Source organism: Macrotis lagotis, chromosome 1, assembly GCF_037893015.1.
Source record: "Macrotis lagotis isolate mMagLag1 chromosome 1, bilby.v1.9.chrom.fasta, whole genome shotgun sequence".
NCBI classification, from domain to species: domain Eukaryota; kingdom Metazoa; phylum Chordata; class Mammalia; order Peramelemorphia; family Peramelidae; genus Macrotis; species Macrotis lagotis.
The window spans coordinates 484,511,897-484,583,985 of NC_133658.1; the positions used below are offsets into that span (position 1 = coordinate 484,511,897).

Here is a 72,089-nt window from a genome sequence, read left to right on the forward strand (position 1 = left end):
TGTTTCCATATTGTACCTCGATCCAAATTGGGTGTGATGAGAGAGAAATGATATCCTTAAAGAGAACAGAATTCTCAGAGGTAACCAGATCAAACCATAAGACATCTGGGGTTTTTTTTTCCCCGAATTAAAGGGAATAGTCCTTGTACTTTGTTCAAACTCCACAGCTCCTTATCTGGATACAGATGGTACTCTCCTTTGCAGACAGCCAAAAATAGTTCCCAATTGTTGCGCTGATGGAATGAGCAAGTCCTTCAAGGTTGTACATCACTCCCATGTTGCTGTTAGGGTGTACAGTGTTTTTCTGGTTCTGCTCATCTCACTCAGCATCAGTTCATGCAAATCCCTCCAGGTTTCCCTGAAATCCCATCCCTCTTGGTTTCTAATAGAACAATAGTGTTCCATGACATACATATACCACAGTTTGCTAAACCATTCCCCAATTGAAGGACATTTACTGGATTTCTAATTCTTTGCCACCACAAACAGGGCTGCTATAAATATTTTTGTACAAGTAATGTTTTTACCCTTTTTCCTCATCTCTTCAGGGTATAGACCCAGTAATGGTATTGCTGGGTCAAAGGGTATACACATTTTTGTTGCCCTTTGGGCATAGTTCCAAATAGCTTTCCAGAAGGGTTAGATGAGTTCACAGCTCCACCAACAGTGTAATAGTGTCCCAGATTTCCCACATCCCTTCCAACAATGATCATTATCCTTCCTGGTCATACTGGCCAATCTGAGAGGTGTGAGGTGGTACCTCAGCTAAGCTTTAATTTGCATTTCTCTAATAATTAATGATTTAGAGCATTTTTTCATATGGCTATGGATTGCTTTGATCTCCTCATCTGTAAATTGCCTTTGCATATCCTTTGACCATTTGTCAATTGGGGAATGGCTTTTTGTTTTAAAAATATGACTCAGTTCTCTGTATATTTTAGACATGAGTCCTTTGTCAGAATCATTAGTTGTAAAGATTGTTTCCCAATTTACTACTTTTCTTTTGATTTTAATTACATTGGTTTTACCTGTGCAAAAACTTTTTAATTTAATGTAATAGAAATCATCTAATTGGTTTTTAGTGATGTTCTCCAACTCTTCCTTAGTCATAAACTGCTCCCCTTTCCATAGATCTGACAGGTAAACTAGTCCTTGATCTTCTAATTTGCTTATAGTATTGTTTTTTATGTCTAAGTCCTGTAACCATTTGGATCTTATCTTGGTAAAGGGTGTGAGGTGTTGGTCTAATCTAAGTTTCTTCCATACTAACTTCCAATTATCCCAGCAGTTTTTATCAAAGAGGGAGTTTTTATCCTGGTGGTTCCCTTAGGCTTTTGCAAGGCAGTTAAGTAACTTGCCCAAGGTCACACAGCTAGGGTAATTATTAGATGTCTGAGGTCAAATTTGAACTCAGGTCCTCCTGACTCCAGAGAAGGTGTTCTATCCACTATACCACCTAACTGCCTGTTGTTGTTCTTAATATTTTCTCCTTAACCTGGGGGTTTGGGAATTTAGCTTTGATATTTCTGTCAGTATTCCTTCTAGGAATTTTTTTTCTATTTCTACTTTCCCCTTTTGTTTTAACTTAAGGGAAATTTTCTTTATTTCTTGTATAATTGTATCAAGATTCTTTTTCTTGATTGTAGCTTTCAGATAGTCCATTTATTCTTGTTATATCTTTTTGAACTCTTCTCCAAATCTGTAATTTTTCTTTTGATGTTTCACTTTCTTTTCTATTTTTTCATTCTTTATATTTTGTTTTATTATTTCTTGATTTCTTATACTTCACTGGATTCTCCTGGCCTAATTCTAATTAGGTTTTTGCAAGGTGATGTGGTTAAGTGGCTTGCCTAAGGCCACACAGCTAGGTAATTATTAAGTGTCTGAGGATGGATTTGAACTGTGCCACCTAGCAGCCCCCTAATTTTAATTTTCTTTTTTTTTTTAGGTTTTTTGCAAGGCAAATGGGGTTAAGTGGCTTGCCCAAGGCCACACAGCTAGGTAATTATTAAGTGTCTGAGGATGGATTTGAACCCAGGTACTCCTGACTACAGGGCTGGTGCTTTATCCAGTGCGCCACCTAGCCAACCGACCCATTCTAATTTTCAAAGAGTCATTTTCTTCCTTAAGATTCTCAATCTCCTTTTCCAGTTGGTTTACTTTCTTTTCATAATTTTGTTGCTTTTCTTGGATTGTTATTTTCTTTTTTAGTTTTTCCTCAATCTCTCTTATTTGATTTTTTAAACTCTAATTTTAGTTCTTCTGTGAATTCTTTTCAAGTAGATAGTCATTTGATGGTATTCTTTGGGGGTAAAAGAGGTTTTATTTTTCTTACTTCAGTATCTTCCTCTGAAGAGTAACCCATTGTCTCTGTTCCCAAAGTTTTTTCTCCTTTGCCTACTCATTAAAAAAAATTAGCAGCTTTTTCTTATATTCACCTCTAATCCTGTGGTGTGGGGATAATGTCTCTGACCTCAGGGGTTTTGTCTTGAACTCCAACATCTGAACTCCTTTCCCTCCCCAAGCCACAGCTCTGGTGCCCCAGTATAGTGTGCTGGAAATGATCTTACTCCCTGAGAACCTTCCTGTACTATAACCTTCAACTCTCACCTCTGACCTGGAAACAAGGCTGAGAATTCAATTCTTCTATGAGTGTTGACAGCCAGTGGTGTCCCTGTACTGCTGCTTCTGTACTCACCAGGCAAATACTGGCTCCTCCTTGCCCAGGACCACATCTCACCTGCACTGCTGGGTCTGGCATCCCATATCAGTAGAGCTTCCCCCTCTTCCCTAGCTCAATCACTTGACTTCCCACACTGTCTGAGGTGAAAATTTCTGTGGCTGAGTCTGAAGCTACATCCAAATCTGACTGTCCCTAAGGCTTGCCACATACTTTTTCAGGGAGCCAGCTGTCCCAGAGGCATTTATATTTCACTCAGCTGAATCTCCATCCTGGGATTTTTCTTTGGATCTTCTCTGGTTGCCCCAGAAGAAACTTTGTTCTGTTGCAGCTTTTGTTTGTTTCTACCATTCTACTTTCACCCTAATGCTTTTTTTTATTTATTAAATGGAGGAAATCTGGAGAGCTTGGAATTTACTGACCTCCTCCATCATCTTCCCTGAATTCCTTATGCACTACTTTATTGTTTTTACTTTGATCTAAAGCTAACTTAGCAAAGTAGGTATAGCAAAAATAATTCCACTTTACACCTTCCCAAAACATATACCTATCTTACAGGTGAGGAAAGAGAAGTTCAAAGAAAAATCATCTTTCAAATATCATTTTTTAAAAAAGGATTTCAGAACCTGAGGGCAAAGTTCTTTCTACTACAACATACTATGCTATTTCATTAGAAGAGATACTTCAGGGTTGAATATAAAAGTTCAAGAACCTATTTGTAGCTGCAATAAATCACAACAACTCTCTATATGAGGGATATTCTGAATTCCTAAATTTGGTTTTATTAGGCTTTTGGTTTGCTATTTTAAAGAGAAATAGTTTGTTGCCATCACAATTCTTCTCCACCCTGCAGAATTATTTCTCTGGCTGTCCTTCAGATTTCTTTTGGCTTTCCCTCCATTTCACTGGCATTGAACTTCATTTCCCATTTATATTTGCCATTAAATTGTTAGTAAGTCTGGAACTATTTCTAGGTTGTCTTGTGTTAAATGTAATAATTTTATTCTTCTAGGTCAGGGGTGGGGAACCTTTTTTCTGCCAAGGACCATTAGGATATTTATAACATGATTTGGTCAAACATTTAATTAAGTCACCCATAAAATCTCCTAGATTTATTGAATTTCAAGTTCTGCTTTTGGTTGTCATTGTAATACTAGACAAAATGATTTCACAGGCTGCTGGCTGAATATTCCCTGCCCCTATTCTATATGATGCTGTTAATCGTGGATTAAGTAAGGTAAAATTTAGGTAGTATTATAATTCCCTATATAATTGTTTCATCTTATTACAAGTGGAAAAATCACTGACTCTGGAGTCAGAATTGGAATAAAATCCCATTTCTACTTCTGAGTGACCTTGGGCTAATCATTCAATGCTTTAATGATGAAGTTGGATAAGATGATTTCTAAGGTGCCTTCCATATATATTTCTATATAGACAGGCAGTCAATAAGCATTTATTGGGAATCTACTATATGATATGCACTGCACTACAATCAGGGATACAAAAAAGGCAAGAAGTTTACAATCTAATGGAATAGACAACATGTAAATAAATATATACAGACAAGTGATACACAGTTTATTTTCAATTAATTAATTAATTTTGAATTTTATAATTTTTCTTCTAATCTCACTTCCCTTCCCCCCACCACCACCCACAGAAGACATCTGTTAGTCTTTACATTGTTTCCATAGTATCCATTGGTGATACATAGTTTAAATAAGAAATAATTAATAGAGGGATGTCACTGGAATTAAAAGCTGGAAAAGGCTTCCAATAGAAGATGGGATTTTAGCTTGAATTTAAAGGAGCCAGGAAAGCCATAGCAAAAGATGAGTAGGGGAAAGCATTGCAGGAATGAGAAATAGAAATACTATCCAGAGCCAGGAAAAAGGCTGTATATTGATATGGATCAGCATGAAGGTCAGTGTTACTATATTGATGAATACCTTGCAGACAACAAGGAATAAGATTAGAAAAGTAGGAGGGGAAGACTGGGTGATAAAGGACTTTGAACTTCAAACAGGTAATTTTGTATTTGATTCTAGAAATGATAGGTAATTGCTGAAGTTTACTGAATATGAGGAGGTAAGGAGTGATGCAGTCAGGTCAGTATTTTAGGAAAATAATTTTGAAGGCTAAATGGAGGATGAATTGGAGTGGCAGATATTTGTATCAGTTAGACCCACCAGCAGATTCTTTCAATAGTTCATGTATGAGGTGATAAGGACCTGTATCACACTGGTGTCAGTACCAGAGAAGAGAAGGCAACATATGAAAAGATTAAATCATATTGCAAAGAGTAAATTGATGGGATCTGGCAACAACTGGATATGGGGAGTGAGAATGAGACCCAAGTTGTGAGTCTGAGGGACTGAGAGGATCATGGTATCTTTCATAGAAACAAGGAAATTGATATGGGGTTGGTGGTGGGTGGTAGGGTTATGAAAAAGGTAATCCAGATAGTTTTTGATATATTGAGTTTAAGATGTCTCCTGGAAACCCAGTTCTAGATGTCCTAGGATAATGTTAGCATCTCTATTCATAGTACAGATAGTATCATGCATATTAACTTCAAAAAGTATTTACTAAGCATCTTGTGTATGCAGAACATTGTAATAGGCTTTGGGAGAGAGGCAATATTCATGTAAAACATGCTTCCTGCCCCCATGAAATTTATAGATGGGCTGGGAAATATAATATTTACAAATAACTCTACACAAAAGGGTGCATATCCAGTGCTTAACATGGTAGCTGGCACTTAGTAGGTGTTTAATGAATGTTTATTTATTAATTGCTACATTTATTACATCTTACATTGATATACCCCTTTAGGGTTCACAAAGCCTTATAACAAGCTTGTGAAGTCAGTAGCACAAATTAAAGTATACCCACTTCACAAATGGGGAGATTGAGGCTCAAAGAGCCTTAAAAATACCATGGTAATGCAAGTCTTCAAATTCTCAATGCTGGACCTTTAGCAGTTCTAAGAAACATGCCTCATTTGAAGGAGTCATAGAAATTTTTATGGAAGATTTCAATTCAATCTTAAAAAGAGAATAGGATTTTACTAAGTAGAAAAGATATCACTAATGTGGAGAAGAAAAGCATTCCAATAATAGGAAATGATAATAGCAATGATAAGGAGGTGGGAGATCTTTTTTTCTGCATCATCCAATTGCCAGACCTTTTATTAGCCTAGGTCATTTATTTTTTACTAATGCCACATAAATATATACCCATCAATATTTTAAAAATAGAACAATAGTTTTCTAGTTACAAATATGAAATTTCTTTGCTTTCTCCAACAAACTAGAATCTGCATCCCCAGTACTCTCCCTATATACTTCTAGCAGGCAGTCTCTCCAAAATTTTTATATTCTGTTATTCTCCAAGATGAGCTGTTTCATCAAAATTAATCCCCTCTTTACCTACAGATTTGATTTTTGGTATGTATGTATGTCTAAGATACAAACACATACATATATGTGTATAAAGTATAAAGTTAGAGGTAGAAATTCTAGAACCTAGAGCAAATTTAGGTGAACCTGACCATCCCATGCATTGTTGACATATTGAACACAAAGGGATTATTAGCTGAGATTAAAATCTAAGACTACAGATTCTACTTTGGGAAGCTAAGATGGCAGAATAAGCAGTAAGACATTGTAACCCTTTCATATTCACCTCCAAACAACTATAAAATAGAACCTAAAAGAAATCCCGGAACAGCAGAACCATCAAAAAGACAGATTGAAACTTGGAAGAACTATGGGAAAGGTCCACCTCACTCTAGTAGAAGAGGAACAGGGAAATTCAGTCCAGGACTGGAAGCCTCCCAGCAAGCCAACAGTAAACCCCACCTGGGCAAACCAGTGGAAGAGCCTAAGTCCCAGTATAGAGATGCAGGCAAATTCCAACACCAAGGGACCTCCTGCACGCCTTCACATAGCCAGGGAAACCAGTAGACTCTAGCTCTAAGAACCACCGTATGCTTTGCCACAGTCCCAGGCAATTAGGCATTCTCCTGTTTGTGTAGCTTCAGGAAAATGCAAAAACACCTATGTCTCAGCACACAGCAGACACCACTGCTCAGCACAAGATAAATTGCCAGATCCCCATAGCCTCCAGCAGTGCCAGCCATCCCCCACAGGTTCCCTGTGGATCTCAGGACAACATTAGCACAGCAGTAGGCAAAACATCCAAAGCTTGTAGCAACTAGCACAAGAAGCCTGAGACAGTACCCCTTTCTTCCTGGGAGCAGAGTTCAAATTTAAAAGAAAGAAAAAAAGGCAAAAAATATCAGTTAAAAACAACCAAAAATAATTAATTTGACCATTGAAAATTATTATGATGACAGGGAAGACCAAGATACAAACTCAGAAGAGGAAAACAATGTTGAAACATTTATAGGGGAGGGGCAGCTAGGAGACACAGTGGATAGAGCACCAACCCTGGAGTCAGGAGGACCAGAGTTTAAATCCAGCCTCAGAGAGTTAATAATTTCCTAGCTGTGTGACTTTGGGCAAGTCACTTCACTCCATTGTCTTAAAGAAATAAAATTTTAAAAATACTGATGGGTAAAACCCCAAGAAAAAAGGGAAGTATCTGAAGTCTAGAAAGAACTTGTGAAAGAGCTCAAAAAAAGTTTTAAAATTGTATGAGAGGTAGAAGAAAAATTGGGAAAAGAAATCAACTACTTAGAAAGTAGAATTGGACAAGTAGAAAAGGATATACAAAAATCCATTGAGGAAAACAAACTTCTTAAAGAGTATAATTGGCAAATGGGGGGGGGGGGAGTACAGAGAATAATTGAAGTAAACAACTCCTTTAAAAAGTGGAACCTAACAACTCTATGAGATATCAAGGATCCATCAAACAAACTCAAAGAGAATGAAAAAAATGGAAGAAAACATTAAATACCTCATGGGAAAAGCAACTGACCTGGAAAGTAGATGCAAGAGCCATAATGTCTGAATCACTAGACTACTCGAAAGACATAATAAAAAGCTGGACAGCATCTTTCAACTTTTGTTTCTGTTTTCTTATTGATATTTTATTTTATATCTTCTATTACATGTTACAAGTTTTTCAACATTCATCCACATGCATATTAATAAGTTACATAATTTTCTTCCAACCTCCCTTCTCATTCCCCTCCCCTTAGTGGCAAACAGTCTAGCAAAAACTGTACATGTACATCTGTACTTAATAGGTTTACATTTTAGTCATTTTCTGTATGAGGAATTAGAACTAAGAAAAAAGAAAATAAAACCATGGGATAGGAAGGAAAAACATAAGAGAATTTTTTTAAAATTAAATATAATTTTCATTCAGATTCTGTAGTTTGTGTTTTTTTGGCTTGTTATCATCTAGATGTGGATGGCATTGAACATGACAGGTCTCCCAGATTTGACCTAACTCTCTGAACTGCTGAGGTGAGCTGCATCCATTCAACTCAAAATGTTATTGTTAATGTGTACAACATTCTGTTGGTTCTGTTACCTTCACTCAATATCATTTTGGGTAATTCTTTCTGTGCTTCTCTAAATGGACAGTATCTTTCAAGAAATTTTAAAGGAAAACTACCCTGATGTCCTGGAATCAGTGGACAAAATAGGAATTGAAAGAATTCACTGATCATCTCAGGAATGAGATGCCAAATTAAAAACTCCTAGGAACATTATAGTCTGAATTCAGAACTATGAGGTCAAGGAAAAAAAACTATTAAGTGGCTAGAAAGAAATAAGTCAAATATCTGGGAATCATAATCAAGACAACATAAGACTTGACAGTTGCAACATTAAAGGACTGAAGGTCAGGGAACATGATGTTCCAGAGGGCATAGGAGTTAGATCTATAGCCAAGAAGCATTCACCTGGCAAAATTTAGCATAAAACATCATGAGGAAAAAATAGTCATTTAATGAAGTGGAAAGATTTCAAGCTTTCATAAAGAGAAGATCAGAATTAAACCTAAAGTTTGATCTCTGATATCAAGACCTAAGAGAAACATAAATAGATAAAAAATGGAAAAGAAAATATAAGGAATTCAATAGAGATAAACTGTACAGTAGTGGGATTTAAATAAATGAATAACTTGTTCTCTGCCCTAAAAACCATTTTAAGTATACAACAAGATATACTGAAAGATAGTTTAATATTTCATTCATTTAATACTCAAATAAGAACAATAAAAGAAGTACACAAAACTAGATTTATGTTATATTACTCATGGTAAGTAAATGTATCCTTATGGAGAGAAAGCAGTCACATGACCACAGCAGTCAATGTTGGAACACATGTAAAATCAAAACTCATTCTGCCTATTCTAACTCTTTTGTTCTTCTACTTTCATGATTTCCAAAATGTGTGATTAGATAATTCTTGAAATCTATATTTTTATTGGTTCATTGTGTCCCAGCTTCCTATTGGTTTCACCATTTAGGAAACTTCAGCTTACTCATAATATCTTGGGGATATTCTGGGAGTAACACAAAGTGGAAATGAATGTCAGCCTGTCACACCCTCTGGCTGTTCGGCAATTTATCTCTTTACATTCTATGTTTGTTTACTGAAGTAACAAAAATGAAGGAATTAAAATGTAGTATTTCATCAAAGGTATAATGAGTTCTAAGAAATGAATAAATAAATATTACAAGCATAGTTCTGTCCATTTTTTTCACTTATGGACAGAATAAACATTACTTTAAAAATGCTGTTGTGCAGATGAGCATTAAAAAAGAATAAGGAATATAAATTTGTGATTTTCACATTGGGTGGCTGCCCAGGAACTCAACTTAGAAGGAACCCCTAGTTACAAGTGCCATTTTAACAATTGGTCCACCAAATTCAACATGAGAATAGGTACTGGTTCTTTCAAACCAGTGAAAACTAGCTGAATCCCACCACAGACTGCTTACATCCCTACACAGGAAGTTGAAACTTTTAGTCCTTAAAAATTATACACTAATAGTACAACTAGAAGGAATATACATAGACAGAGGATATGATTATAAGGTGAATTTTATGGAATGACAAAAAATGAGGGATGAGACAAAGGAGTACAATGGGTGCAGAAGGAAGGGAGAGATAGAATGGAGTAAATTGTTTCACATGAAGAGGCAAGAAAGACCTATTACCATAGAAGGAAGATGGGAGGGTGGGTGATGAACTTTACTTGAACTTTACTCTCATCAGTATTGGCTCAAAGAGGGAATAATATTTATAATAGTTGAATATAGAAATCTATCTTATCCAACAGGGAAGTAAGTAGCAGGGGAGGTGATAGAAGAAAAATACTAGTGAGGAAGGAAAAGGGAGGAAGAATAAGATGGAGGGAAATACACAGGTAGTAATCATAACTGTAAATATGAATTGGATGAATCTCCCATTAAATAGAAGCAGAGAACAGAGTGGATCAAAAAAACAGAATCCAACAATGTGCTGTTTACAAGAAACACACTTGAAGAAGAGAGACATACACAGAATAAAGGTTAAGGAACTGAAGCAGAATCTATTATATTTCTATTGATGTTAAAAAAAAAACAAAAAAAATCAACAATTCTGATCTCAGCCTAAGTAAAAACAAAAATAGATCTAATTGAAAGAGACAAGGAAACTACATCTTGCTTAAAAACACATAGACAATGAAGTAATATCAATACTAAATATAGATGTATCAAGTGGTATAGCATCTAAATTCTTAAAGGAGAAATTAAGTGAATTACAGGAAGAAATAGACAAAAATTATATTAGTGGGGGACCTCTTCTTCTTACACTATTCTAACACTTTTTTTCCTTCTACTTCCATGGTTTCCAAATCAAAGAAAAAATGTTCAGTAACCACAATCAGAAATGAAAGAGACAAGAAGAGATCTAGGTTGAAAAGGAATTTTTTTTTAACAATAGTGGAGATTTCCAGAAGGAAAAAAAGGACATGCTTGGGAGGGGATAAAAGGGAGGAGTTTATGCTGACTTTATGGTTACAGAATAATAATCAGTATATACCACTTTTGTCACTGATTCCCAGATGATGTTAGACATTCTACTGAGTATGAGTATTCTGGTCAAGCATTCAGTCTAGGAGCAATCCTTCTCAACTTGGAAAATGGACCCTGGGATCTTGGGAGGGACCATCTGTTGGGGCAAAGTGAGAGATACATGCTCTCAAATATCTGTACCTGGGTCAAAGCCCTGATTTTCTCCTTGCTATGCTAGCTCAATATAAATAGATTAAAATGTGTGGTAATGAGTCCTCCCTAACTCACAATCCTAGCCCTCAATCTCAATTCACACATCCCTACAAAAGTCCTTCCATCTTCTCATTTCTGACTTGGGAGGGGGTGGATGGAAGTGAAGGAAAAAGGAAAAGAAATTTATATGATAATTTTATATTTCAAGAGAATAGCAAGTTGTACATGGTAGATTTGCATTACATATGTAATCTCATTTCTATTGAACTGTGATATGGAAATGTTTGATTTGTTATGTGAATTGAAAATAAAATATATTTTTTAAAAGTAAAGTGACTAGCAAGTCACTTCACATCCCTGGTCCCTCACTTCTTTTATCTGTCAAATTTGAAGCTTGAATTCAATTGAATTGAACCTCCTTACATTCTCCCCTTTAGTTCTGAAGTTGGAGCTAGGTACCTAAGTCTCTAGTAAGGACAGTGAATAAAATAAGCACTAGAATCTAAAGAAGACTTTAAGAACTAGTGTAGCTACCCTAATAGTTGTCATATAGATCAAGCCTGTGATTAGGTTAAAAAAATAGGAAATTAGGTAAAGAACTTGGGGTAAAAAAAATAAGCTACAATATCAGGTTAGTACCATATTTATTGGAGAAAATTTTTTTTCAACTATTGATTCCCTTTAACTGCTGTTCATCTCCAATGCCATTTAGCTGATGAAAAAGTTACTGCAATAGTTCAGACATGAGGTACTGAGAACCTGAATCAAGGTTGGTGACTGTGTGAGTAAATAGAAGAGGAAATATGAGAGTTTTCACAAATATAATAATAATAATAATAATAAGATCTGGCAATAGATTGAATATATGAGGGTAGGGGGAATGCAAGTGAGGGGTTATGGTGACTAAGGCACAGGCTTAGGTGACTGGAAGGATTGTGGTGTCCTCTACAATAAAGAGGAATCTAGGAATAGGGAAAATCTGAAGATGGGAAGAAAATAATTAATTCATTTTAGACTTACTAAGTTTGACCTGTCTACAGGACTTTTTTTAGCTTGAGAACCTAAGTAAGTCATTGACTCTGCTAACAATTTGTTTATGTATTGTCTCCTTCATTAAAATATAACTCTGAGGGCAGAAATAATTCCTGCCCTTTTTACCTAAGGACTGCAGGAGAAGACTCTTCCCTATAGTCTATTACTGTTTGTTAGATGCACTATTTATCCCATTATGTTTCAACCAACCATTTGAGATAAGTCTTCCATAAACATAAAGTGCCCAAAAACCAGGTCTCTCACCAACAAGACACTGTCTTAAGCCAGTGGATTTTTGCCACCTGTACTTGATCCAGGTAGATCATCAGACCTCAAGTCCCAACCCAGAATGTAGTTATTTCCTAAGCAGGATATCTTCCACTAACCTTTTATCATTTTGCAATGAGATAAAGGAACAGGTACTGAATGTGGTTTCAATTAAGTCTGTGAAGTCCAACACTCAAAAGTCTAACCTAATTTTCTCTTTTACTTGCTGTTTAGGAAAGAACAGACTAATGCTACTCTCTATTAATACATAACCTATGAGAGTAGGAGCTCAATTCCACTAATTCTTTTTTCCCCCTTTGGCTAAAAAAATCCCCCTTCATTTAACCTTGTCATTCAGATTTGTTCTCTGCAGAAATGAAATTTTCCATTCTCATCTACCAATCCCACTCTCATTCTAATCTACACTATCTTCTCCAAACATTTTGCTCTCTGGAAAACAAACTTCATCAACAAACTTCTATTCGTTTTAGGCCTCTACTTCTCACACTATTTCAATTTTATTACAAATAAATGAATCTATGTCTCTACAAAAGACAAAGCAATTCTGGTAACCCTTAGTAGTATTCCTTCCTATTATCAGGCTCTGAAGTATAGGCAGGAGATGAATGAGGCATATATCTTATCATTGTTAATTCTGGATCCCCCTTCTGCCTTTTTTACTTGATAGCTTCTTTTCCTCTAAAGTTCCCCATCTACATGTATATGTTTATTGTATATTATATATCCCCATGACCTTAAAATTATTTTCCCCCTTTCCTAGGAGTTTAGTATTTGAATTAATGTTTTTCTTTACCCCAATTCATACCCTCAGAGTTCTTGGGCAGCAAATAACATATCAACAATTCCTCGACCCTTTCTGAAGCCACACTTGCTCTCAGCAGGGTGACCATCTTCCAACTGAAAGATAAGCCTATTGAGAAGGACTCTGGCAATAATATTAGCAGCAATGACTAAAAAGAAATACACCCCCTGTGATTGTCAAAGGACAATCTATTACTTTTACCTTTATAGAGATGGATGATAGAGGCATTCTTGAATTCTTGGGGGATAAACACTTCATGCCATATAACCTGGAAAATTTCAGTCAACCTTTGGATGAGCAATGTACTCCCCCACAACCACCACCATCACCATCACCTTGTAAATCTCAGCTGGAAAAGAATTAGTCAGCTGTTTGCCACTTGAAAGGAATCTAATGGCATTCAAAAACCTCTTCTTCAATTGGAAATTCAGCTAGGGACTGATTGACTTCAACTTGAGGAAAGCAATCAATGGCTTCTACATTGACTGATGATGATCTATTAAGAACACTGTAGAAGTGTTCAGCCCATCTTGCTAGGATTATGCCCCCTCAATTAATGTGGCTCTATCAGCACTGAGTAATTGGGATGCACCATAAGTCTTTGGCCTATAAATAGCCATAAAATAACATCATAAAAGCACTTTGGATTGCTGCTATATGCATAAAACTGGATTTCATCTGCCTTCTTACTGAGCCATCTCTCCAAGGTTCACTTATACTTTACTTTTCATGAAATTAAATGCAGCCTTCTTGTTTTTATTTAGCAGATTCTATATTTCCCCCATCATTTTCATCAAGCCAGTCTTGATATTAGTGAGTGTTCTGACCCAGATAGGAAAATGCAGTATGCTATACCAGATCTCTGAAAGCTGTCCACTCGTTTTCTGCTCGACTGTTGTCAACTGTGTATTGGTTCACTTTTCCCTTCAAGTTAGCAAACAAACTGTTCCTACTCAGAAAGACACACTAATCTCTTGACATTAATTCTTCTAGTAGTCATTTTGCCTTGGGACTGTTGCTTCAGTTGAATGTGAATATTTAACTTGGAAAAGAAGAGTCTATGATCAATCCAGCACTCTGCATCACATATTATCTTTGTCACTCTCACATCCTTTCTGTCTCTTGTCCTTACAATCACATAGTCTATTGGATGCCAATGTTTGCTACAAGGGTGCATCCATGAAATTTTATTGCATTTAGGTAATAAAAAGACAGTATGTGTGATGAAAATGTCATGAGATGTACAAGTCTTCAGTAGTAGATGACCATTGCTGTTGCTGTTTCCAACTCCATTCCTTCCAAGGACTCCCTGAAATGTCTGGTAGTCTGAACCTACTCTAGATTTAAAGTCATCCAGAATTGTATATAAGCTTTTCCTCTTTTTGGTCCATTGATGATTAGGCTCTCCAAGTCTTCATCAAACTTTTCTTTGACTCATCAGGGTTTGTCATGGTGGAGCACAGGCACTAATGGTAGTGGCAAGTAGCAGTCTCATTGTCATGAGCCTGTCATTCACTCCTTTTGGGAGGCATTCAAACTTGATGACTAGATTATTTTTTATTGCAAAACCTACCCCAGTTTCACAGTGCTCCCCTTCACTGGGGCCACTCCAGAAATCAAAGGTGGAAAGTAGCACTAAAAAAGGCTCATCAGCCCTCACATCAAAGATACTAGCCTTTCTTGAACCCACTTTGAACATGATATGGTGTTTTCTGCCTGACAACTTCAGGAAAAATATCAAGAGCAGAAAAAGGGTCTGTATTCAATGCTTGTGGATCTGACCAGGGCTTTTGATATTATCAATCATGAGGATTTATGGAAAATTATGTCAAAATTTGTTTACCCAGAGAGGTTCATCAGTATTGTACATCAATTTCATGATGGCATACTTGCCTGGGTTCTGAATAATGGTTGATACTCTTGAGATTTCCTGGTCACCAATGAAGTGAAACAAGATGTATCCTCCCATGCTTTTTAGCATGATATTTTCAGCCACATATGCCTTCACTGAGGATGAATGTGACACCAAGGTCAGCTACCACAAGCAATGGTAAATTCTTCAACTTGAAAAGGCTATAAGCTAAGATCTTCTGTTTGCAGATGATTGTTCACTCACTGAAGCCTCTGAAACAGTTGCAATAAAGTATGGATCAGTTCTCTACTGCTTGTGCTAATTTTAGCCTAACAATTAATATTCAAAAAACACAGGTACTCCCTCAGTCAGTCACACCATCCATATGATGCATTGGTTACAGTAAATGAAGAAGTTCTGAGTACTGTGGACAAGTTCACTTACCTTGGCAGGATCCTTTCCACAATAAGATTGATACAGGCATGGCCAGAGCTAGCTCAGTATTTGGGAGACTCTGAAAGAAAGTGTGGGAGAGAAGAGGTATTAGACTGACAACTGAAGGTCTACAAAGCCATATGCTGACTTCATTGCTGCATGCCTGTGAAACCTGGATGGTCTACCAGTGCCACGTCAAGAAATTGAACCACTTCCATTTAAATTGTCTCAGGAAGATTCTGAAGATCACCTGGCAGAAGATACCAGACACTGAAGTCTGGTCTTGAGCTAAACTGCCAAGGATTTAAACATTACTACAGACAATGAAACTATGATGGGCTAGTCACATTATTATAACTCCAGAAGTACACTTGCCAAAAAGATCATTTTATGAAGAACTCACATGGGTAAGTGCTCACAAGGGGGTCAGAAGAAGAGATACTACCACGTCTGAAACTCTCTCTTAAGAACTTTAGAATTCATTGTATAGCACGGGTGACACTGGAACAGGTCCACCCAATATGGCATACCCTCATCAGAGAGGATGCTGTATTATATGAGAAAGGCAGAATTGAAACAGATCAAAGGTAATGTGAGATTCATAAGTTTAGAATAAGCACCCCAGGTATTTGTGTGAACTATTTTTACCCAACCTGTGGTAGAGCATTCTGAGTTCATATTGGACTGATCAATCACACTGTAATTTGCTTCAAATAGTGATATCATTTTGGGCTTCTTTGATAATGAAGGACAAGAACCAATTCATACCCTCATACCTGGGGACTTCCATAAACCCACTGATGTCCCTCCTACATTTGACTTCATAAATCAATCAGTTTGTGATATTTTAAAATATTGTGATCATCTTATAAATTGCTCTCCTGTTTCTTCTCATTTAATTCTGTATCATTTGTAAGAGTTTTCTCACATTTTCTGAATCTAGCATATTAGTCATTTCTTAAAGTGTAATAATATTTCACTTCATTAATATGCTAGTTTGTCCAGCCATCCCCCCAGTGATGGGCACAGTTTTACTTTATAAGGTTTATAAAAATCAAAAATACTTTTAAATAATTTTGCACATATGGATCCTTCCCCTGTATTAGACCTCATTAAGGTATATGATGCTATTGATAAGTCAAAGAATCAATTGTAGGATCATAGATCATTGGTCCATATTTGGAAGCAATTTCAAAAATCACCTAGTCCAATCATCTTATTTTACAGAAGAAGAAATTGAGACTAAGAAGTTTAAGGTACTTCTTGTCCAAGATCACATAGACAGAAAGTATAAGAAACAAGATTTTTCCTCAGATCATCTGAATTAAAAGCAGTGATAACTTCATTCACTGTATGCATAAACTTTTAGAATTTAACTCCCAAATGTTATCCAGAATTTCTGTACTAATTTACAATTCCATCAATAGATCATTAATGTACTTATTCTTAAAAATCTCTTCAAAAATTATAAATTTTTTCTCACCATTGTTAAACCAATGGGTATGAGGTAAAACCTTAGAGCTGTTATAATTTTCATTTTGTTAATATCTAGTCATTTGAAGCAACTTTTTAACTACTTATCTGTTGGGGAATTGATCTTGTTCTTACATATTTGAGTTAATTCCCCTATATATCTTTTATATCAGATTTTTTTCCCTGTTAACTATTCCTGCTAGTATTCTTGATTACTTCTGCATCTTGCATATCAAATATATTCCATTGATTAATTTATTTACCATTTAATCAATACTAAACAGCTTTAGGGATTGTTATTTTATAGTATAGCTTAAAATCTATTATAGCTAGCTCCTATTTCTTCATAATTTCTCTTGTTTCTTGATATTTCTTTCAACTAGATGAATTATTTTGTCTGGTTCTATACTTATTCCTTGACAGTTTTATATGGCACTAAATCTATGTTAATTTAGATAGTATTATCATGATTATTATATTGCATGGTCCCACCATAAGCAATTAATATCTCTTCAATTATATTCATATATTTTGCAATTATGTTCATATAAATTTTGAATTTGTCTTTTGTTGGATAAACTTCAGGTGGTAAATAGATAGTGAATTATTTCTGAATGAAATTTATTTTCCTTTTGCCTCTTGCTGAATTTTGCAATAAAATGGATGATGATTTGTGGGTTTATTTCTGGTGCCACTATTTTCCTGAAGTTGTAAAGAATATCAACTGATTTCTCACTGAATGTCAAGTATTCTCTAGGTAAATCATTCTAACATCTACAAATGGCAATAATTGCCTTTGTCTTTGCCTATTCTTGCAATTTTTTCCAGTGCTACTGTTTTAAATAACATTTCTTTCTCTTTTTAAAAAAATATTTATTTATTTTTCCAACTACATCCTACAATAGTTTTCAATAATCATTGCAAGGTTCTGAGTTTTACATTTTTTTCTTCCCCTCCCTTCCCTCCCTCCTCCCCCTGACAGAAAGCAATTCAATATAGTTTATTTAAAATTTCTAAAACTAAATGAGTTAATAGTAGTAACAAGAGATAGTCATATTTTACTCAATACCTTATTGAAAAGGAAAACACTCATATTTTTCCTTTTGAGATAATGCAAGGTCTTAATTTTTGATAAATAATATTTACTATATTAAAACAAGATCTATTTATTTCTATAACTTTGAGTGTTCATAAATGAGTTTGCAATCTATAAAATTTTTCTGCACCTTTTGATATATAGTAATTACATGATTTTTGTTATAAAAAAACCCATTGTTATAGTTTTTTGGGTGTAGAACCAACTTTGTATTTGGTGATAAATCAACCTGGTCATAGTTGATAATTTTTTTAATGTACTTTGATATTCTCTTTGCTAATATTTTAGTTAATATTTTTGCACTGATGGTCATTGGAGATATAAAGTTTTATTATTTTCTTTCACTTCTTAATATCTCCCTGATTGGAATATCAGGAACAAACTTGCCTCTAGATAGAGTTTAATCTGTCTGTCATTAGGCATTTATTATATCCTTATTATAGACCAGAACTTATCTCAGCACTCAAAATACAAAGAAATCCAAAAAAGAAATTTCTACCTTCAAGAATTTCATGAGTAAACAAACACAAACTGTGTATTTTGTGTATAAATACGTGTGTGTGTGTGTGTGTGTGTGTGTGTGTGTGAGAGAGAGAGAGAGAGAGAGAGAGAGAGAGAGAGAGAGAGAGAGAGAGAGAGAGAGAGAGAGAGAACAAGAAAATGAAAGAAACTCAGAGGGGAAAGAACTAGAACCTGAGAAGACCTGAAAAGACCTCCTCCAGAATATGAGATGTGAGTTGAAGTTTGAAAAAAAGGCAAGAATAAATAATAATAACAGACAGGTGTGAGGAGACAGAGTCCCCCTCTCAAGAATAGGAGACATCAAATTCAAGGCACAAAGTCAGGAAATAAAGAATATTGTTTGAGTAGCAGCAAGGAGACCTTTGTACTTATAGAATTTCTGGAGGGAAATAAAGAAGACTGGATAGACAATAAGAGACAAGATGTTCAGAATTTTAAGGTCAAGTAAAGAAATGGAGATAATAGGGAATCACTAAAGTATGGGGGGAGAGGGAGCTGAGTGGAGGATGGATGAGAATGGAGAGATTTGAGTTAAGGAGACTGTTATTTCAGTAAGCCAGACAAAAGGTGAAGAGGACTTGAACTAGGATAAAGATATGTGAATGGATAGGAAGGTATAAAGATAACAGAAAGTTAGAAATGATATGATTTGCCAATAGGTTGTTTATGATGGGTAAGTAAGAGGGAGGAATCAAGGTTGACTTCAAGGTGTGAGTCTAAGTAACTGGAGCGATAGTACTATACTTGAGAATAATAAAAAAATTCAGAAGTGGTTTGGGATGGGAAATAGACAAAATAAATTCAGTTTTTACATGTTAAGTATCAGATGCCTAAATTGGACATACAGTGTGATATGTCTAAAAGACAGTTATGAATCTGAAAGAATAGTGGTGTCTTTGACACCATAGGGAAGTTTAGAAGAGGGATGAGTTTGGGAAGGAAAACAAGCTCTGCTTTTGGACATATTGAGTTTCAAATACCCATTGGACAGCTAGTTTGAGATGTCCAAAATGCAATTGGCAATGTAAGTTTAGAACTCAGGAACAATATCAGGATTCTGGAGATAAGGATTCATCTGCATAGAGATGATAATTGAACCTATAATATCTGATGAGATCACCAAGAGAAGTAGAACAAAGAAAAAAAAGAAGAGGACTACCTTAGGGGATACCAATGATTACTATATGACACAGAAGATTCCTATAAAGGAAACTGAGAAGGAGCAGTGAGATAGGAAGAAGGAAAGCCAGGGGAGAACAGAATCATGAAAACCTAGAGAGGAGAGAGTATCTAGGAGGAGAAGGTGTTCCATAGTGTCATGTGTTTCAGAGAGGTCAAGAAGGTTGAAAATCAGTAAAGAACAAAGGAAGTAGATACTCAGGTAATTCAGTATTAGTATTTGTCAAGGCATGATCAGTAAGTGATTAACTAAAGGGACCTGGCTCTGACTCCCTAGTCTCCGGCTTGTGTTTTATCCTATATTAGATATTTGACAGTGTTCTGAAACTGGTCATGCAGAAGGTAGATCTTTTCAATGCTAGGATAACACTGTCTCCTGCTGAGCTCAGGTACATAGTGGTGGCCTGATAAATGTTGAATAGCTGACTATCAAAGCAAAAAACTGGATGGCAAGATGTATAGAACACTGACTCTAGAATCAGAAGAACCTTATGACTTCAGATACTTGCTAGCTATGTGACCCGGACAAATCACTCAAACCTGATTGCCTCCAAAACAAAAATGACACACTTTTAAGTTTATCTGTTCTATTAACATTCCCTCCATTACTTTTTTAAGCCTAGACAATCAATAAATCAAGTCCTGATTTGTAGGTTTATTGATTTCCAAGATGTAAATACTAGCATTGAAAATTTAATAATAAGCTGTTAAAAACTAAAACAAGCTTCTTCTCTGGTATATACTTATCAAGAATATAGTTCCCAAAGAGAACAGGATATATGTTCCCCATAAACTCCCACAACTCCTACAATAGTCCCCTATTAGCATTTTATAATTATCTACAAGTCAGTTGAATCAATGAAAAGGTATTTATTATAGTGTTCACTATGTGAAAACTACTCTGCTAAGGAATGTGGATATAAAAGTAAGATAGTCCTTGTCCTCAGAGAGTTTACATTCTTATGTGTAACAAAATGCACATTCAGTTACAAGTAATATGTAATGGTCCTATGGTCTTTAGGGTGGACAAAGTAAATGGTAATGCTTCTTCTTAACTGACATTTCCACTGATAAAATCATGTCAGTTTATATGATTTTGAAACCTCTGACCTAGGACTTTGATGGCAAAAATGTTCCTTTAGGGGGGAAGCTAGGTGGTGCAGTGGATAGAGCACCAGCCCTGGAGTCAGGAGTATCTGAGTTCAAATCTAGTCTCAGACATTTAATAATTACCTATCTGTGTGGCCTTAACCCCATTGCCTTGCAAAAACCTAAAGAAAAAAAAAACTAAAAAGATGTTTCTTTGGGGGGGGGGTTGAGTAGCTATGACTTCAGTAATTATATAAAGGATTGGAAGGCTATAGCTTTACATTGATTATTCCCTTTTCAATGTAGACTACACAGCCTGAACTAGAAGCAGAGTTGGAGATCTGGAAAGCAGATCTTGGGATAACGATATCTCCATTAGGCTTCATGATCATGTCATTTGAGGCAATGCTGGTGGTGATTTGAGTTGTCAATTCAATAGATATTCAGGCACAACTATAAACATACATCACAAATATTCATTAGTTGGCATATTTGTTGGTGTTGTTGTTTATATTGCTGGGCTAGTTTCAGTCATGTCCAACCCCTTGTGACCCCATTTAGGGTTTTCTTGGCAAGAATACTAAAGTAACTTGCAATTTATTTCTCGATTCATTTTACAAATGAGGAGACTCAGGCAAAAACAAACATTTAGTAACTAGCAAATGTAAAACACATTTTAAATGCATCCAGAGTCATGAGGTCTCTACATAGAACATAAAATAATAGCATGAATGATATAGCTCATATTGTAGACCACATACAAAGGATACAAAGAATTATTAGTATATAAACACCACATAATAGGGCTTCAGATATAGTGGAATTTTTAGTGCCTCCCCTCCCTTGCCCCCAAAAAGAAATAGTGATAATAACCCAATCTACTTCACTCTATTTCAAGGAATTTGGAGTAAGGTCATTATATGAAAAAATTCCCTTGACAGGAATCTTGGAGCATGACAAGGGAATTATACTTTGATCCTTAACAGAGATTTATAAGCCAAATGTATAAAACAGAGATGTTAAATTCTTAGTCAAACTCCTGAATGTGAACCAGATTGAAATGTAACTGGAAAATATTTAATAAAATAAAGAAAATATAATTCAACATAGATATTATTTTGTAGTTTTCTAAATCAATATGGGTCTTCAGGAATCTGTTTTTGTTTGAGTTTGACACCACTGGTATAATTCATCTAGGAAAGGGAAAAACAAAATGGTATATGACTGTGCTTTTAACCTCAGTGGTTTTACAGGTCAATTGGGAAACTAAAGAATATGCATAAAAAGACAAATAATACATAGTAGTTCATGTTACAAAAGTCTTAGGCAGATGTTATGACTAGAAGGGACATTAAAAGATCATCTAATGCATCTGTCAGCCACTGGGAAGGCCTGAAGTGAACCCTTTCTAAAAGATAACCATTTGCATGTATAGTCACAGAAGCATACACACACACATCAGTATGGCATTATAAATAGAGAGCTGGCCCTAATTCCAGGAAGAACTGGGTCTTGCCTCTGATGCATACTGGTTATGTGATCCTGGGCAAGATATTTAACTTTTCAGTGTTCTAAACACTTATCTAACCATAAATTTCAGAGAAGGTTCTGACCAATAATTATACAAGGAATTTCCTTACCTGGGAGTTCCCTCTCTCATTGGAATCTTAGGCTTAGTCCCATTATATACATGTGTGGAGAAGCTAAATGGCACAGTGGATTTAGTGCCAGGTCTGGAGTCAGGAATAGCAGAGATCAAATCTGGCCTCAGACACTTACTAGCTGTGTGACCTTGGGTAAGTCACTTCACCCTATTTGCTTTGATTTCTTCATGTATAAAATGAGATAGAGAAAGAAATGGCAAAGCATGCCAGGTTTGCCAAGATACCCCTCCAAAGCATGTGTATTTATTTATTTATTTTCAGCAGAAATATTCATTCAAAACATTCCATAATTCCTAATGCCATGAAGCATTCCTAAGGTCTAAGTAAGGACCTTTCTGAGAAATCCTGCCAAAAGAAGATGGTGCAAACATCATAGCTCTCCCTTTCTTTCATTTCTATAGGAGGGGAAGATATTTCTCTGTAGGCTTTGAAACACTAATGATAAGTGAATACTTTAATGCACTGTATTGTTCTTCAGTTGTGTCTGATTCTTTGTGACCTCATTTGGGGTTTTCTTGGCAATGGTTTGCCATTTCATTATCCAGCTCATTTTACAGATGTGGAACTGAGGCAAACAGTGTTAAGTGACTTTCCCAGAAACATAGCAAGGAAGTGTCTGAGATCAGATTTGAACTTGGGAAGATAGGTCTTCCTAACCCCAAGCCCAGGGATCCACTGCACCTCCTAAGAACCCTTTATAATTCACAGGAGTAAGAGTAAACATTTTAGTTCATCTTAAATATCAACTACTACACTAAGTGATCCCAGGGTATATACAAACACACACAAACACACATACATGCAAGCTTTCCTTCCAAATAAAATCATTTTAATACACATCTAGTAATGACCTTTCTCTAGTCTCTTGAATTATACCATCTCTCTTTTTGGTTCTCAAACCTCCAACAGTCTATTATTACCACCCTAAATATGTAGAAATATCTTGGGAGTAAAAGAGGCACCATCTGCTTTTTAAATTGTGCCCTAGCCCAGAGGGAGACATCTTCAACTAAATAGTTTCTACCCCAAATGAATGGAACCTGATGAAAATGGCACTAAACTATTTCCTTCTTGGTCAAAAAAAATTACCCCATGGGAATGTTGAAACTTCCATTAAATTAAATCAGAATGCTGTTTAAAAAGTACTTCTCTTTCATTCCTAACAACTCAAAACCTCACTCCCTGTTTATCAACTTAGTGATACACCCAAACTCATTGGCTTGGCATCAAATGAGATGATATATATATATATATATATATATATATATATATATATATATATATATATAAAATACCTTTCTTGAATGTTAATTATTGGTCTTATATAAAAAGCTAATCATTAATATTATAGCATAATTATAATAATATTACATATAATTATATCTTAGTAGATATTATAAATGTTATCCTATAATTCAAGGCTTTCCACAAGATGGTCCTTGCCATTTGGTCAAGTCTTATCCCCTACTCTGCATTCTAGCTAACCAAGAATTTTTACTATTTCTATTAAAGGTGCCATATTTCCCACCTCCCCTGCATGGCTTCCTCTCCCTAAAAATGCCCTACCTCTTCATCTTTAAGACCTAAATAGCCTTCAAAACTAAAAACAAAAGTAGCCTCTTCCATGTTTTACTCAGTCCATCCAACCAGCAGCAACCTCTCTCTCTGCCTCCTCTCACCATTTTATTTGTACCACTCTTTCACAACTTTTAATCATCTTTTCTTTCTACTACCGTTATTTGTCTTAATTTCCTAAAGGGAAATTTTTGTCATTTTTTTCTTTGATTACCCTATTGGATTTTGTAGCCATTCAATGAGTAGGTAGGTGGTATAGCAGATAGAGCACTGGGCTTGGAATAAGGAAGATTCATCTTCACGAGTTCAATCTGGCCTAATATACTTACTACCCGTGTGACCCATGTCAAGTCATTTACTCCTGTTTGCCTCAGTTTCCTGATGTATAAAATGAGCTGGAGAAGGAAATAGCAAACCATTCTAGTATCTTTGCTAAGAAAATCCCAGAGTCACAAACAGTTAAACATAATTGTTAAATTGATAAACAAACAACGTTATTAATTTGATTATTATTCAATCAACAAATACTAATTTATGATCTACTACTCAAGCCATCCTGCCAGGTTTATGGAAAATCCAAAGAAAAATAATGCACTCAAAAAGCTTTTACTTTATTTGAGGAGAGGTAAAATAAAAAGGAATCAAAATAATAAAAGACAATTTCTGATAGATTAGGAACTGGGCCTAATTAATTAGTAGAGAGATCCTCCAATAAGGAACACTCTCTATCAACATAGGCTGTTACCTTCTCTGTAATTCACATTATGGGAGAGTGTCCAAGGATATTGAAAGTGTAAGTGCCAGAATGTTTGAACTTGAATTTGAAATTTGAAACACAATTTTTGCTGACTTTATCCTTTATCCTTTGAGCAATTCTCAAAGTACAGGCTACATATCCCCCAAAGTCCCTGAGGTCCTTTCATATGGTCTATGAAGTTGAAACTATTTTCATAATAAAAATATTAAGAAATGGTTTGCTTATTAAAATACATCTCCCCTTTACAACTACATGTCTTTACAAGAACAGATTTTCTTTGTTTCCTTCAATCAAAACAACACATAACAATTGAATACAGAACTATAAATGAGAATCTAGCTGACTTCTATTAAACCTAACATTAAAGAAATTTGCAAAAATGTGGAAAATACTGGCACTTATATTACCTAAATGTTTCTTGTTTTAGGAAATATAGTTATTTTCCATAAAAAAATCTTCATTTTTTTAGGGGCAGCTAGGTGGTACAGTGGATAAAGCACCAGCCCTGAAGTCAGGAGTACCTGGGTTCAAATCAGGTCTCAGACACTTAATAATTACCTAGCTGTGTGGCCTTGGGCAAGTCACTTAACCCCCTTTGCCTTGCAAAAAAAATCTTTATTTTTTAAACATATAATGGGTTTTTTCTTGTTATTGTATGTGAATTTTTTTTAATTTGGCATTTGTGATTTCATATAAGGTAAATATAACCATAATGTGCTGGCAATTATCTAATAACCAGCTCTGTGTACAATTCAATTATAGCTAGCAATAAGTTTAATCTGCATTATTAACATTTTTCTATCAATTTCTTATGTCTAGAGAGTCGATAAAATATAAATCAAGTCCTTCTGGATTCAGAGGTGTAAATGCTCATGTTGAAAATTTAACAATTCACTCCTGTCAATTCTGGCTGTCTCTAAAATTGCCCTGGATATAACCCAAATAAACAAAAGCTCTTTGGGCTCATCAATAATTTTCAAAAATTGTTATTTAATTTTTTAATTTATGAACTGAACTAAAGCATTTCCATAACAGTTTAATAAAAAAAAGATAATTGCATCTGAAACTGCAAATCAATTACATAAAACTTGCTATTCCTTTTAAATATATAATAATACTATATAAATTTTTTCCATTTTTTCTTCCTTCCTCCACCCCCAGATCAGTACTATTAGACACAAATATGTATACATTTGAAATCATTCTAAACATCTATTTATTATTTGAAGGAACAAGCCATATATCTGTTTAAGGGTGTAAAGGAATCCTAAAACCGAAAAGTTTGAGAACTAACTCACACTGCTTTTGAAAAAAACTATGAAATGATAGTAATTTCTCTAGGAGTTCATAGCACAGATTTCAAGATGTGTTCATGAATTGATTAGTACATAAACTGGACCTTGAAAGATTCAGAGAGGACAGAGTTCAGAGCATAGGCAAGGACAATGGCTATGGCATGGATGGGCTATAATGAGGTTTGTTCACAGAATCATGAGTAAACAAGAATGTGGACATTCATTATCATATTTACCTAAAGGATTATTTAGTCTGAGGTATAGCCCAATATAGTGAAATGAGTGTTGAACTTAAAACTTTGAATTCTCATTCTTTCCCCTTATCATCTAGGCAAAGTAGGGGGGATGGCTTTTCTGGGCCTCCATTTGTTTACACATAAAATATGGAAATAATTTTTCTCTACCATCTCAGAGTGCTGTTATGGGATTCAGGTGAGAGTAAATATCTTAAAATGTCTTATAAATCATAAAATGCATGTTGTTATTATCAATTGGTCCATCTCCCTCATTTCATTAGTGAGAAAACTAAGGTCCAGAGCAGGCAAGTCATTTATTCAAGACTTTGTTCTACGTTAGAGAAAGCATTAGCTTTAGATAGAGAACCTAGCTTGCTTAAAATAAATGGTCCTCACTTGCTTCATCTGTAAAATTGGGGGGGGGGGGGTTGAAATTGGACTAGATGTCCACTAAGGTTCATCCAAGTTCTATTTGTATGATTCTATGATTCATAATAGTGTTAGGACTATTCAACTGGGAGCTTCTTTTTTAATAATAATTAATTAATTAATTTCCAGCCATATACACATGCATATTTCCAAGTTACAAAATTTCCCTTTACCCTCCCTTCCCACTCCCCTCCCCTCAGCAAGGAACAGTCATTTTACATGCATTTTACGTACATATTTTGACCAATGATTTGCCCAGCATCACATAGATCAGGGCTATCCAAAAATACAGCCCATGGGCTACGTGCAGCCTACAGTGCAATTTTATGTGGCCTGTCTCTGGATTTTTAACTTCTTAGAAAGTGGGGAAATGTGCATCATAAATATGACAGGCAAAGGCAGGAAGTATGAAAGCAAACACAAAATAACAAAGAGACAACACAACAGTATAAAGGCAGGAGCATAATAACTAGTCTGCATCATATAGACAAAACACATCCCACAGATTGACTGAAAATTCTGGGTGATATGTTCCATCCATAATACTGCTTAAAAACACCAAAGAAAATTAACATCAATGAGATTATTTATTAGGGATAAACTTAGAAAATCTAACATGCATTCCATGCAAATTATTATTTTGGGTTTTTTGCTCATGAATTGGGGCTGTTTAATTTGTCTTTTTTCTAGCTTTTTTTTTAGTTTATTGATCTACTCTTTCTCTATTTTATTCATATAGGCATTTAGAGATATAAAGTTTCCCCTCAAAACTGCCTCGGCTGCATCCCATAAATTTTGATATGATGTATCATTATTATCATTTTCTTGGATAAAATTATTGATTATTTCTATTATTTGCTGTTTATTCCACCTATTATCTAAGATAAAGTCATTTCATTTCTAATTAGTTCTTACTTTGTCTTTCTCTGGTCCTTTATTACATGTAATTTTTGTTGCATCATATTCTGAGAAGTGTACATTTATTATTTCTGCCTTTCAGCATTTGATTATAAGGTTTTTGCACCCTAGTACATGGTCACTTTTGGTGACGATGCCATGTACTGCCAAGAAAAAAGTATATTCTTTTCTATCCCCTTTAAGTTTTCTCCAAAGGTCTATCACATCTAAGTTTTCTAAGATTTCATTCACTGATTGGGAGCTTCTTACTAGCAAGGGACCATATTTTATTTATTTTTATATCTCTTCAACACCTAATACAGTGTATTTGTATACAGCAAGTGCTTAATAAATATCCCTAGAATTTTTTCTGAATGAATGAATGACTAAAATTTTCTGACTCCCCACCCATGGTTCTTTCCACTACATTGTTCCCTCCAAATTTGATTAGAGCAAAGAATTCCATTGTAAGAAATTATTGAAAGAGAAAGATGGTTAAGGCAAAAGTATGCCATTATAGGGGGTATACCGTGAAAGATTACAAGGATAAGCAAGCTACAGGATAGATTTTATCTTGTAGTTAGAGGAAGGCATTGAAGATCTAGGAAGAAAGTAATAACATGAAAGTCATCTTTTTTTTTTTTTGGCAAGGCAATGAGGTTACGTGACTTGCCCAAGGCCACACAGCTAGGTAATTATTAAGTGTCTGAAGTAGGATTTGAACTAAAGTACTCCTGACTGCAGGGCCAGTTCTCTATCCACTACACCACCTAGCTGCCCCCAAAAGTAGCCTTTTAAGTAGGCAGCTAGGTAGTACAATAGAGTATGGGCATGAGTTAGGAAGAGTTGAGTTCAAATGCTGCCTCAGATACTTACTAGCCCTGTGACCCTGGACAAGTCACTTAATCCTGTTTGCTTCAGGTTCCTCTTCTGAAAAACTTGCTGGAGAATGAAATGGTAAATCACTCCCACATCTCTATAAAGAAAATTGCAAATTGGATCACAAAGAATTTGACATGACTGAACAACAACAAAGCATTTTAAGGTCTTCAATGTGATTGATCTGTCCAGAGGACTGAAGAGAAGGGAGAAGGGGTATGGAGATATAAGGATGTTATTACAATACTGCAGATATAAGTTATTTAGGGACAGGAATATGGTAACAATGGTAATAAGAAGAAGGGTTACTTATATAAGAGAAACTGTGACCTCCAAAATTCCTTATAGAAGAAAAATTATTCCTGACTGTATCTGTCTAAGGAGGAAGCAGTTCAGTTCTTACATCTCTTCATAAGAGTGAATGAACAAGCTCCAGGTTATGGGTCAGATCCTTAGCTTCATTCCACAGTCAGAGAATCACAGAATTTGGGTTGAAAGGGTCCTTTGAGGATGTCAACTTCCACCCCTTTATTTTACATAAAAGAAAACTGACTTGGTTAGAGAATCACACAATTGCCAGATGTTTAAGGTAATATTTGATTTCAGGGCTTCCTGAATCCAAGATTAGAGCTCTCTTCTAAGTGTCTCTAATTGCCTGCCTTACACCCCCTCCTTTGCTCTCCCCTACCCCACTGCAACACAAACAAGAACAACTACAACATGCTGCATTATTGAAAGAAAGTTCTTTGGTCAAGAGAAAGAGCCCAATGTGCAGATTGTCACACATCAATATGTTGATTTGCGGTAGCCTTCCCAGAGATGGGGAGTAAGCAGATTGCTCACAGCTAAGTGAAAATGGAAAATGGGGTTCTAGACAGTAAAAGAATTGTCATCAGCACCAGAGAACCCAGATCACAGAATAAGAGTGTTGAAAACATAGCAGCATCTGAGTGTGATTTGTGCTGGGCAGGGGCCAAGATGTATTAGGGTTAGTTTGTGAAAGCATAGAAATTTTATATGAGACTGGAGGTGCTGGCCTAAGATAAAAGTTGAGGGGTGGGAATAGGAAGTCAGTATTGCAAAATGAAACTGAGCTGGAAAGGACTTAATTTGGGTCTTTGACTGGGAGAGGTATGAATGCAGGCTGCAGGAGTAGGTAATTAGGATGAGGGGAATACCCTCAGTATTATAAAAAACATCGACTAAAATGTTCCTAAATATTCAGCTTTTTATAAAGTCACTGTATTACCAGTCTTAAATCATTCTTTCTCTCTTTCTCAGTTCCTGATCATTTCCATCCATTGTTCCCTTTGTCTTCAATTCTCAAAAGCCCTCTGATCTTCCCAAAGAATTTCCTCTAGCTTTTCATTCATTCCTTTAGCCTCCTCCCTCGTACTGCTCCTTTCTCTAAATCTCCCCTTGAAACACATATAGATACATACACACACTCCATAATATGGAACTGAAGTACTTGTATTATTTATTAAAGTTATTCAATACATTTTTTATTCCTTAGTCTGAATTTCAAATGTAGGAGAACTAAATATTTTATATTTCTCTCTTGGAGGAAAAAAAAACTTAACCATAGCAGTGAATTATTTTTCTTTTTCATATAACCTTTGATTTTTTTCCTGGGTTGGAAATTTTTAATTAGAGAGTAAAAAACAATTCCATCCCTACAGTGAAGTTCTCAGAGGACTTTACTATGTGAGATTTGGGGGAAGAATAACAATTTTACTGAATAGGGTGATGTCCTGTACACATTGTGTTAAGAGAAATAAAGCCTACTGATAGTTGTATAGGAATTTGGTGACCCCCCCCAAAATCAAACAAAAAAAAACACGTCAACCTGTACTTTCCTCCAAACTAGCATCCTAGGACTTTTTTGTAATGTAATGGAAACAAATTTATTGCAATAAAATTTAGGGACACAGTCAGATGGCTCTTGGTCTCAAGAACATGTGTACTAATTGGTAATTCTAATTGGGTTGCTGTGCACTATGTTTTCCACGTCCTGGTTTCATTCTATTGTGGTAGGTCTGTACCCTCCCTAAAGACTACTAAATTTGGCCTGTATAAGGAGTGTACTGAATGGTCTTTGGGGACTTTTTATATGACATTTAAGAAAATATTAATAACTGTGATGTTACATGCTTGAGCCCCACTATGACTATGACCCTAGAGAAGAGTTAAGAATAGGGGATATGACAAATATACCCAAGCTAATTTGTTGAGAACAGCAAATATTGAACTGGGGAAGAGTATAACAATGCATATAGAGTATTGTCCCTGCTTTTGGCCAAGCAAAGGCAGTCCTTGAGCTCTTTGGGGATAACAAAATCTATGCCTTCTGCAAGCTGGCCCTGCTGGTGACTCAGAAATAAAGAAGTCAAATGTTTTGGTGATAAGAAGCCATTTCTATAATTGGCATTGAACATGAGGAGTCAATGATTCAGCAGACCTTTAAAAGGAGGAATCTGCTCTCAGTTGTCTCCCTTTTTCCCTGCTGCAGATCCTATCAGGATTCCTTAGGGCATTCTCATGATGGAGGATGAAAGAAGTCATCTTTCTTCCACAGCTTTCCTTCCACCTCCCATGCAACAATTCAAGAAGGGGGACTCGGTGGGTTAGTGGTGTCCAGACTTGTGAAGCAACTTGTGAGTTCAAGAGGTCCAGAGATGCTAAATTCATTAGTTTCAGATGACTGATAGAAAACACTATATATTAACTGAAGAATAAGCCCAGTTCTTGACCTGACTAGCTAAAAGAAAGTTATCTTTTTTAATAATTTTTTTTAAAAAATTATTTATTTAAGGCAATGGGGTTAAGTGACTTGCTCAAGGTCACAAAGCAAGGCAATTATTAAGTGTCTGAGGTCAAATTCAAACTCAGGTCCTCCTGAATTCAGGGCTGGTGCTCTGTTCACTGCACCACCTAGCTGCCCCAAGGAAATTTATCTTGAGGGGAATAGTACAGAGTGAAGTGCAATGTAAAATGTTTAGACTCTATATTGAAGTTTTAAAAAAAGGAAAAAATGGAAAGTAGAATAGTAATTAATATTGTTTGAGGTTTGTGTTGGTATTATTTTTTCTTTCTGTAAATGTATGCTTGTAAAAGACTTTTTTTTGGTTAAGCACCCTTTTTTGTGTAGGAAATAAATACCAGTACATTACTTGATTTATATCATATATTAATACTTGAATGGAGAAGACTAAAAGTATGAGTCAAAAATCTAGGCTTTAATTAATCTTTTTTTTTTTTACTAATGAGGAGGGAGAGAAAGAGTAAAAGAATAAAATGAGGAAAGGAATGCAAGTTATAGCATCGACTTCATCTAGCTGAGTAGGATCCTCTTGTTGAACCTGGCCTGGTCCCCTATATGCATGGGTCTAAAACAGAGGTTTCAATTCAGAAGGAGAGGGTGTAGCACCCCAGTTCTTAAAGTCCAAGACCCTTAATGTATATAAATACCAACAAATGGAATTCAATCCTCTATAATGGCAGTTGCCTAATGAAAGACTCTTGACCCTTCATTCCATACATAGGAATAATCTGTCTTCACAATGATCCTGTTAACTTTTTTTCATATATTTATGGCTTAGATTAAAAGAATTTTAAAGCAACAAATTACTGTCCCACATCACTGATCACTTTCACCTATAAACAAATAAAAAAAGAGTGTTCATCATTCTTCTCTACCATCTACTCATTTCCCCATCCATTGTAATGTGACTTCTGACTCCAATATGCTACTGAAATTGGTTTCTCAATGATGCCTGTTTTCTATGTGATTTTGGCAAGTGCATCATTTAAGAAAACTGGACTTGATGGCCTTGGAAGCTCTAGATCTATAATCCTATGAATGTAATCATGGAATCTTAATTGCTGAATCCAGTGGTTTCATTTTTCATTCTTTTTTACCCTTCTAAGCTTGGCCACTTCCTTCTCATGGATGATTAAAATAGTTTCCTAACTGGTTTCTAATTTTTGATTGAACTGCTACAAATTTATGTTATCTAATTTCACTTGGGTCCTTATTGCAGCAAGGCAGTCCTTTGATTGCTCCTTAATCTCTCCACAGAAACTATTCTAAACTTCTCTTCTATCTCATATCCCTAACCCCTTACTTTCTCTTGCAGCTAATCTTACTGAAACAATTAGCCCTTTCCATGTGAGCTCCCTTTTCTCTTCTTACTTTCTTCTCACCCCTCCTTTCCTCCAGATTCTCCTTACTCAGGACAATCCCTTCTCAGTTTCTCCAGAAGATTCCCTCCTTAATCATAATCTTTCTCCCTGTAATCTTTATTCTTTCCCATTCACTGTTTCCTTCAGTATTGCCTTTAAACATATATAAGCCTCTCCTGCTTAAAAACCCTTCACTAGAATTTTCCATGACATAAAGTAATAATCCTCTATCTTGTCTCATTTTCTCAGCTATTTTCATTGTCTCCCATTCCTTTCCTCTCATAAACTCTTTCCCAGTCAGCAAACACTTTATTAAGGATTTACTATGTGTCAGTCACTATACTAAGAGCAAGAGATGCAAAAAATGACAAATACAGTTTCTTCCTTGAAGGAACTCACATTCTAATAAAGAATTATAGGTAGCCCAGATAACTCAAGAAACTGATTTTTTAAGCTAATAGATCCTTGGTGACCACTTACACATGCCCTGCAAATGACTGTTCCTGAAATGTGATAATTTGCATAAGTGCCTATTTTCATCACATTAGTACCTATACCTGCAGCTGTTAGATAGCTATTTGCAACCTTTTGAGAAATCATTTCCTTACAGATGGCCCCAACATCTGCACCTTAAGGAGGTATGATAATCTCTGAGGGTCACACTTGTTCTCATAGGGGGATGGTTCAGTGCCATACATAACTACATTCCCTGTAATGTGTAATTTTGCCTATTCTTGACCTTATTACTTGTTTTCTTGAATCTGTTATGCAATTCCAGTTCTAAGTCCCCTATTTCCTTCCCTGATTTCAATTTATCCATCTTGAGTCTAATACAAAAGAATGCCTTATGTGTTTTTTCTCTTCCCAGTGCTTCCCACTTTGCAATGTGAAATCAGTCCCAAAGGGAAAAGGGGGGGGGGATTATGAGATTTTTAAACCAGAGAAGGTTGGCACCATAATATAATTGTCAACAAATTGATTGCTGAAGCATCAATATAGCATGTGGATTCTCATTTTATGGGACTCTTCCCAGAACAAAAGGCAAGAAAGAAAAGAGTATCCATAAGTTTTTGCTGAACAATTTCAAATTTTGCAGAGAGGTCAAAAAAGCTGAGGATTCAGAAAAGACCATTTGATTTGACAATTAAGAGAGCACCGATAACTTTTCAGAGAGCAGTTTCAATTGGATAATAAAGTTGGAAACCACTTTACCAAATGATTAGAAGAGACCAGGAGGAAAAACTTTTCAAGGAGTTTACCTAAAGAAGAGAGGGGAGATATAGGATGATAGCTTTATAGGATGATGTTGTGAAGATAATCAAATCCAGTGAGGGTTTTTTTTAAGAATAAGGTAGACACAAGCATGTTTGTAGACAGCAAGGAAGAAATAAATGGTTAGGGAGAGATTGAAATAAGCAAGGGAGTGAGCAAGACAGAGGGGAAATCTATTGAAGATGGAAGGCAGTGAGATCAAGAGTGAATGCAAAGGGGTATGCCTTGGCAAAGAGCAGGAGAATTTCTTTATCTGAGAATAGAGTGAAAAAGGAAATAGGAAAATGTCTGAATGATATAAAATGAAGAAAAGGGAAGAAGGGAAGCAAGTTTCCCTTGTGTACTTAACTGAGAGGATAGGAGGCAGTGTGCCACAGCACAATTGAACAGAGACAGGGTTAAAATTGCCAGAATGGAAGATGTGGAAGTAAATGGATTAGAGAGGAAAAGAATGTTTTTTTCTTATGGCAAGAAGACCAGTTGAAATCAGCTAATATAAATTTGAATTAGATCCAATCAGCACAGTTTTGGGATTTCCTTCATTTTTGTTTATCAGCACATAAACAGGAAATAGATAGTGTGAATATCTGTACTTTGTCAAATCATAATCAGAGATAGAAAAAGGGATAAACAATTAGAGTGTAAAATATAGGGAAGGAAGTAGATGTGGCCAAAACAGGAACAATGGCCAGGGAAATACCTGAGAGATGGAGAAAATGGAGGTCACATGAAGATCAAAGAATAGAATTAGTTGTAAGGCAGAGGGAACAATTGAATGATAAAAGATTATATAAATGAATTTTGGAGTTCACAAAAAGGAATTAGAAGATTTATGATGGCAAAACCATCTATATTTGTAGTTGAGATGAAGTGGAACAGGTCAATGGTTTGAGGAATTGGGAAGTTAAAATATTTGAGGAAGTATCAATAAGTGGCCTGAAGTTCCAATGTAAGAGTAAGAGACTGGAAGAAAAGACCACAAACAAATCACTTAAATCACTGAAGAAAGATAATAGATAATGTCCTAGTTAATAGATAACAGTCATGAACCTCATAGAAGGAGAGTTTGCTTACTGAAGATGGTAGAGGAAGATTCTAAAAGTAGTAATGGGGAATGAGGATTCCTCTACCACTACAACCGATTATTTGGTGGAGAGAATGCTCAAAAGAATTACTGGAAAGTGTATTGGTAAGGGTGGTGAGGGAAGTTACCATCAGAAATGAGCCTGGTCTCTAACCTTATCACTCAGCTGAAATCAGTCCCTCCAAAATTAGCAGTGATATAATTGCCATATCTGTTATCTATTTCTCACTCCTCATCTTGACCTTTCCATTTCATTTGATGTTGATGACTCTCTTTTTCGGCAATGTTTTTTCTGCCTGAATTTTAATAATATTTATCTATCCTGGTTTTTCTCTTAAAGGTCTGATCATTGTTTCTCAGTTACATTTGATGGAACATCAATCATGTCCTGCCCCCTCACTGTGAGTGTTCCCCAAGACTTTGTGCTAGGTCTTCTCTTTTCTCTCCACATTCTCTTTTTTGGTTACCTCATCCATTCTTAAATGTTTAATTATATTCTCTATGTAGATGGCTCAAAGATATAGATCTCCAATCCCAGTCTCTCTTAGTTCCAGTCATATCATCAACTATACATACAATATTTCAAACTGTGTGATATCTCAGAGATATACCAAACTCACCATGTTTAAAACACAATTCATTATCTTTCCCTCCCCCAAATCCTCTCTTCCAAACATCCTTATTTCTGTTGAAGAAGTCAGCATTCTTCCCATCTCCCAGGTTGTAACATAATCTTGCTTATTTGCAAAATCTTGTTGTTTTATATTGTGTGATGATCACCTATGAGAGACTTAGCTCTTCTCAGCTATCCAATGATTAAAAACAATTCTAAAAGACCTGTGATGGAAAATGTCATTCACAACCAGAGAAAGAATTATGGAGTCTGAGTGCAGATCAAAGTTTATTATTTCAACTTTACTTTAAATTTATTTTTTGCCTTTCTTTCTCATATTTCTTACTTCTATTCTGATTATTTTTGTTTTGTTTTGTTTTTTAGGGTTTTTTGAAAGGCAAATGGGGTTAAGTGGCTTGCCCAAGGCCATACAGCTAGGTAATTATTAAGTGTTTGAGGTCAGATTTGAACTTAGCTGGTGCTCTATCCACTGCACCACCTAGCCACCCCTGTTCTGATTATTTTTTTCAGAACATGATTATAATGTATAACCAATATCAGATTGCTTGTTGTACTGGGGAGTACAATATACAAAAATGAATGTTGAAAATTATATATAATTGGGGGGACAATAAAATAATATTAGGGTTAAAAATTCTTGTCTTTTTACTTCCCTTAAAATCTGCTGAGTCTGATTCATTTTCTCTGTTTACACAATTACCATCTCAGTTTAGAATTTTTATCACTTCTCACCTACTCTATTACAATGGCTTTCTAATCTGAATCACCAAGTTAATTCCCAGTTGAATTCATCCTTCACCCAGTTTCTAAATTGATTTTCATTATAGATCTAACCATATTATCCCTCTACTCAATAAACTGTACTGACTCTATTGCCTCTAAGATATATCGCATGTTCCAAAAGTTTCAGTGAAATTTTAAGTTACTAAAGATTAATGAAGCTTAATAAGGTTTAAAAACTTAAAACTTCATGAAATCATTTGAGGCATCATGTATAAATTACCCTGCCTGACATTTGAAATTCCTTATAACCTGGCTTCAACTCTTTTTTTTTTCCCTAGCTTCATCAAACATTACTCTCCTCTTTTCATGATATGACCCAGCCAAACTGAAACATTTTCCAAAATTTTGAAAGGTTCCCTGTTGCTTCTATGCTAAAATACAGACCATTTGGATTAGAGTTTGTGGACTTGCACAAAATGATCTTTTTTCAATCTTATCTCCTTGATGGACTTTACATTCTAATCAACTTGGATTAACATTTGAATGTTGACTCTCCATTTCCCACTTCTATGTACATGTACCACTTTCTTGGAATGCCCTCCTTTCTCTTTCCTGTCTTTTAGAATTCTTTCAAGGCTCAGCTCAAATGCCATCTCCTCCATGAAGTCTTCACTGAATCTCACAACTAAAAGTGCTCTTTCCTTTTAAATTTACCTTAAACACTTAGTCCTTTCAAGTCCCGTCCCATATTATTTATTCTGTGTACATCTCTCCTGGAGAATATAATTTATTTTAAAGCAAGGAAGACTTTTGGTTTTTATCTTTACCCCTAGAATTTAATGTACTGCCTTTTTCTCCTTAAATTAGAACTTAAGAAATGGGGGGATTTTTGGTTAATTTAACTGAAGAATATCTCCTGGCAAAATGCAAATATTGGTATATCAAGGATCTTTTCCTTATTACTTCTGTTCTTTGATTTCATGGAAAGACAAGTTTTTCTCTTAATGATTCTTATTTGGATTCAATAACCTTGTTGATTTATGAGTGAAAAAAGTTCTAAGGCACTCTTCCAAATAATACACATCCAGGAAATAGGAATTGGTTGAGTCTCAAGGTAATTCATTGTTTTCAATTCCTTCATTTGGAAGGAACATTGCCTTGTTCATGCTGCCCTTTATCAACTAACTCATGCCTTCTGTGATACCTCTTACTTTGATGCAACAAGCTTTCAGAGCCAGCATGTTCCTTGGCAAGCTGAGCTTTCTGGCACAGTTTAACATCTTTGTAGCTTTCCCACTGAAATGGGAAATGGCCTAATTAGCTTAATGAAGCCAAGTACATCTTATTCAGCATTCTAGCCTTCTGTGATATCTTGTTGCTTTTCATCCTGTCTTCCTGAATATCTGTTGGGAGTATCTAGTAGTATAGAAAGAGATTTTCCATGTTGTGTTCTATTCCAAAACTATTTTGTGTTGTGTGTGTGTGTGTGTGTGTATGTATATATATATATATATATATATATATATATATATATATATATTTCTTTGTCAGTGTCAATACATCCATCTCTGCAATGGAGGATGCTTATTGACACCTTCATTTAAAAATGTGACAATTTTCTAGGCAGTGGGTATGAAGATGACAACATTACTTAGGGAAACTAAGTTTTGCTGCTAAATAATCACATTACTTCAGGAATCAATGAATTCATAGCTATATGTATTCAAGCACAAATTGAATGGTCATTTGTCACTAATGCTGAAAGATGCTCTTCTGCACTTTGCATGAATTAATTACCTTTAGGTCTGATATAAATTGAGTGCTCTGTGATTTTATCACACATTCACATGTTTTGCTTCTACTTTTCCACCTCTCAAAACTAAGAAGGAAATAAGGCATAAAAAAATTATAATTTGAAATGTTGGTATGAAATAATAGAGCCAATTTTTCAAAAATTCATTAAAAAATCAAATCGATTAAAAGTACTTCATATATTGTCTTTTAAAAATAGTCTTCTACAATTCCGACACATTACTCCTTTGTTATTGGGATTTCAAATGGAAAATGCCAGTTGGTCCCTAAAAGGAATAAAACCAGTGGTATGCTAAAGCTGACTAACTGGGTCACAAAAGCCCAATGTTAAATTTTCAGCATGAGACTTTACACATAGGAAATTGGTAAACTACAGACTAAGGTTTGATTTGTTGTTTTGTTGATTGTCTTTACTTAAAATTGGTGGGGAAAATATTGATAATGCTGATTGAATTTAAAAGCATGTTGAGTATTTTTTTCTGGAGATTCAGTTGTTATTCATTTATTAGCACACTCCTGAATATAACTGACTTTTCAGAAAATGTTAATATTATCACATATACTAAGAAGGTTTTTTAAAATAGGGAATTTATACTATCCTCCTATTACTACAGTTTTTTTGTTAGTTCCCTTTTTATAGTTTATCTGATAAACTTCTGAAATCGACCTAAGCATTCATACTCATGGAAATAAGTTTCAGCAGTTACCTTCAAATAGGAGAAATGATGTATGTTCAAAGAAAAAAATAAAATAACCAAGTTGAAAAATAAAGACTATAGACTAGGGAACACAAACTAATCAAACCCTGAGTTATAAACAGGTGTTGTACAGCCTTCATTTTTGAAGAGGATCAATGACATCACTGGGTGATGTCTTGACTAGTGTGTGAATTGGATTAAAGTGAGACAGAATTGCACAAAGTCATCAGCCTCACTCTCTCTCTCTCTCTCTCTCTCTCTCTCTCAGAGCTATAGACCAGTGGCAGTACAAAAGTCAATACAACTGGTGATAGTCGGACATTTTGTCACACAGTGCCTATACAAACAGGAAGATCTTTGAAGTTGCCATTTGACCCAAGTTGTATTGTAGGTAGTAATATATCTAAGCTCTTCCCAAAATTTAATTATTATTTTTCTTGCCAGAGAAAGTCGTCTGCTGTTTCAGTCCCAGTGCAATAGACTCTGAATTCTTAAGTATCTTTAGAATCTTTCTCTCAGATTTGACTCTGCTACTTCTCCTCTAGAATCCAACGCCCTTTCCACAGCAATTTTCATCCATCAGCCAGCAGTTTTCTAAACTTGGGAATCATTTTCCCTTTGCTTTATCATCTACCATTTGACACTCAAAAGAATCATATATCACTACTTATTCCTTATACAATTAATTTAAATGAATTAAGGAGATGGATTACATTTATACCACTTTTCAACATCAATACATTATAACAGTTTCTTACTAATTTTATTGGCTGTGTTAATCCATATATTACTGATGCCAAACTTCTCTAGTTTAAAAGTTCATAGAATCTCCTTTTCTCCTCCTTTGGGGCTGATCTTTATCTTACCAAGGGAGAAGCACTGAGAAGAAGAAAACACCTAAGGCATCCATTTGTATAAAATCAAATTAATGTGGAAAAGTTGAAAAAAATTCAGTTTTGTACTATAATAACTTGAATAACTATCAAGCATTATTGTCTCATATATGCAGGCTACTAAGGAAGTAGAAAGTTAAAGGACATTAGATCTAGAAGGGTTAAAGTTTGCAAAACTACTCAGTGGAAAATATCAAGAATAGGGTCACCTTCTGATACATTTTCCAGGATTCTCTCTATCTACAGGTAGCTAAGTAGTACAACAAATAGAGGACTCCATCTACAGTCAGGAAGACCTGAGTTCAAATATGGCTTCGGATACTTACTAGCTGTGTAACCCCAGGCAAATTTTAAACTTGTTTGCTTCAGTTTTCTCATCTATAACATGAGCTGGAGAAGGAAATAGGGTCATAAAAAGTCAGACACTACTAAACAACAAGTATTATCTTCTTCTTTATTAAAAGGTGAACTCTTTGAGAGAAAAGGATGCTTATACCTTTCTTTGTATCCCTTGCACAATATAAGGCTTAAAAAAATGTTTGTTGAAAGACACAGCAGCAAAAAAATAGAGAAATTCCATCTAAAATAACTATAGACAACATAAAGCATTGAGAGTCTACTTGCCAAGGCTTCTCAGAAACTATATAAAACACTTCACACAGATGTTAATTGCTCACAGTGAGGCTGAGCTAATAAAATAAAAATTCTACCCAAATTAAAATGCTTATTTAGTGTCATACTAATCAAACTTCCAAAAATTACTTTGTTTAGATAGAAAAAATAGTAACTAAATTTATCTGGAGTAACAAATGGTCAAGAATATCTAGGGAATTAATGAAAAAAAAATGCAGAGGCAGGTGGCCTAGCCATACCAGATCTAAAATTATATTACAAAGTATCAGTCATCAAATCTGTTTGATAATAGCTAAGAAATACAGTAGTAGATCAGTGGAATAGATTAGGTGTGAAAGTAATTGTAATAAATGACTATAGTAATATAGTCAATATCCCAAAACTTCTGGGATAAGATCACTCTTTGATAAAAATTGCTGGAAAATTTGGAAGATAGTATGGCTGAAATAAGGTATAGACCAAAATCTCATATCCTATATCAAGATGAAGTTAAAATAGGACAGAATTTAAACATAAAAGGTAGTATCATAAATCAATTAGAAGAAATAATAGTTTACCTGTCAGATCTATGAAAAGGGAAACAGTCCATGAACAAAGAAGAGATAGAGAACATTATAAAATATGAAGTGGATAATTTTAATTACAATAAATTTAAAAGTTTTTGTACAAATAAAACCAATGTAACAAAAATTAAAAGGAAGGCAGTTAAGTTGGGAAAAAATTTTACAGCTAGTATTTCTGACAAAGGACTCATTTCTAAAATATATAGAGAACTCAGTCAAATTTATAGGAATACAAGTCATTCCCCAAAAGATAAGTGGTCAAAGGATATAAAAAAGGCAATTTCAGATGAAGAAATTAAAGCTATCAAGACTAATATGAAAAAATGCTCTAAATTGATTAGATAATGCATTAGATAAATGAAAATTAAAATAACTCTGAGGTACCACCTCCCACCTATCAGATTGCTAATATGATTTAAAAGGAAAATGATCAATGGTGGAGGAAATATGGGGAAATTAGGGCACTAATGCATTGTTAGTGAAATTAAGAACTAAGCCAAACCTTCTAGAGAGCAATTTGGGATTACACCCAAAGCAAAGGACCAGAAAACTGTACATACCTTTTGATACAGCAATACCACTACTAGATCTGTATTCCAAAGAGATCACAAAAAAAGGGTAAAAATCCCTCATATACAAAAACATTTATAGCAGCTCTTATCATATTGGCAATGAATTGGGGAATGGATAAACAAATTGTAGTATATAAATGTGATGGAACACTATTGTTTTTAAGAAATCGTGAGGAGGGGCAGCTAGGTGCTACAGTAGATAGAGCACCAGTCCTGGAGTCAGGAGGACCTAAGTTCAAATCTGGCCTCAGACACTTAATAATCACCTAGTTGTGTGGCCTTGGACAAGTCATTTAACCCCATTGCCTTGCAAAAACCTTAAAAAAAAAGAAAGAAAGAAAAATCATGAGGGATAGACTTCAGAAAAGCCTGGAAAGACTTGCATAAACTGATGCAGAGTAAAGTGAGCAATACCAGAAGAACATTACACATAGTAACAGCAACATTAGTGATGATTAACTATGATGGATTTGTTCATTCCAGCAGTACAGTAATCAAATACAATTTATTATTTTTCATCATATAAATATTTTATTTGTTTCTCCAACTACAATGGTAGTTTTTACTAGTCTTTTTTTTAAACTTTTGAGTTTTATAATTTTTCTCCCTCTCTCCCTTCCCTCTTCTCTGCCCCCAACAGAAAGCAATTTGATATAGACTACATTTGTAACCATGCTAAACATAGATTGAAACTGAGATGATCTTCAATTTATCCAGATAAATACTTAGTTCATACACAGTTTTCTGTATTTTGTCTATCCCTGCTTTCTCCCTAGATTGTGAGGTCCTTGAAGGACTGTTCTTGACTTTCTTTGTATCTCTCTCCAACCTTAGTATAATGTAGGGTACATAAAAGTGACTAATATTTAAATACTTGTTGACTTGACTTGTGCTAAACAGGGAGGGAACCTTTGAGGGGAGTGATAGGAATATTAGATAAGCTGTGACTATTGACCTCCTGGAGCTTGCTATTCGTGAGAGAAGAATCAGATCCAGAGGAATAAAGAAAACATTAAAGATAATAAAATTACATAATACATAAGATAACTTTTAAAAATTGAAGATAATAAGCTTTGGTCTGCATACTTCACAGTTCCTTTTCTGGAAATGGATGGTATTTTTCTATCACATGTCCCCTAAAATTGTCTTTGATAATGTACTGCTGAAATGAAAAGTTCATCATGGCTGATCATCACCCCACATTGCTGTTACTGTGCACAATGTTCTTCTGGTTCTGTTCATTTCACTCAGTATTAATTCATCTAAGTCTTTCCAGGCTTTTCTGAAATTCTGTCCTTCATGATTTCTTCTAGAACAATAGTGTTCCATATACCACAATTTGTTCAACCATTCCCTAATTGATGGGCATCTTCTCAATTTCCAATCAAAGATAATTAATTCTAAAATACTTGTAATAGAAAATACCATCCATATCTAGAGAAGGAATTGTGGAGTTTAAATGCAGACCAAAGCTTATCTTCAATTCCTAAAAGTTACCTTATCTATTATATCTTTTTTTCTCTATAATTTTTTTCCATTTTTTATTTTATTCTTCTTTCACAACATGATTAATATGTATCAATGTTTAGTATGGTACATATATATATACATATATTCATATATATTTATATTATATATCCTATATTAGATTGCTTTCTGTCAGGGTGGAGGGGGAGGAAAGTGAGGGAAGGAGAAAGACGTAAAATCCAAAACCTTGCAAAAAAAAGATTGTTGAAAACTACTGTTGCATGTAGCTGGAAAAATAAACTAATTAATGAAAAAAGAAATCCCTGAACTTCTCCTGTCCTACCATAATCAAGCAAACATTAAGCATTTATTAAGCACTTGGAAAAAATGTTTGTTGATTGACTGATAGAAATAAATTTTACCTGGAGCAGAGTGTTGTGCTTACGGATAGTAAGACACAGACTTGCTCAAATATAGCTGGTCAAGTAGTGTAGAACCTCAGCAGTTTTATCTGGGGCTCTATTTTGAATTCTTGAGTTTGGGATTGAAGTAATGAAAGTAGTATATTTTAATTTACCAATTAAAAACACATTTATTTAGCAAATGCTATCATAGAGCAATGGGAATTTCCACTCCATAGTCACAATACCTGGAATTCTCTGACTCCTAGGCTCTCCTGCTCTTTTCCTTGAAGTCTTAATTGAAATTCCATCTTCTGCAAGAAACATTCGCCAGTCTCTCTCAATAGTAGTATCTTCTGAGACGATCTTCAATTTAACCAGATAAATACTTAGTCCATACACCGTTTTCTGTATTTTGTCTCTCCCCACTTTTTCTTTAGACTGTGAGTTTCTTGAAGGCAGGGACTGTTTTCCACTTTCTTTGATTCTCTCTCCAACCTTAGTATAATGTAGGATACATAAAAGTGACTAATATTTAAATGCTTGTTGACTTCTGCTAAACAGGGCAAGAATCTTTGAGAGGAGTGATACAAATATTAGATAAGCTGTAACTATTCTCCTCCTGGAGCTTGCCATTTATTATATAATGCTATGATACATAGTTAAAAGATCATAGAACTGTAGATTTCAAGCTGTAAGGGAACTAAAGTCAACTTTTCCATCCTTTTTATTAAACATTTGTGGAAAACCAAGGCCCCTTGAGAATGATTTGCCCATGATTATACAGAGTGGGAAGAATACAATAGAAATACATTAGAAATATATGAGAGGGGCGGCTAGGTGGTGCAGTGGATAGAGCACTGGCCCTAGAGTCAGGAGTACCTGAGTGTAATCCTATCTCAGACACTTAATTACCTAGCTGTGTGGCCTTAGGCAAGCCATGTAACCCCATTTGCCTTGCAAAAACCTAAAAAAAATATGAGAAAACATTCAGTACCATGTGAATGTCAGAATTGGGGGAAGGCCATTAATGACTAGGGAGATTAGAGAAGACTTCCTTCCAGGATTTGATAGTTATTTTGGATTTTAGAGAATAAGTGGGAGCTGAACAGATGGAAAGGGGAGAAAGGTAGGAGGATATTCAATATTCATGAATTATGAACAAAGGCACAAAGATGAACAGTACATGGAATGAAAGCAAATATTCCAGTTTCACAGGAACATTAAGTGCATGAAAAATAGTACTATGAAATCAGGCCAGAAATATAGAGTAGCAAGGCAAATCAATGAAGAACTCTGAAAGAAGACACATATAATCTGATCTAAAAATAAGGAAAATAATTTTGGTAGAGTTGTAAACTAGTCCAACCCTAATGGAGAACAATTTTGAACTACTATCAAAGACTACAAAACTGAAAACCCTTTGAATCAATAATACCACTAATAATTAAGTGAGATGATGGGAGAGTGGAAACAGAAAATAGGAGGCTTTATTGCTTTATTCCAGGTGGGAACTGGGGGGTAGGGTGGGGTGAGGTGGGGTTGGGGCATAAGATATCTGTATTTGGGTAATGGCAATGATTACATAAAGGAGAAAATGGATAAAAGAAATATTTTGGAGAGAGAGACACAAATAATTGAGATACAAGAAAGAGGAAAAGGTCTATATTATAGCAATGGTCCCAAAAGGAGAAATGGAGTAAATGGTGGCATCCTGCACAACCTTATATTCTAACAGAAGAAACAATATGTACATATAAAGGTAGAAGTCCATAAGGAACAGTAGGCTTATGGAAAGTGAACTATAATATTTCATTGTTGAACATATTGAATTTTAAGTGGCAGAAACATATATCGGGAAGAGAACAAATTGATCTGGCAGCAGTGAGATGATTAATTTCTTCCAAGGTTCCCCTGAACCTCTCCTGCTCTACCATAATATAGGTACCCCCTATATTGTTCCATTCCCCACCACTATCCACATGAGTTAAATTCATGCTTCCCCCCCCAAAAAAAAGGTTCATATTTTCTAAAAGATGATGAAGCTTTCCCCAGAATTGATTAGCCACTGCCATCCTTCATTCAGCTTCCTGGTCTCCTAAGAGTATAAAATGCCACACATTTCCAACTTTAAATTTCTTGAGTTTCCACAAAGAGGTAAGTGAGGCCATATCTGAGAAATCTGAAGTTAAACAATATCTTATCCTGCTGATGACCTTTCTATGCTGTAACTAAGTAAACCTCTTTTGTTATACTCTACCAATACATCATTTCATCCCAATAGTAAAACTAAATTAATTAGGTATTAACAGAATAGAATGTACTGAATCTAGGAAAGACTTGTGGAGTAGAATATGTGATTAGAGGCCATTACCATAATCCAAAGGATGAGAGAAAAGACATAATCCACAAATGAAGAACAATATTATGAGAAATATGATTCAAGGTGGATAGAGAAGAAAAGAAAATAAGTTTGGATAATTTCTAGAATTTAAGATTTAGTCATCAGGAACTGACACTTCTTAACTACCATTCATATCTCATATATGAGAGAATTCTTAAATGTTCCTTCCATTGAAATTGTGATTTTCCTTTTTAAAATTATTTTTACATATTTATTATTTGCCAAATACATATAAAACATTTTGACATTTAAAAAATTTTTGAGTTCCAAATTGTCTCCTATTCTCTCCTTCCTTCTTGAGAAGACAATTTGATATCAATTATACATAACGATCATGCCATACATTTCCATAACAGTCATGCTGCAAAAGAAAATGCCAACAAAATGAAAAATAAAAATAAAGTTAAAAAGTGTATTTCAATCTGCATTCAGAGTTTATCAGTTCTCTTTCTGGAAGTGTATTACATCATAAGTTCTTTGGAATTGTCTTGCATTTTTGATCAAAGTAGCTAAGACTTACACAATTGATCATCATAAAAATACTGCTCTTACTGGGTACAGTATTCTGTTGGTTCTGCTCTTCATTTTGTATCCATTCATATAAGTCTTATCAGGTTTATTTTTTAAACCATCCTGCTCATCACTTCTTGGAGCATAATAATATTTCATCAAAATCATATACCAGAACTTATTCAGTCATTCTCCAATTGATGAGCATTCTTTTAATTTCCCATTCTTAACTACCACAAAACAAACAAAACTGCTATAAATACTTTTGCTCTTATAAAGTCCTATTTTGAGGCATACTGACTTAATAGTGGTATTATTGATTCAAAGGGTATTCAGTTTTGTAGTTCTTTGATAGTAATTCAGAATTGTTGGATTATCTTACAACTCTACCAACATTAATGTCCCAGTTTTCCCACATTTCCTTTAATATGTATCATTTTCCTTTTTTGTCATGTTTTCAAATCTGATAAGTGTGAGATAGTATCTCAGAATTGTTTTCATTTGCATTTCTACAATTAGTAGTGATTTAGAGCATTTTTTAACCTGATTACTAATAGTTTTGATTTTTTCTTCTGAAAACTATTCATATCTTTGACTATTTATCAAGTGAGGTTATAAATTTGTTTTACTTCCCTACATCTTAGAGAAATGAGGTCTTTATTAGAGAAATTTCCTGCAAAAATAATTTGAAGTTAAGGTAATTTTCAATAGAAGTATTGAAATCTGTAAACACTTTTAGGCATATACTACTATATGCTAGGCCCTGTGATTAAAAATAAGAGTTCCTGCCTCAAGAATCTTACATTATGTTAGAAGAAAGAATATGTACATATTCATTTATGTGTACTACAGGAACCATTATGACTGATAACTGATGACATAGGGATACAGGCATTGACTTGATCTCCCCAGATGTCAGGAAGGCTGGATTCCATCCTTGAGGGGGTAGGGTCAGCAAGGGGAAGACCAAGAGAAGGCAGAGAGGGTCATCACTGAGCTTACTCCTCCATGATCTTACTACAAAAGGGAAATTAGGCTAAAATTTAACTATCTTCTACATAGTTATTTGTAGTCAGGATTATGATGTTCTTTTGGAGGTTTTTGCATAAAAGCTACTTTCCTTGTTCATAAAACAGAAAACATTCCTTAGATCTTTCTTGTTGTTCAGTCCTGTCCCATTCTTCCCGAGGGGAGACACCATAGCATGCTTATACTGGCCATAGACTTTCTGGGCAACATATTGGAGTGGTTTGCCATTTCCTTCTCCATGAAGAAGTGTGCCTAGGGTCACAGAGTTAGTGTCTGGAGTCTTCCTGATTTCAGGCCCAAATGCTCTATCCACAGAACCATTTCCAAGAGTTACTTTGCACTCTGCCTCTTACTAATTGCTTATTACATAAAAGATAATTACAAATAGCAAACAAACATTTATTAAATATTAAAAAACAGGTGCAGAGAGTCATACAAATAACTATAAATGCAGAACATATAGAATAAATGGTCTCTTCAGTTTGAGAGCCAAATGAAATCTCAGTCCCACCAAGGAAAGAACAATCTCATCCAAGAAGCAAGAAATCTTTTCTTAGCAGTCTCTATGGGTACAGGCACTGAGACTCAAAAAACATGGGGGCAGTTTTCTCCATGTGCTTGTAGTCTAAGGAATTCCTATTAACCTTTCAAAAATTTAAGCTAGTGTGATCTCTGTGGCTCTCTCTATGTTTCCCACCTTTGTATTTCTTTCTGTCTTCTCCCACTTACTTAACCATTTCTGTTCTTTCCTTTTTTTGCTTCATTTCTTTCTTAGCTAACCTAGATTGCTAAAATGCGCTTTGTCTCTGTCAAACTGAGACCTGCGAAAGAATTTAGCTTAAGAAGGCCAATGTCTCCCACTGAATCTAGGGTCATCTCTGATCCTCATTGGGCCACTGGACCAGATGGCTCCAGAGGTGAATGTGAAGCTCGTGATTTTACACAGCCCTCCCTCATTTATAACCTATTCACTTCCATGTCCTAGCATCATCTCTTTGATGCCTTGGTTCTCCATGATAAACAAGATCAAACAACTATCTTCCCATAAGCATTTTTCATTGGCTCAAACATATTCCACCCAATCAAAAGACATATCTTTCTACATAAACTTTCCCAGGGCTGTTGTTCAGGGAACCACTCAAACCCATCTTGGTGAGGAGAGCTCTATTATAAAATAAATAAAAGATAGTTCTAGGACTGAGATTAAGAAAGACCTCAATATGCCTGGTCTAAGCTTTGAGGGGAGGTAGGAATTCTAAAGGGCAGCTAAGGTTGTTTAGGGGATAGAACGCTGAGATGGCTGTTAGAAAGACACCTTTCCTGGGTTCAAATTTGGCCTCAGACACCTAATAGCTGTATGGCAAGTCACTTAACCCTCTTTTACCTCAGTTTCCTCTCTGTAAAAAGGTAGAGAAGGAAACTCCAAACTACTCCAGTATTTTTGCCATGAAAACCTCAAATGAGATCATGAAGACTAGACAGAAATGGAATGACTGAAGAACAAGGGATTTTAAAAGGCAGCAAGCAGCAAGGAATGAGTGAACTCGGGAACAGACTGATCTAAGGGAAATGTGGGGAGTTCCTGTAAAACCAGTGGGAAGTCTAATGGATGAGTGGTTTGTACAAACAGAAGATTGTACTATTCTTGGGCATTCTCTATGTAAACAATACATTCATAGACTGTACTATGGGCAGAAGGAATCTCTTAAAATGCTCTGCTGTAGGAAAGACATGAAAAGTATATTTTTGTTTTTTCTTATCTTAATTGTCCTGAATCTTTCAGGAAGTGGGAAAGTCACTATACAGAAGGGGGAACAGATTAAGATCTACTGAATAAAGTACTGGATATTTTTTTAAATGGTATTATGCTGGCATTAAAAATATTATGATAGTATTAAAAGGGAAACAAACTTATTCTGTAATTTATTGATGAATTGTTCTTAATCTTGTGATTTATAATTTAAAATTTATTTTACTATTTAATATTTACCAAAAATTGTTACCTTTCAAGTAGTAAGTAGGAGTTTAATGAATATTTATTTGTTAAACAATATTTCTTGAATTTTGTTAAGGGCAGACACGGAAGTGGAACATTCTTGTCTGGTCTTTCTAGGTCTTCCTTGTGTGGATCTAGACTCTTACTTTTGGAGCTAAGACAGAAAAGAAGCAAACTGAGCCATGGTTCCTGATATTATAAAAGGGAAAAATCCATCAATCCAGGAAGGGAGGAACCCAGGCTCATCATTTAGCTTCTAATAACCCTGGGGAGCCATTGGGACTTGGAGGCCTCTAGACATATCCTTAACATGTCTACTGAACAGTTCTGTGGAGAAAAAATTCACTGGATAAAATGATAAAGAACTTAATTAAAAGAAGCTCTAGTTATCAAAATTCAAGTTGGAGAAGCCACTTTAGGAAAGAAGACACAATGAAGCACAAAATAATAGATTTGGTCACCAAAAGGATTTTAGTGGTTATACAGTACAATGCCCTCATTTTATTTATAGGTGAAGAATCCAAGGTTGTAACTTGCTTAAAGGCAGAGCCCAGGAATTTAAATTCAGGTTTTCTGACTTCAAATTTAAACTTCTAAAGGGTTGTAAAGTTAAAAAGAAGCACACAAAGTCACTGGAATGAAAGTATGTTTCAATGCACTTTGAAAGACTCTTTGTTTGATTCTACTTGACCCCATTTGGGGTTTTCTTGGCAGACATACTTGCCATTTCCTTCTCTAGCTCATTTTACAGATGAAGAAACTGAGGAAAACCATGTTAAGTGACTGACCCAGGGTCACACAGCTAGTGTCTGAGGTCAGATTTTAACTCAGGAAGATGAATTTTCCAGATTCCAAGTAAAACATTAAAAGGCTGTAGTGATTGTGTAAATCACACCTCTATTTCTCCAATCACCAGACCTCCCTATAGGTAAGCGTATATACAACGGAATGTAGAGTGGGCATTTTGGTCAGAATTTACCAAGCACTACCATCTCTAAAATTCCTCTTGTTTACTTTAAGTCAATCAGCAATCACACTTCCTGAATCGGATTAAAACCCCAGTCAGAGGTTCTAACAGGGAATTTGTTTTTATTAGACCCTAGGATTTGCTGGGCAAGGAAGAAGATGAGGGGGAATAGAGATATCACATGGCAATCTAGCCTGGAGCCGTTAAAAGAACTTCTTTCCTTGCAAGCAAAATCTACCTTGGCTATTGGACATCTTCAGATTTTTTTTTTCCTCCCCTCTCTAAAAACCACTTACCGACCTACCCACCCCTACAAGCACACCCACCCTCTCCAGAACTATTTAACTCCACTTTAGAGAAATTAGTCGAGGAATTGGGAACTCCATTACTACTTTGTTACAATTAGGGATTCTGAAGATTCAGCGGGGACCTTCAGGAAGAGGGAAGGGCAAAGTTAATGGAGGAAAACTGGAGAGTATCACCAAGGGAATCAGACTTCCCTGGGTTTCCCAGACAAATAAGGGTTATAAAACAAGCTAATTTACATTCCCTTTCCGTTGTAATGAACTTCAATCCTTGGAGTTTCCCAGTCATCCAAAAGAGAGAATGACTGGGCTTCATAGCCTAGGTGACAGCAGGACGATTTGTTCCGGTTTCCACTTTCTTATCTTGATAGGATTCACACGTTTTGGACGTCCTGAGAGTCAGTTAACTAACGTTTCTTCGAAACGAAACTGAAATCTTCCTAAAGTTTCTAGTTTCTACTGCTTTTTTCCATCAGAGCTCACGTCTGTTGGGTAGAAGTGATATTTTTATTCCACTGGGGAGCAGATTTGTGTGGGGCGGGAGATGGGGTCTAAGTTAGGGATGGAGGCGGGCTGTGTGTGTGTGTGTGTGTGTGTGTGTGTGTGTGTGTGTGTGTGTTGACTTTCTGGGGCTACTGCCTGAGTTTTTAGCAGTAGAGCGGAAACGAGAGCCAGGGGCTGGTAAGTGACGTACTGTAGTACAAGGGCTACTTTGTACGACTCCCCCCCGGCTCCTGGAGAGACAACGGGACAGTCATTTAATCCCGCCTTCAGGAGCAGCCGTGGCAGCCGCAGCTGCAGGGGCTGCAGCCAGGCACCTTGGTTGCAAATTTAAGAAAGAAGGAAGAAAAAAGTTACAGGCGAAGAGGAATCTGCCTGAACTCAGGGTGGTGTGGGCGGAGGTGGCAGCCGCGGACGAAGAAGGGATTGTAACAGAGTACAGGAACTGGGAGGGTGGGGAAGGGGAGGGGGAGTGAGGGTAGAAGGAGGAGGAGGAGGAGGACTCCCCGAGAGCCGGGCGTTTCCACCCCCCCTTCTTCCCAAGGGCTAGGAGCCCCGAGTTGAAAGAGAGTGATGAAGATCACTTAAGAGGCTGGAGTTGGGAGAGTGCGGGATGTACACACCCAGATCTGGAGAGGGGGGAAAGAGAGAAAGGAGGGAGGAACTGCTTAGAGGTTCCAGGCTCTGCTTGGAGCCTGGGAAGTTGTAGCAAGAACCCGCCTGACCAATTAGATCATCCTTGACTGGGGCTGAAGCGGCTTGTCCTGGGGCAGCAAGTAGGAGAAGCTTTGGAGACTATGGGGAGAGACGGCGGGGCCAGAAGGAAAGAAACGGCAGGCGCGGGAGAAGTAGAGGAGCAAGGGCAGGAGGAAGCCGGGAAACCCAGGCAGCAGCGGCGCCGGAGAAGGCGGGAGAGCAAGACTAGGACCGTGCGCTCCAACCTGCTGCCGCCCCCGGGAGGTGGGGAGCCCGACGCGGCTGCCAAGGGGGCTCCCCAGCGGTGGTGGCGGAGGCAGGGCGGCTCCCAGTACCTGGCCGACAACCGGTTGAAGACCACCAAGTACACGGTGCTGTCCTTCCTGCCCAAGAATCTCTTTGAGCAATTTCATCGGCTGGCTAACGTGTACTTCGTCCTGATCGCCCTGCTAAACTTCGTGCCGGTCCTGAACGCCTTCCAGCCGGAGCTGGCCTTGGCCCCGGTGCTTTTCATCCTGGCGGTCACTGCCATCAAGGACCTATGGGAGGATTACAGCCGCCACCGCTCGGACCACGAGATCAACCACATGGACTGCCTCGTCTACTGCAGGTGAACCAGGGGGAACCAGAAATGGGCTGGGAGAGCTCGGCTGCTGGGGTGGGCTGGCGGGATAACTCCAAGCTCTGAGGCACCAAAGTGGGAAAAGATGGCTTTTCTCCCTCCTTTTTTTTTTTGAAATTGGGGTTGGCAAAAAGATTGGGGGATGGCGAGGACGAGGGAAGATCTGTTCATCCCTGACTGCTCAGTTTGGGTCTTGAGGAAGGGCTTCCAACTCAAATCTCCCAGAGTAGGGCGTGGTGGCGATGGGAGAAGGTTTTCGTGTTTAGAAAGTTTGTTCCCGGGACTCTGCCCTAGTGGAATGCAGCTGTGTGTGCCCAACGCGATGGACTCCGACCTCTTTACCCTCTTCTGGGGGCTGCAGGCTTTCTCGGGAGATGGTTCCCTTTCCCGTTTCTGGTGACAGTGGTCTCCAACGGGGCAGATCTTTTTCTTTTGTTTTGGGGGCTTTTGATTCCTCTTTCGGGATACGGAGCACTTCAGTAAACTGAGATTAAAACTTGCAGCTGCCTCTTCAATGAGCTAGTCAGAAAGAATGTGTAACACGTGTCAGAGAGTGGTATCTGCCTACTTTTCATTTGCGGTTTGTGGATGAAGCCAGGTGGGGAGATTCTGCGATGGAGTCTCTGTTCCATTTCCTTCATCCCCATTTGGAGGAGGTACCTTTTAGAAGTCGAAGCACCACCTTGTTTTCTCTGCATCCCAATCTAATGTCATAAGAAAGAAGGGAATTCCTTAACATGCTACACACTCACCTATCCCCAGGGCAAACATTTTGTCATATTTTCCAACCCTTCAGTTCAGAATCATTTTTTTAAGGCAGCTCTCCTTACAACTCTGCATTCCCAGACATAAGACTTCAGAGTTAATTAACTGGTACTTAATGATGTTTCCAAAAAGAAACCCTTTTGGGGTCCCAACTGAAACCTGATCCATACTGGTTCTCATTTTCCAAGTTGGCACCCCCACCCCCCACTCCATTCTTCCCTTGGTAGGGTGTCTCAAGATTGTCAGGCTCAACTCCTGAGGGACACCTAGCTTAGGATGGCTGTTTGTCTTTGCTGGTTGGATCCATACCTGAAAGGTTAGGAAAGAAGAATCCTGCAGGCTTAAAGTTTTATCTCACTATTTCATTTTACAGACGAAGAAATTAAGGCCTAGAGAAAATGGATGGTTTCCCCAAGGAAGAAACATGTAGTCTTAAAGCTAGAAGGAACTTTAGAGATTGTTTTACCCCACTAGTTCATTTTACAGAGGAAGATATTGAGACCTAGAGAGGTTGGATGACTTACCTAAGGTCACAAAACTAGTGGAGGACCATGGCCAAGAATGAATCTCCATTTCTCTCATTGCTAGTTGTTGTACTTACTCAGTCCAATGGGCTACTACACCATTTAAATTTTCTGCAGTTTATCCCTTCTCTTTTTTACTTCCTCTGTGACAAACCATATTCCAAAAACACTAAACATTCCTCTATTCCAGCTGGGCCATTTCCCCCCATGTGCTAACAGGTACTCAGTAAGCAAGGTCAAAAAAAAAAAAAAAGACCTGTGAGATTTCCTGTCTACAGGCTAGTTGGGAGTTGAAAAGTAAAGGATGGACAAGTCTGGCAGATAACATCTACATTCTTAGTTTTAGGAGGAAAAAGCCACCTGCAGTCTGACCTTCCTGGTTATACAATACAATTATCTGGGCTGCTCAGAGCACGACCTTTGCTGAGGTTACAAGTCATAACCACCTAGCAACTGAGCATTATTTTGCATAGCTTGTTTTAGGAATAGTTAAGCCCAGTGAAATGCAGTCTATTTGCTTGGCTTTCCTTTCTTGGCATTTTGAAAACATTCTTTGCAGCTGCTCTTGCATGGATTTCTTCTGTTGTACCTTTTTCTTAGTAGAGAGGTTTCACAATTGCCAGGTAGGCCTGATCTTCTTTGATAAGGATTACCCTATAATCTTTAATTTTTCTTTCTCTCCACTAATTCTTCATACTTTCTTGACAAGGGACTGTGCCAAGGACCTCAGAAAATTTCTGTTGTCACATCTTTTCAGCGGGTCAGAAAACAGAATGTGTTCATCCTATGCCAGACTGACCTCACTGACCTTTTAATCCATGCCAATATGAACTATTGATAAACACTGTACAGATTGTGACCAATTGATCATAGGGCATGCTATTTTTCTGAGGACAGTAAAAAGCCTTTGCAAAATTAGGGCTAGTATGGACAAGATCAACTAAGAAAAACCCCAATCTTGAGAGATCAGATTGTAATTGAATGCTCAATACTCACCCCTTCCCAGTCTTCAGCTTCCTGAGGGTCCACGTTAGTGCGTGACAGGCCTAGAAATCTGGATTAGACTGAAGTTCTGATCGCATCTCCTGCTTTATGAAGAGAAGTCTTAGATTTAATCAACAGAGAATTCTTAGGAACTGAGACTTGTAGGGTTGGAAAGAAATCTGTGGGTTTTTTTTCCTAAAGGGTTAGGTAGGTGATTAAGTAGATAGAATGCCACTCCTGTAGTCAGGAAGATCTCTTTTTCAAATCCTGACTCAAATATTTACTAGCTGGGTGACCCTGGGCAAGTCATTTATTCTTGTTTGCCTCAGTTTCCTCATCTGTAAAATGGGAATAATAGTATCCTCCTCCCAGGTTTCTTTTGGGAATCAAATGAGATTATAATATAAAGAATTTGGCAAAGTGCCTAGCACTTTGTTATATAAATGGACCACCATTATTAAAGGAGTTGAGCCAGCAGACCAAATTCCCATGTAAATATCATAATTTGATGAAATTTAGAAATGTTGCTTGTCTAACACCATTCAACTCCCACTTGGGACATACCTACTGGGACACAATTCTGCTGTGTCTCCCTAGCTCTGAAATTAATGTAGTCCTAGGGAGTCAAACGTGATTAAATGGGTTTTATTTCAATCAATTCTGAGTTTGACAAAAGCATTTGGTAATACTGTTACCCTAATTGTTAAATTCTTTAGTAAACACAAAACCAGCTTTTGATTATTTTGTGTCTTGGGGAAAATTTGCCTCCTCCAAATGAAAGAAGCTCTAATGAACATGATATATGCAAACTGAGTATCAATTTAGAATGTTAATATCATTAATTGGGACACCCTAGTCTACAACTTCTCTATATTTTCAAAAGTGGAATTTCCTTGAAGAAATGGATGATGTACTCCTGCTCTATTTGTGCCATTAAATGATGCCAATCTGGTTTTGACATAATTCTGAGAGATGTTTCCACAAGTTTAAGTTGAATTCCTAATCTTGACATGCTGTTTTCATTATTTCTTTTTTAATACATTTAGACATGTGTATATATTCCTACATATGTAAACATATATATAGTCAAAGGGCTATATATCCTTTCTTCATCTTGAACCACAGATTCACATGTCACCAATCTCAGCTATTTTTTTTATTATTCTTGAGTACCTATTTATGGAAAAAAAAGTTTAACTTAGTACTCTAATACATGTAAAATATTGAGTCTCCGAATAATGGAAGGAGCTTCTAATGATGAACAGTCACTCCTAGGGATCATCAGGAGAGTATGGTATCCAAATTAATCCACTCCAGAGAGCATGTATTAAATGTCTATTACAAAGTAAAAAAAAAAAAAAAAGAAAGAAACCAAAGCAAAATGCTCCTTCCCCTCAAGAGGTTTACATTCTAGTGGGGGTGGGGTGGTATAATATGTTTACTGATTTTTATGATATATGAGTGATTGAGTGCCAGGAAAGGGGTTGGGAGGCAATGCCAATTGGCCTCTATGCTAGTATCAACAAACCCACCAGCTCTTTGGTCTGTGTGAAATATATATGTTTTCAAATTCTCTAGCAGACACTTCATAGAGAGGAATCAATTAAATAATCCCACTTGGAATAATACAAAAAATTGATATTTTAACTTAGCAAAAATAGTGGGATTAGTTGGTAACAACTTTTAAAAAAAGAATGCTGTTACTAGATAGAATTTTTAAAGTATGGTAGGAGGAAGGAACTTTGTAGGGATCAGCTAGTCCTGATTTAGAGCAACTAGCTATGAATTTGGCTAAGTCATTTTTAACACTCCAGGTTGCTTTTTCCCCATTTCTAAAATGAGAAATAGACTAGATAAGTCTCTAAGCTCCCCCCCCAATACTATGATCGACAAAAAAAAATTCCTTTGAGTATCTTTCAGATAATTCTATACCATTTTAAACTCACTTGTTTCTTTATGTTTGCCTTCCAAATGGAACAAGGTAGGATATTAAGGATACTAGTTAAAGCCTGATTATCAAACTGCTTGACATTTTGATCTTTAGGCTACTAATGTTAAAAAAACTGGTGAGATTTTTTCCCCTGAGGTCTTCATGCTTGTCCTTTATTTCCTATGTAAGTCTATATAATTTATATATAAATATGTTTTTCCTATAAGTTGATGATTGGAGTATTAAAATCTTTTCCCCCTTTTGATTTTCAGTTTCTTTTGCTTTGGGGTTAAACTGATGTGCAAACATTAGCATTAGTCTCTAATTATTATTAAGAAATAGTTTGAGGTGAAGGAGGATTGGTTTTTTTTCTGAGTATTTCCAGTTCTGAATCTAGATCAGAATTGTGGAGAGTGTAGTGTTTTGATATCTTCATTCAGCAATTTGAGAACATTTTTACTTTCTCTTAACTTACCTTTCCTCTCTCCCTTCACTTTAATTCACAGCTTTTCCCCTGAGTGTCAAAATCATGAGGTTTCCCTTTTTTCTCTTTCCTTTTTTGATGTGAAAATTTATTCTATTTCAGAAGACTGTCTCACCTTTCAAATGACAAGTAAAAAATACTCAGGAGATGAATATCTGCCTTTTGTTTTTCCTCCTCTCTCTCTCTTTCTCTCTCTCCTCTCTCTCTCTCTCTCTCTCTCTCTCTCTCTCTCTCTCTCTCTCTCTCTCTCTCTATCCATATATATATATATATATATATATATATATATATATATATAGGGTTTTTTTAGGTTTTTTCTGTGAGCTCCTCATTGTATGCTTCTTTCCTACTATTTCCTGTTGGGTCACCACACTTCCTCTCTGCATTCCTGGTTTCTTTGCCATCCTTGTTCCTCCCTGAATTTATTCAACTTAAAATCCAAGTAGCAGGATCTCTTTCCCTAGGGAATGAGCATAGGCTGTATGGATATAAGAAGGTAGAAGAGATTTGTAAATTCTCAATCTGAAATTTAGAGGAAGATAATATTGTAAATAGGTTAATCCAAGTTATTTGAAAGGAAATTTAATAGGCATGATGTATGTTAGGGCTGTCCAAAATGCTCATATGGCCTGCAGTGCGATTTTATGCAGCCGCCCTTTGGGTTTACTAAATGAAACTGAGCTACCACAGAGCTCTCATTAAAATGGCAAATCAAAATATATTGACTATTCTTTCAATAAAAACTTTTAAAAGTAAGCTTGGACAGTCCTGATGGATGTCATGGAGACCTTTGGAAAGAAATGGTTTGATGTTGTCATTGGTATCTATTATGGAAAACTTCCCTTATTTCTGCATACTTAAGTCAATATTATGGTTTAGATGACTGTCATTTCTGGGGTTTTTTGTTGTTTTTTTTAACCAATAATGATGTAGTTCTAGGACATTGGTGTCTAAAGTGGGGACTAGTGGTTTTACCCTAATAGGGACCTTGATCATCCAAGGAGAAAGTGATAATAAGGGTCGTATTCCACCTTCCTGGTAATAGCTTGTCATGGGGCTTCTCCTTAGTACAACCATAGCTACCCTTATCTCACAATCTGCTCTTAACTCTCTTTACTCCTTAACTGAGTGAATTCTAACTTCCCATTCATTGTCAGATTCCTGACAGCAGCTATGGCCTACTGTGTACATATCGATAGTAGTAGCTCCTTGATAGGTAACTAGTTGGCATATAGTACATGGAGTGCCAGGCCTGAAAAAATTACTCTTCTTGAATTCAAATCTATTTCAGACACTTACTAGTTGCATAAGAACATGCCTTTATTCTGTTTTCATCAGTAAAATGAGCTGGAGGAGGAAATGGCAACCCTCTCTAGAATCTTTGACAAGAAAAACTCAATTGGGGTCATGAAGGGTAGAGTCAGACACAACTGAAAAATGACTAAAGCAACAAGCTATCTGACTTTAAGAAAATTTCCACTTTTCTCCCAACATATTCACCTGATCTACTGGTGATAGCAGCAATCCAAGGTAATAATATGCTGCTATCCCAAGATTGGGTTGCATGTGGTCTACAGCTCAAATCTCATATTTTCCCTCAATGTACCTTTCTTTTTGAACTGGCAAGGGCACCATTATTCTTCTAGTCACCAAGATTCTTCCCTAGGTGACATCCTTGACTCTACTCTCATCTCCTCATATAGCCAGGCAGTTGTCAAATATTGTCTTCTACTTCCACATGTCTTTCTCTATTCATAGAGCCACTGTCACAGTATAAATCCTCATCATCACCACTTGCCTAGACTATTTCCATTTTTTCAGAAGCATCCTAATTGATCTCCCTGCCTGTTTCTCTCCTCTTCAATTCATCTTCCATCCAGTGCTAGTCATTTTCCCACAGTTTAGATCTATATTACTCTTCCCTATTGACTCAAGTATCAAATATTATTTCATGTTTTTAGTCCAATCTTGAAAAAATCCCATTTTGATGTTTTTTATAAACTATATAATTACCAGTCTAGTGATGTGTGAATATATTTTATGAATTAATAGATATAACAAAGTTTTGTGCTTAAAATATTTTTTTGAAAACTAAAACAGAAAAAAGATCATTTAGAAGTTTCTCCTGTAGAATAAACTCATTTAGGGGATTCATTATTCTTTTTTTGAACTTTTGTTTTCTGATCATTTGTGATGAACTCCATAGTGCTTGAAAAGTACTTTTCTGAAATATTTCCAGATTCACTGATCTGACTTACTGAGGCAATTTTTGACTACTGACCCACTTAAAATTAATTAAGGAAAATTATTTAATGTTTCCTTGAATTAACATGCCAGCACATTTTCTATGAATACATGCTTTCGTGTTTCAGTAGTGTATACTACTGACAAACTTTTTCTAATTATTAAAATTGGGATCATTATAATACTTACAGTAAATTATAGTAGCAAAAATTATAGTTCAGTAATTCTAGGATTGGTGATTTTAATGCTTTAAATACTCTCTTTGTCAATGTGGACCCCCATACTTGAATAATTTTTTGTCTTTTTTTGCGATGGATCACCTGAAAAAACTGATCACCTGGGAGATTTTTTGTAATAGTGAGCATAAATTTTATGCTCCCTATTTAATGATAATAAGCCTTTCTGCAGTTTGTTAGGTCAACCTTGAGAATAGACTACATAATTCATTATTAAGCACTTCTTTAAAGTATTTCTACCTTAGTAGGATTGTTGGAAGTATTCTCAGTTACCTCTGTGACATGATAAAGTCTATGTTAGGTGTTAATGATGAAATAACAATTATTAAATACTTAATTTAACCATAATTATATGCAAAAAAAATGCATTTTATATTTTTGTATATAATATCTCCTCCGAAACATACAATCACTGTGACCTTAGGTAAGTCATTTAAAATCTCTGCACTTTCAGGCAAATTTCTAACATTGTAAATTGCTGAACAGATTGGGGGAATTTCTTCCTTGGAAGTGTCTTCTAGAAATGAAATTCAGGTATCATACAAATTAAAAGAGAATTTATAAGGGCAGGTATGAAGGACCTGAATGAACAAGCCACCATCCTAAATTCCCAGGGTAGATTTTTCCTAATGACTGAGGGCCTGAAAGGTAGTGATTTGCCTAAGGCTAAAAACAGATTTTGCTAGGCCCAGATTAGTGCAAATAATGAATCCCTTTAAGTGGTCTGCTGAACAGAATTTGCACCATTTGAAGTTATAATGTTGTAAAATATGGTCTTTGGGTCTAGCCCAATGGAAATTTGTGGTGGGAATTTGAACAATGCTAGTACTTTCCCGAAATCCTTATTTGCACTATTGAGACTCTAGTTCTCACTGTCACAATATCTTGTCTTTATTAGTATGCCAAAAAGCTTCTAAGAAAGTAATAAGAAAACATGTAAAAACCTCTTTAATGTGTTCTACCTCATAAATTTTGTTTTCTTTGTTCTTTTGTGTGTGTTTGTGTGTGTCTCTTGTTCTCTCCTCGGTCTCTTGACAGTCTCTGGTGACTTTGTTTCTGTCACTTTAGACTTTGTCGGACTGACTTTGTGCCTATCTTTCTGCTTCTGCCTCAGCCTCTGTTGCTCTCTAAATCTTTTCAGTGTTTCTTCCCCTTCCCTCCAGCATGTTCATAATCAATGATATGTCCTACTTAGGACCTTGTTAGATATGGGATTCGTTGGACAGTAAACAATAGGAAAAGTTTTGTATTTGTTAAACAAAAACAATATAGTTTTGGTTTCAAATCTTTTCTCTCATGTTATAACCTCTGACTTTGGCAGCCTTGATACCTCCTGAGCCTCAGTTTGTTTAAATGTAAAAAAACAGGGGATTGAACTAGTTGGCCACTGAGATCTGTAGATTTAACATTGCATTTGAAAATTTTACAGGCTTTAACTAAATCCATTTTTTTAAAAGCTGAGTATTGTATAGTTTAATTTTGATAAAGTTTTGGCACAAACCTCCCCTACTTGCTTTAAATATAACAGAATTATTTTACAATTGTTTGTCTACATTCAATTTTATGAAAATAAAATTAGTCTGTTTTCAGAAGAAAAGAATCTTAATACTTCAACATGTGACAAGTTTGAGGGCTTTTGAACAGTGAAAAAATGTTAAATATAAATACAGATGGATTTTGGAGAGTGTGTTAAAATGGGTTTAATTGCTTCTTTTCTGAGTGTAAGATTTGACTCTTCTAGGAATTGTTCACCTTCCTAGAAATTCTTAGTGACTGTGTAGAGACATAATGGTTTGGTGCTTTAACAAGTCTTTTCAAATGTTACCCAGGGAGTTCCTTGTAATTTCAATTGGACTGTTCTTAACTCTCTGAGAATTTCCAAATGAATGCTCTTATTCCCAAAGGAGGCAAGTACTTTTGTAACTGACATACTAATATTTCAAATGTACTGATAGAATGAATCCAAACCTTGACTTATTCCAGAAACGCAAATTAAAATTGTCTGATTGGAACATACTTTGCTAAATATTTTTTAGCTGATGTTGAAAAACAAGTTTTGAATTATTGGTCCTTGGGCATTCTAATAATAATTTTGAGCCATTATTGATCCAAAGAATTTTCTTTATAGTACAAGATGAAGAAATGGAATGGTTTTACAGTCTTATTCCCTGGTTCCCCCCCCCCCACACACACACACACTCTTATTTTACCATGCTTCCTCTCTCCCCTTTGCAGCAGATAGCTTCATTTTTCTTGTTATATCCTCAACTCCTAAGGAAATACCTAGGACACAGTGGGCATTTACTAAATACTTGTGATGGATTTCATTCAATTAGCCAGCTTTCACTTCCTTTTAGTGATTTTTTTTTCATTGCCAATGCTTTAACCATAGTTTTCTTTTAATTCTGCTTATTTATTCTGAATTATTTTATACTGACCTTTCATCTCTCTGGATTCCTCATTCATATTTCTTAAAACATAGTGACATTACATTTTACTTGTATAGTATATTTTGTTTAGCTATTCCATAATTTTTGGACTGCTATTTTGATTTCCACTTCTTTACTACAACAAAAGAAACTGTTTGTGGTATATGTTAGACACATATGTTCCCTTTGTATGTATGCCCTACTGTGGAATCCTTGGACTAAAGAATGTCAATAGCATAGCTATTTTTCTTTCATAATTCTAAATTGATATACAGAATGGTAGGACTAATTCATAGTTCTATTAGTACTGTATTAGTGTTCCTGTCTTCCCATAAGAAGTAAATTTTTATTTTGGAAGTAATTGTCAAGTACCCAAATGAAGAATTTTTGGATTAAAGATGTCAAAGTGTTAACAAATGAGGCTGACATCCCTGTTTGGTAAGCACAAGCTATGTTTCCTTGTAGCTATTTATATGATTATTATGACTTCAGAGAACAGAGATGTCTCATCTGGTATGAGTCATTGCCTGACTGGGTTAAGGGTGATGTAAAGGAACAGTGGCAGTGCCTGCTGGAATAGTGGTGTGAGTTTCTAAGCACTTCACACTTGGTAAGTAATTATAGTTTCCTGAAATTGGTAGGTTTTTGGAAGACATGTTTGGAAGTCTGCGCTGGTCCCACCCTCTCCCTATCATCAGTTGATCATTATTTTCTAATGAACTACTGTTCTCATTTGCTTTGCTTTTATGCCTAGGTTACTGACTCTGCCAGAAAAAAGGGGACCATTTTCCACTATTTTTTTCAAAAGTTTTAGGTGGAAAAAAAAAATCTTGCTTCTTTCATGAAAACATACAGTAGCTTACTTAGTTTAGACATCTCTTTCTCATTAAGGCTAAACCAGAACTTTGAGATCAGTATGATTACAGCAAAACCTGAGTGAGAAATTTTATTTTCTTGGTAGTGCCCAAGCTAGATCCTTGGCTTTTTTTTTTTTTTGCATCATTCAACTTCCATTTTTTTCAGAAGCTGAGAAATTTCCCATAGGACAAAATGATTTATAAAACAAAAACAATTATCAGTATGGTCCAATGGAAGGAAGATTAGATTTGTAGTCTGAGGACATGGGTTCAAATACCAACTCTTAGCACTTGTGGTCTTAGTCCTCAGTTTCCTCTTGTACGAAAAGGGTAAGTTTGGCTAGATGAACTTTCTAAAGTTCCTTCCAACTGGAAATCTGGGGACCTATGGTTTCCTTTCATTCTATAGAGGAATGGGTCACTTTAGATAGAGAATATTGGATATACTGTCAGGCATCAGTCAGGTTAAAGTAGTAATTTGTTTTCCTGAATTGCTTTTCCTTCTCATTCTTTTTATGATTTGTTCAAAGGAATGACTTGCTATCAGGAGGGGGAGAGATTTATTGAGAAATAAAATTGATATTAAAATAAAATATCCATAAAAATTTTTTTAAAAGAAGAAATTGTAAATTTTAAAAGTGTAATTCATGGACTCATGAGGTTCTTGAGACCCTACCAAGAGATGGTCAAGGTCAAAATTATTTTCATAGTACTAACAAAATGTTATCTGACTATTTAAATGCTCCTATGTTTTCCTTTAACTTATCTGTATGAGGCTGAATTTTCTTTTTATACTTCAAACCAAATAACATATCATAGTAGACTGAACACAGGAGCAGATGAGAGAAAGCAACTATCTTCTGTCAATTCAGATATTTAGTAAATTTTCAAAAATATGTAAAACAATTCTATTTTTCCTTACTGATTTTGTTGTGTTTTTTTAAAGTTTTTTTAAATTTTTATTAAAGATATTATTTGAGTTTTACAGTTTTCCCCCAATCTTGCTTCCCTCCCCCCACCCCATTGCTTCCCTCCCCCACCCCTAAAAGTTTTTTAAAAAAATGTTTACTATGTAATGATTTTATTTTTAGTTAAATTAATAAACTAATATTAACAAATTATGTTTTAATTTCTATTAGAGTTAAAATCAATAGCTATGGCCCACATAAATAATTTTTAAGAATCTAATAGGATTGAGGCAGCTGGGGGGCACAGTGAATTGAGCACTGGCCCTAGAGTCAGGAGGACCTGAGTTCAAATCCAGCCTCATTCACTTAATAATTGCCTAGCTGTGTGACCTTGGGCAAGTCACTTAATCCCATTGCCATAAATAAATAAATTGTTTTACAAAAGAATCTAATAGGATCCCCCCAAATTTTTAAGAGTCTTATGCATCCAAAAAAATTTGAGAACTACTATTCTAGAGCTTAGGTTTATCGGTTTAAAAGACTCCTTGATTTGGCAGCACAATGATTTAATAACCTCTTCATTTTAGAGATAAGCAAGTAAGAAATAAAGAAATGAAATATCTAAATTCATATTCATAGTCACCTTAAAACAATTCCAAAAGCCTTAATCTTCATTTTAAAATGTTTTTTTAAGTCAATTATTTTCTTTGTTTTTTAAATGAGTTCCATCATTTCATTGGCAGGCTAATGCAGACTAACTACTGCCTTGAAGTTTAGTTGGCTAAGAAAATAATTTTGGTCCCTGAGGGGTTAAGTGATTTGTCCATGATCATATAGCTGGAGATGTCTGGTAAAACCTGAACCTCAGACTCCTTGATTCAAAGTTACCTTTTTGACTGTGAGCTGTTTCTCAAAGAGAATTATTTCTCAAATATAGGAGGATTAGGTATGTGAATTCCTTCTTTATTCTTTTTCAAGGTATATGATGTCATTTATTTTGTATATCTCTTCAGTGACATCATTTAAACTCATTGTGGATATATTTTATATCTGCATTAACAAGTTCTGTTAACTTTTTGAAAAATCGAGAGCTTATTAGTTATTCTGGTGTTTCTCTGGCATTGTGACTTACATTGTAATATTTTTTGTTCATGCTTTTGTTCAAGAGTATTATTGCTTTTGAGTACAATGGAAAGTTTGATTCATTATTGAAATGTAGTTACTGCATTCTTGCTGTTAATTTTGTGGCAAGTGTGATGGACTTAAATGATACCACACTTGTGACTAGCATCTGGAGTTCTTTTTTCCTTTGGAAGAAGGAAGAAGAGAAATGAAGCCCCAATTGTGTGCTTTTAGCCAAGGAGCTAGATGATTGTACCTTCTGGGTAAGGTCACTATTAATTAATTTTGCTTTCTGATCTTTATTCTTTCCATAGAAGATAATCTTCATTTTGTTTCTTTCTCTATAGTCAGAGGATTTGGCTATGTTTTATGGTCTCTTTAGAAAATTTTTCTATTTGCAAAAAGAGGAATGTTCTAAAGAAATACTAAACATGACCAGACACTGAGCGCTTTTTGACAGTGGTACATAATGTTATAAGTACAGGAAAAAGTAAACCTTCTAATAAATGTATGTGAACTTCAAAATTAAAGAAATTCTCATTTTCTCTGTCTCTTTCTCAAAATAAAACTAAACAACTATACATATTTGTCACTTCTGAAAACTATAAAGCTTTCCTAAAAAAGTTCTAAGAAAATATTAACTGGTGTTGGTATAACATCTGCCTTTTGAATGAACTGTTATTCTAGTTATGTTTGGGGAGAAATTATTTCATTTGTGGTATATCTGAACTTGTATATAGTTATTCCTTACACACACAGGGTTAGGGGTGTGGTACAATCTGGAAAATCTGTATAAAATTTTTTGGCCCTCCCTTTATACCAGAGAAGAAATCTGAATTATTGTGGTACTAAAAGATAAAATATGTTGATATTATATAGTAATATATATATATATATATATATATATATGCATTTCTGAGTTTCTAAACTTTTACTGTATCATCTGCTGGCCTTCGCATGTCATCTGCAACTTCTACAACCCCCCCCCCCATTCCTATTTAACTATTTATAACACCTTTCATTTTAGTTTTTCCAATTACATATAACAGTAGTTTAATATTCAATTTTTGTAAGATTTGGGATTCAAAATTTTTCCTTTCTTCTCTCCCTCTCCCAATCAGTGTTAGACAAGCTATACACGTACAATCATATCAAACATATCTATTACATCAGTAATGTTGTAAAAGAAGAATTGGAACAAAAGGAAAAAACCCATTAAATTTCTTATGTTGATCTGTAAAACATCAAAATCTCAATGGGGGAAAGTCACCATATGGAAGGGTTATAGAGTTCTGCTATATTTCTGTGTTGAGCTGTGGAAGTGCTACTTAAGACAGTAATTACTTCAAGATAAACTGACATATACTTCTGGGAAAAATAATACTATTTGTATATAAAAATTCTATATGTATATTTTTGTCTACGTTGGTATTGGCTTACAGACAAAGAATGGAATAATGCCTATAGTGCTGGACTTGGATTCCAAAATAACTGAATGTGAATCTTTTTGTCCTGACACTTAAAAGCAATGTCTATTCGATATTATAAGATTCAGGCAACTTTAAAACTATCTTATGGGGTGGCTAGGTGGTGCAGTGGATAAAGCACCAGCCCTGGAGTCAGGAGTACCTGGGTTAAAATCCAGTCTCAGACACTTAATAATTACCTGGCTGGGTGGCCTTGGGCAAGCCACTTAACCCCATTTGCCTTGCAAAAAAAAAAAAAAACTAAAAAAAACCCTATGTTATAAATGAATGTAATCTCACTGATCAAGCAGTTAGTGATGATCATCCATTAGGATATATGCTCTAGTGGAAATGGACTGTTTTTATCTTCTATTTATAACCTTAGAAAATTGCCTAGTACATTGTAGTTACTGTACTTTGGGGGGGGGGGGTTGCAATAGAGTTAAAGTGACTTGCCCAAGGAAACACATCTAAGTAAGTATTAAGTGTCTGAGACTGAATTTAAATTCGGGTCATCCTGAATCCAGTGCCAGTGCATGTTCTATCTACTGTGCCACCAACTGCCCTGAATTGAAATATTTATAATGGTGTATATGCAATAAAAAATTTTCAATATATTTGAATTAAATTCAGTACAGATGACTTAAGAAATTTGGTTGGACCATGCACACAAAAGGAAGCTTGAAAAATTACATAATTAAAATACAAAGTATGTCCTATATATTATGCTTATATGCTTGTTCAGGCCAATTTTACTGCTCCCTAAATTGCATTTATTCTGGTTTTAACTTTACATGTGGTTTTGGTTGCTAGTTATATAGTGAAGGATTTTTTTTAAAAATTATTTATTTTATTCATTTCTAAAATATTTGAGTTTCAAATTCTCTCCTCTCACTGTTCCCCCACCCACCGAGAAGGCAAGCAATATGATAGCAATTATACATGTGAAATCATGCAAAATATTTCCAGTTTAGCCATTTTGCACCCCAAAACGCAAGAATAAGTGAAGATGCTATACTTAAGTTTTCCCTCAGAATTCAATAATTCTTTCTCTGAACCTAAAGAAAGCATTTATAGCATTTGGCTCTAGAAGAAGAAAGTAAGACTGGTGACTTAACATAGCAATTCTTACCCAAATCCACCTCATGTTCATCTTTCTAATGTCTTAGTCATCAAGATTTCTTCTGCCTTATTCTCTGGCTCCATGCTGCTGGACCAATATGGTCTTCAGTTCCTTGCAACTGGATCTGTGTTAATCTAAAAATCCTTGCCTTTCCCTTTTTTCCTTGACTATCATGTTTGCTATTCTCTCTCGACCATCTCTTTTTGCTTAACTTTATTATTCACCTCCTTTCCCAGCTTGTAGCTATCTCTTTAAGATGACTATCCCCTTTACTATTTTCTCTTACCCATCTCTTTTTTGTTTAACTCCTTTATCTTCTAAAAACTGACCTTCTTCACCTTGTTAAAGTATCTAAACTTGATTTCCAAGTTACTATTCTTCCTCATTAGAGATCTTTCCCTTCAACTCACAGAAGTACTGAAGCTCACTAAATACTTCTCCAAAGGACCTAACTTGTGACTTTTTGTAGTAGTTTGTGGACTTTTTGAGGTAACTTGTAAACATTTTTTGAAACCTGTGAATTAAAAAGGCTAAGCCTCTAACCTCTCTGAGTCAGAAATTGGTGAGTTCTTCACTCAAACGAACCATAGTTGTATCTCCCCATCCTAGTTTCTCCAGCAACATTTTAGTGTCCATGGGTGGACACTAACACTCTCTCTCTCTCTCTCTCTCTCTCTCTCTCTCTCTCTCTCTCTCTCTCTCTCTCTCAACAAAATGGTCATTTTTTAATTAAAGAAAATTTAAAAATATGGGAAGGTAATAAATAGGTGGGAAGAGTAGAAGAAAAGAGATGGTGATGATGATGATGATGAATTACTTTTTAAAATGCTTCATTTAGTTTTTCCTTTCCATTAGGATTATTCATTTAAAGCTATATGCAAAATAACACTGATTGACCACAGACTTAGACAGGATCACCTTTTACAGACTCTGCATTTCTGAATTTCATAGCCTTTTTCTTGTATTTAAAGAAACTTGGTTTGCTACCTTCTATCCTCTAAGTAAGGTAATATCACCAATGGATAAGTTGTTAGGTGTGAGATATTAACATTGCAAAAAGTCATTCCAAACTATAACATTGGACTTTCTGAGAGTTGCTATAAACAAAGAATCCAAAATGCTCTGTTTATATTTTTGTTGCCTAGGTATTATCCCACCTTGCACTGTCTTATCTTCTGTCTCTGTGGGGAAGGGCACATTCTCTTGACCATTCTGGTTTGCTTGTGTAAATAGCTTGCTGAGGGTTTGTGTGTATTTACTGAGCTTTTATTGTTCTAGTAATGTTTCCCTCTGTTATTGTAAGTAACTTTTGATTGGGCTTGTAAATAAATGACACTTGTTTGAGTTTTGATGAAAGTAATAAAATTCACTCTTAATTCCCACTTAAAAAACTATTTTCTATTCTCTATGAATATATTGTTTTCCTGTATTATTTGAAGACAATTTAAGAAATAAAAACAAAATGAGAAAATGATTAGCACTTTTTTCCCTTCCTCCACATTTGCATTAACACAGAATTTTTAAAGGATATCTCTTAATATAGACTTTCTATTCTCTCTACTGCTAGTTAACCCATCAGGGATGAGAGTTATGAAGACCTGAGCTCAAATTTATCCTCAACTACTTGCTGTTGACCCTGAGCAGAGTCACCTAATTTTTATTTTGTCTCAATTTTCTTATCTATAGAATGGGAATAATAATAGTGTCTACTTCCTAGGGCTGCTGTAGAGATCATTGTAAATCACATAGCACTGGAACTGCATCCATAGTAAGATGCTATATAAATGTTAGCTATTTATTATTATTAATTTTTAATTCTTACCATTGTAATTCTCAGTATAATATGAGTTAAATTCTTTGATTCTTCATGTTTTGAGAACTATTTCTATTCTTTGATAAGAAAGGATAGATTAAGGGAAGAAAGCAAGTGTTCAGCTTGCTCTTTTTTTTTCCCCTCAAAGGAATGTGAAGTTAAATGATTTCCCTAGGGTTACAAAGCTACTATGTTTATGAGGCCAGATTTGAACTCAGGTTTTCTTGACTCCAAGGCTGATAATTTATTCACTGTGCCATCTAAGTGCCCCAATGTAACTCACTCTTAAATGAATAAAGCTTTAGTTACTTAATGATGCTTTTGATTCCTGAAAAATGAGTATAGTTCTTAGATGAATTAACAGCATTTCCAATTTCCAATCATCTCTGTAATTTAGTTAATAGCCTAGAATACTGTGAGGAGGTTAAGTGACTTGTTCAGTATCAGATAGTCAGCATAGATCTCCCTTAGAAAAGAGTTCTTTCTGGCTATGAAACCAGATTTTTCCCACAATACCATGAAAGCCTGTCTTTTAAAACATGGCATAGTAAAAATGAACATATTAATAATTTTTGGTCATAAGCAGAATCTCTTGGCTTTATGATTTTTAACTGGTTACTAGTATTGAAAGCATCATAAAATTTCCTTTTATTTGCATCATATGAAGTTTCAGGTTGTGAATTCATTGCTCATTTTGAACAAAAATCTTGGACAAGTTTTCTTATAACTGTTTTACTTGATGACTCTCCTCACTCTATCAAAATTTTTTGACATTAGACATTATAATATATAATGAACTTTACATACTATCTGCTCAATGAACACAGGAGAATATTTTAAAAATCATAGACATAGTTCTGGATGGAGACCTCAAAAATCGTGTAATGCAACCATTCATTTTACAAACGGGGAAACTGAGATACCTAGAGATTTAAATGACTTGATAACACATGAATAATAAGTGCCTGAGATAGAATTCAGACCTAGGGGTTTGAATAGGAAATACTCTTTCCAATGTACCATTTTCATATATCTTTGTTGTTTTGGCCTCTATTATTTGTACTCCTATTATTTTCTATCTTTTGCTTCCTTTCAAATGATGATTAATTTGATAGACTTGAGTATTCATGTGCTCTGAGCAAATGCTTCCTACACAATTGACCCCTTTTTGGCAAAGAAGAATGCCAGTCTTTTTGATGCAAAGCTACACCAGATGCCAGCTCGGATGTGCTTGAATTCAAAGCTCTTGATTTTCTAGACATTTAAAGAGGGCCTATATAGAAATAATATCTACTACCACTTAATTTACCTAGACAGTATAAAAATTCTAGAAATCCTGGTGATGGTTGCCATTTTAAAATTTTGATTGAGTTTTTTCTTGTCATAGCCAAATAGATATTATGGTGCCTTGACTATCAGGGAATCAGGAAACTTTTATTAAATGCTTTCTAGGTGCTAGAAACTGTACTAGACTCACTATAAGGATGAATCCTAAATAGGAAAATCGTAAGATTCAAGACTTTCAGGAATCTTTTGAATTCAGAGGAGAAGGTATTGAAGTAAGTGATAAAATCTCTTTGGGTTTTCATGAAGGACTGTGTTAAGAATAAGCATTAGATTTGGCAAAATACATTCCTTGTATTGAAAAGAACCTAATGTGGCCCAAGGCCACACAGCTAGGTAATTATTAAGTGTCTGAGGCAGAATTTGAACTCGGATACTCCTGTCTCCAGGGCCAGTGCTCTATCCACTGCACCACCTAGCCACCCCTATTATTATTATTTTTAATCCTCTAGTAGGAACAACATCTTAACCCCTTCATACATTTTTTTTCCTTAAAACTTATTGAGACATTCCTTTAGACTTACTTGACTCAGAAGACTGAAGGCTCACCTTGTTAACATCACTTCTTCATATCTTGAGTACAAAGTAGCTATGAGGGGCTTCAGGGCCTCTCAAATACTTGGCCTGTGGATGGCATTGGAAGCTTCACTTATATAAATCATCTCAAGGGTTCTCAGTTCTTCTCCTTGTTAAATGTCTTCTTACTGTGATTAAGTGAATCTCCTTTTTTACTCTTGAATGATCTATGAATGTTTCAGTTTGTTACAACTCCAGATCTAGACTATTAGGGGACTAACCTGTGTTAGGCTCAGTCCAGAACAGAGCTAAAGTCTGAGTCCAATTTCATTGTTCATATCATAATTTATTTAGAATGAGTTGTATTTATTTAATTTTGAAGATTTTTATTTTCTTTGAAATTTTAGGATTTAAATCCATTTATTCATGATAAGATTTTTCATTTATTTTTGGTAACCTTGAACTTGTTTCAGAATTTTCTCATCTGGCAGTTGTAGATTATTTTAGTGGTGTCATACTCACCTAGGTAGGTGCAGCTAGGTGTCACAGTTGATTGAGCATTGGACTTAGAATCACTTGGACTCATCTTGAGTTCAAATCTGACCTCAGATACTTGCTAGCTATGTGACTCTGGCCAAATCATTTAACCCAATATGCCTCAGTTTCTTCATCTGTAAGATGGGCTGGTAAAGAAAATGGCAAACTAGTTCAGGAGTCCTGAAGAATTGGACATGACTGAAATGACTCAACTACATAACAACAACAACAACAGCAAAAACCCATATGGGATTGAGATCCCTGAAGGCTACATGTTGACTTAGAAAATCATATATTAAATCTATCTGCTTTATTGTATTTTTCTTTATTTTGCTTTTCCCAATTACATTTTAATCTGGTTCTGGCTTCGGTAGGAATGGGCTACCTATTGGATATCTGAATTATTGCTTCTGAAACTAGTATCTTATGAATTAGAGTATAAGGGCTCATGGAGCTGTCCTAG

The 72,089-nt window shown here is 35.6% G+C and overlaps 1 protein-coding gene and 1 long non-coding RNA gene across 2 annotated transcripts in view; one reads left to right on the forward strand and one right to left on the reverse strand.

The window, feature by feature from the left end:
• Positions 1-12,674: 12,674 nt before the first annotated feature.
• On the reverse strand, positions 12,675-43,975 carry LOC141520198 (uncharacterized). The gene is made up of 3 exons (XR_012477557.1): positions 43,563-43,975; positions 15,296-15,365; positions 12,675-15,123 (listed from the first exon to the last, which is right to left on the reverse strand). It is a non-coding gene; the product is annotated as an uncharacterized LOC141520198 (long non-coding RNA).
• Positions 43,976-51,130: 7,155 nt separating this feature from the next.
• ATP10A (ATPase phospholipid transporting 10A (putative)) overlaps positions 51,131-72,089 on the forward strand; it is a 230,865-nt gene continuing 209,906 nt past the window's right edge. The window contains 1 exon segment of the mRNA XM_074213723.1: positions 51,131-52,332. Coding sequence (XP_074069824.1) covers positions 51,824-52,332 — 509 coding nt within the window. The 5' untranslated portion in view covers positions 51,131-51,823.